This window comes from Pipra filicauda, unplaced genomic scaffold (genome assembly GCF_003945595.2).
Source record: "Pipra filicauda isolate LSUMZ 115617 unplaced genomic scaffold, ASM394559v2 scaffold179_size1759329_pilon, whole genome shotgun sequence".
Classification (NCBI taxonomy): domain Eukaryota; kingdom Metazoa; phylum Chordata; class Aves; order Passeriformes; family Pipridae; genus Pipra; species Pipra filicauda.
The window spans coordinates 966,161-1,038,249 of NW_024104286.1; the positions used below are offsets into that span (position 1 = coordinate 966,161).

Sequence of the window (72,089 nt, forward strand, 5' to 3'; positions counted from 1 at the left end):
TTCCAGTTTTCCACTATTTATTATAATAAAAATAATTTTTAAATGTTAATGAATTGGAGAACCCTTCAGCTAGGCAATTTTAGGCATTGTGAGGGTTATCCAGACTTGTTGATTATCTATACCCGTGTTTAATCTTGGCAGATGTGGCCTTTTTAAACTATTTTGAAATGTTTTGTACTATATAAAATAAATGAATTCTCATTTTATAATTCTCATTATAGAATGTAAATATCTAGTGAACATTTTAACTTTTTTTCTGGTGTTATTCATGATATCTCTCTCTGTCTTGAAACGCATTTAATCCTTGGTCAGGAACTTCTTGTTCTTATTAGAAATTCTATCTTATTGTTCTTAATTGTTTTGCCTGTTGAGATTTCATTGAGTTTTTAAATTGCCATAAGTTGCTCACATCTTTAATTTTTCCTTTCTTTAAATATTCATTTCCTCTATATTCTTGCAACTAGGTCTCCTTATCAGTAGGATTTTTTTGCTGGTAATGCATATATAAAATGGGGATGTTTGGAACTTTCCAGTAGTGTATCAGTAATTATAAGCTTATAGCTCTTGAATATTTTTGGTAGTTCTGTTAGCAAGTATTTTAAGTGAGGAAGAAATGGCTTTTTATGTTTTCCCCTATTATGTGTACTATGACTGACTTTACATTCTGGGTGCACAGTGTAGATGTATGTTGACTGTGATTTTCTTTCATGGGTGAAGACCAGTTTTGGCTAATGCTTACTGCTTTTTTGCCCATTAAGGTGAAATTCAGTTTTGAGTCAACTTGCGCTAAAAAAAATCAGGTCCCTTTGTTATGAAATTTGTCTGTTTCTTTTTCCTTTTTCAAACTCAGACATTGAATTCTAGCTTTTTGAGATTTGCAGTACAATCTTTCAGTTTAAAATCAGCCATGACTTGTTCATTCTGCATGTTCTAATTGGAAATTTAAGGAATAGTTTGTTTAGTTTTCCAGTGGGATTTTCTCATCTGGAATAAATCTCATCCGTCTCTTAATTTTATTTTAATCAGTTACAACTTTAATCCTCAAATTTTTAAGATTTATTAATCTGATTTAAATTAAACAGATAAGTGGTAAGTATTGTGAGCTCCAGCTTGCAGTGTTACACTGGAAAATGGAGATACCATGTGCCAACTTAGTAATATGTATTGTTGGTTTATTTTTAAGTGTGTGGTCTCTGTGGAAACACAGCATCTTACAGATAATGGTTTCTCTGACATATTTATAAATTGTAATCAGTCTATGAAAAATGCAACAACGAAAGTCGTGGTGCCTGGTACGTGGAAAATCAGGCAAATTCCAGCTCAGTTCTCTCTCCACTGTAGTGTGAGAAATCAGTATGCCAAGTTTTTGTGTAACCCCCAGACAAGCCTGAAAAATATTTCTATTTACATATTCATAGGCTCATCACAACTGGTATTATATTCCCATAAAATTAAACAGTAAGGGGAATGTGCTGATATTCTGGTCGTACTCAGATGTTGCTGCAGATGTTCCTTTAGCCTGACCCCAGTCTGTTGTGGAGGTCTGTATCTCGCAGATGCCTCTGTGGCGCCAGCCTCAGCTGCCTTCAGCGTGCCACAGCTCTCTAAGCCTTGGTAGCAGACAGAGTTTAGGATAGCCTAGCAGTTTGTAGTTCCCTGCCTTTTTTTCCTTTGTGTGCAACTGTTTCTGCCTAACCCCTTTGCTTTGCTGAGATTAACTTGGTTTGCATTTTTAAGTGTCTCAAGATGAAGCCTAACAGGCGCAAGGGCCCCCTATTTTCTTTGAAACAATAGATCTAAATAAATCAGGGTTGCAAACAAAGCCATCGGGGTGTCAGCCATCCCAGATGAATCTGTACATCCCAGAAGCTGGAATGCGTTTCCTTGACACGGTTCAAGAACTGGGGGAAGGCTCGTCGCATGGCATGCCAAAGGGCAGCAGGGGTAAGGTTGCATAGCTCATTCCCTGGCACAAAACAAAGTATGGCAACTGCAAAAATAACCTCCCTGTTCTGGCAGGGAGTTAGAAGCAATCAGAATGCTGTAACAGGTAGAAGACCAAGTCTGTGACATGTGTGAACCATTTATTTTAATCTTCCCCTCATTCCAGCAACTTTTTAATTCTAATCAGTTTTTTCCTCACATGGTGAACACTGATAGCCCCCTTTGCTTAGTGCCTGTCCTCAAGCCTAAGTATACATTTGTGTGTGTATAAATGTACATGTGAATATTTATTATATATGAATATAAATAGAGACGAGTAAATAAGTGTATGCACACATGTTAGAAAAATGTGTTCCTTTGTGCTTAAAGTTACTGCATTGTAATGTTGTGGGTGTGACATGTTTTCCGTGGCTGGACTGGTGCTGGTACAACTACATCTTTTCCTTTTGTTTCAACAAAGTTGAACAATTGCTCCTGGGACAAGGCAGCCATCTGTCCTTTACAGTCCCCCTGACAGCTCAGCCACCTTATCTCCTCCCTAGATTTGTGTCAATCATTCTGACATGTTAGATGAACACTTATAAACTATGAAAAAAAGTGGGCACAAATTCTGTTTTCCTTCTCACTGCAGTCAGATCTCAAAAGCCTTCTGAGGTGTCAAGGTGTGCACAAGGTCATTTTGCCCTGTGCAGTGCCAGGTAAGTGAAGCGATTTTCATTTGTGCTTTGGGGAAGGGTGGTAGTATATGTCCAAGATTTTTCCACAGTTTCAAGGGTCAAAGACAAGGTTGAAATAAAAGCACAGTATGGATATCCCTTGGTTGCTCTCCCAGTCCTAGAAAAGCTCTTGGGGAGGGAAAATAAGTCTAAAAGAGAGTGCTAGAATGTCTACTTCTAAAACCAGATACTGATCTATTTATGTAAGCTTTTGCTCCCAGATCATGGACTACTTTTGGATGAAAATTACATAGAAGCCAACAGAAGAAGCTGAGTAAGTGTGCAAAATTCAAGAAGAGATCTGTTCATTGACCCAGAAAAAAAAACAACTAAAAAGTTAGTTTTCTTATTTATCATCACTGTTCTGCTGTTTTGCTTTTCTCATTCAGTGTGCTATTGCCACTCTCTTTTCTGTTGCTGTAGATCAGAGCTCTGGCCTACCTTAACCTTGGGACTTCTGTAGGCAGACTGAAGCATCTTGTCTTTTCTGTGCGTGGCTCGCTCTGGAAGAACAGAACTTAGCTCTTGCACTGAAGCTGATTATTGGCAAGTCAGGCTCAGGAAGAAGCTCTCAGAAGTGGAGTCCTGACCTATGTACCTGTATTTAAAATATCAACCGGTGACTGTGACCATGAAAAAGGCCACATAGATTCCTGCTGCTGGAAGCTACATCCCTGGGCAAACTGTCAGAGATCTGGAAGGAAAATAGGGTCAAAGAAGTTAGAAGAAGCAAACTTTGAGGGTTTAGTACTTTTACAGATGGTATCTGAGATTCCATCCTTGCAGCCTCAGTACTAGTTAAGATCCTGATGATTGTTTTAGGGTTTATATTGAGCTGTGTTCTGGAAGCACAGTTCTTTTGTTGAAGATGAGTTATACCAGGAAGGGTTTTCTAAAAGGGCTGACAGCACCTGCTGATGTTAACCAAATCTCTTCCCTTTTGGACAGTGAGGTTAGGGGTTGTTCATGGCGGTGGCTTGAAGTTAAAACCCAGTTTGTGTGCCTGTGCAATCACTTTAATATCCAAGCACGGTTTGGCACAGGCTCCTGCTCTCTCTCTGTGCTCAGGAGGCAGAGAATACCAGCAAAGGGGGAAGCAAAACCCTGGGCATTTAAATTTGCTCAGCCACCACATTTGCCTGGCCCTGCATACTGGAGTCACTGGCATGGGGGTGGTGGACCACTTTCCGCAGCTGTTTCTCTTCTGTCCTCTGTGCACATCCTCCATGGGCACCCACTAAGAAGGGAGATAAAGGAGGTGGGGATTTTCAGACAAATTAACAGACAAATTCAGCTGAGTCTGATCACTCACCACCAAGGAAGTATTTTTTTTCTCAGAGCTGTCAGCAGAAAGCAAGAGTGTTACATTCAGCTTATGGGCAGTGGGCCTATAGTCTCAATTATCCAATGTTTCTGGTGGTGTTGCACCAAGACTACACATCTCAGTTTGCGTGGATGTGACCAACCTTCCTGTCTGTGCTACCCTGTGCTTTGGATTCATTTTGCTTTAATACTTGAGTTTGCTTTAGGCCACCATGCTCAAGGAAGATGACAGCAGCATCAGTGTCTGTCATTAAAATTGGAGAAGTTGAATAGTTTGTTGCTGTCAGCAGGATTATTTCCTATTTTTCAATGATGTGAAAGAAAAGTCAGATCAATTATGCATCTCACTCCTACACTGCTAATGGATGGACAGACAAGGGTGTTTTTCAACTGACGTACGCTAAGTAAGGAGATTATTTCCCTCAGTTTGATTCCTTCATGTAATGAATGATAAGTAGATGAATCAGTGAGGTAAAATGCATGACAGATAACAAATAAGTTAACCGCTTTGTAATTTTGCGTGAATGTCCTGACACAGGGAAGTATGTATGTGCTGGTGTGGAGAGTTGCAGTCACTTCTGATTGTCAGTTGTTTAAATAAATTGTACTCACAACTGATTTCCCAGATGTTCCTAAGATTTTAGGATCTTTTTAGGGCACAAAAATCCCTTGATAAAGTTTCGTAATGAGCTTTAGAATTGAGTTTAGTTTATTTATTTCTTTTCAAGGAATAAGACTTTATTACAAGTTGTGATATTTGTAATTATCTCCTGAACTCCCAAGCACTGCTTTGGCTTGTGGGGAACTGGTCTCAGGTGGAGCAGAGGACAGGCGAATGTCACACAAACCAATCTCTTGGTCACTGGCTATAACACCAAGGCAACAGCAGAGGAAAGCCTTTGATTCATTGCAAATTAAAATTGCACTCACATTAATAAAGAACCTGGCCTTTTATTTATGCTTTGAGTGGTGGGAAGGAAAGGAAACAATTTTTATTCTTTTTCTTGTGGAGTCCATGAACCCATGATCTTCTGTGATATGGATTCCCAGCCATGGATTATCAAAGCCCTATTTCTTCATTTATAACTGGCCCCTTCTCAAAGCATTGGTAGATTGATTCTGAACAGTGCAAGATCTTCTCTTTCATTTTCTTGTTCTCTTAAATTGTTCTCTGATAGGACGTTCAATAACTCTGGCAACTAGTTCCTCCACTGACTCTCTTTAGGGATAAATAAAATAATAACAAAACACATAGTAATATAATTTTTAAAAATCACTTTATATGAAGTATCTATTTTTTTACTAACTTGAAAAAGAACAGCTTATAGTCACAGGATGCAATTTTTTTTACTTAAGTTTATGGATTTCAAAAGAATCTTTAAAGACAAAAAAAAGTAAATAATGTCCATCAGTAGCTGTTGTTTTTAAAAATAAATATTTGTCTTATAGTAAAACACAGTGCTAAACATTTTTAAGTTTCCAACTTGACTGTGCTGGACAGGTAATCTAAAAAATCACTTCCTGCATTCATAAAGAGTAATTTAACTTGTACGTTGCTTCTGGTGTTCACTTTTTGTGAATAACTCCTGAAGGATACAAAAAAAAAATGGTACAGCAAAAATAATACTTGCAGCAAAGGATGGACTTAGAACATCTAACAAATTTAAAAGAGGAAGTGTCTCCCACTGGTAACTCTAATGTTTTCCATTCTGGGAATGTTAACAAGGTTGGCTCAAAGCTTTATTTTATCTCAACCGTGTCACAATGTATTATGAGATATGTGTTATTTTTCATGTAGTAAACTGGAGCATGCCTATATATGAAAGGAAACTGTCCATCAAAACAAAATTTATGGGATTATTATATATTATTCTCTTATTTTCTGTTTGTATTATATTTAGAAGTGTTCACTTGTTTCGAATGATCAAAAATATAGCAACAGTTCATCATGACTAAAATTACTCTATTCTGTTAATGAAGTTATATGGAATAATTTTTTATTACTCATTAGCTGAAACAATTACTAGGAGGAAAAATAAGTACCAGTGTTCTTAAAAAAATGCACAGAGATTACAAGCTGATTATTTTCTGAATTTATTTTTATTATCTTACCTGTTTTCACCATTTTTGTTCCTGTTAGGTCAGTAAAGAGGGGAATGCCTAGCCTAGCAATCAGGTCCTACTGGCAAAGTACCTGGGAGCAGCGATCCTTTACATCATAGCTGTCTTTGGCATTGAGAACAGAGGCAGTATTCTCAGTTTGTGGCCCCTATCTTGGGCATCTTGTCCTCAGCTAGCATTTATTTAGAATATTTCGGAGATACTTTGGCTTTCTTGCTGAATCCAAGCAAGGGGGAGCCTGAAGGAACCCCTCCTCACATACAAGTTTCTAAGATTAGATTGAATTTTCTTAATATTGAGTGCCTTTTATGTTGCCTGAAGGCTTCCAAAACAACGAAACAACATTGTCTGATGTGACACAGAACCTAGAGAAGAACCTTGCTTTCCTGAATCAGCAGATGGAGCAGACTCAGGGTTTAGACATAGTCCATGTTGAGTATTCTCCATATTGATTATTTATGATTCCACTGCTACACATTAATCCACTTTGTTGTTTTGTTGCATAGGGTCTCATCATGTCCCATATTTTTTAAACTTGGTGTACTTTCCTTACTGTATTCTCTTATCCTGCTGACTTCAGAAATATTTATATAGGAGACGTAGATGTGGTTTTTTTAGCAACAGTTTTCTAAAGACAACAGGTAGGACCAGATGTGAACATTGGGATATCATCTTTTATTTAATTGGCTGGCATAATTTGGAAACGTAGACAAATTTTCAGGCACACAAGCCTTCCTCAGGTCTGAAACAGAATTAGCAGACTTCAGAGCTAAGCACAAAATGAAAGCAATTGCTCAGGTATGTAGCAAGCAAACTGTCTCTGACGGCAGGTGTAGTTAGTATGTGCAGAGTAGAGAAAGTTGATAAGGCATTTACCTCTCTGAGGGAAAGAAAGAAAAAATAATTTATAGTCTCTGGAACATGGAAAGGTTAGTCGAAAGGAAAGGAAATTATACTCTGCCATGAAATCAATATCTCTGTTGAATCTCTGTTTTCAAGTGACCAGTAGAGTTTAAACTATTAGCTCTAGGCTTGTCTTGGAAGGCATTTTGGAGACCTTTAAAGATCAGGACTGTGAGATCAGCAGTGGCATGGTTGTGAAAAGTGTCCTTTGTATAAAATGGGGATATTAAATCTATGTCAAGAGTCTATCACAGAGCTGAATCTCAGAAATATTTCATTCAGTGCTTCTAGTCCTTTGAGTGTGCCATGCTGAGTCCCACAGGGTGAACTTTTGAGATTGGAAAGGATCTTTTAGGTCAGATGTATGTTTGCTTTTGTCTGCGCTCTAGCAGATAGTGTAATGTATCTTGTTAAACAGGATTTACTCTTGCTAAGTCTACTGACATCTCCCTTTCATCTACAAAATAGCTGTACCTAAGTGTTACTGCTGTTGTGTTCAAATCCTCAAGTCTCTACTAAGTTTTTATTGACTCGTTTCTGAAATTCCATGCTGTTCTTAAAACTTAATCTACTTCACTGTGACAGTACATTACAAGTGGGCAGGGGAGTCCTAGAGCACACACTGCTGCCCCAAACATGAGATCTGTCCCTGGTCTGCTGTCCTTGCTCTGGAAATATTTCAATAAGAATAAGGACTTCTTGACCCTCTGAAATTTTCTTGTGGTTGCAGCCATACATGACAAACCTGGTATCTTCTTATTCTGCGAAGTTCCCTGCTAGCACTGAATCTGTTTCCCTTGCCTCCCTTTAATCTTGATTCCTTAAACCTGAAGAAAGGTCAATATATCATAGATTCATAGAATGGTTATGGCTGGAAGGGACCTTGAAGGTCATCTAGTTCCAACATCCCTGCCATGGGCAGGGCGACACCTTCCACTAGACCAGATTGCTCAGAGTCCCATACAGCCTGGCCTTGAACACTTCTGGGGATGTTAATCTGCAGCTTCTCTGGGCAGCCTGTTCCAGAGTCTCACCACCCTCACAGTGAAGAATTTCTTACTTCTATCTAACATAAATTTCCCCTCTTTCAATTTGAAGCCATTCTCCCTTGTCCTATCACTGTCTGCCCTTTTAAAAAGTCCCTCTCCAGCTCTTTTGCGGGCTCCTTTAGGTATTGGAAGTCTACAATAAAGGGTGCCTGGATCCTTCTCTTCTCCAGACTCAACAACCCCAGCTCTCTCATTCTGTCCTTATAGAAGAGCCCTATAATCATGGCCCTTCTCTGAACTCACTCCAACAGGTACATGTCTTGCGTTGGGGACCCTGGACCTGAATGGAGTATTCCGGATGAGGTCTCACAAGAGCAGAGTAGAGGAGGAGAATCACTTTCCTTGGCCAACTGGACACATTTGTTTGGGTGCAACCCAGGATGCAGTTGGCTTTGCTGGGTCATGTGGAGCTTCTTGTCAACCTACACCCCCAGGTGCTTGGCAGTGCTGCTTTCAATCTATTCTCCTCCAGCCTGTATCTGTGCTTAATGGGACCTTCTTGTTGCTCAGGTGAGTCCTGGTCTCTTCTCCCTTCTAGAAGTTCCATTGCTATGGTGGCAGGTCTGTTATTACCACACCTTTTCTGGCCCCCCACATGCAATGAACAGTGGGAGAAACAGCCACCACATCTATGACACCAGATAAATCATCTCAGGCTTATGACCTTACAGCTGGGTGCCAGTTAGTGAAAGCTCTGAACAGCTTTTCCTTACCAACACTCCTTCAGGAGTTAGCTGTCAGGAAGGTGGGATGACAATTCTCTTATTTCTTCTTTTCTTCTCCCTACGAATCTTCTTGGCCTGTACTGTTGTTCAAAAAGGTGTGCTTACCTTAAACTAACATCATCTCAGCAGCCAACGTGGGATGTTTCAGAGGGATGCATAGAACTCTGAGGGTAGATATTTCAGTGTGGTTCTGCTGCTGCTGTGTGGGACAGGCATTTTACTGAGACAACAGCCAAGGAGCAGTGGCAGGGTATTTCCCCGAGCAATAGTGAAACGAGACTACTGAAGTAATTAAAAAGTTGTTTTACTACTCTGGTGGCCCCTTGAGAGTCTATTGCCATTTTCGCATTAAATAAGGCACAATTAGGTCTGACATGTTGTCTTTATTTAGAGCTCCTACCTGAGCTGATGACAGGGAACAAATTAATCTCAGTTGGATCTAGTTTAATTAAACCATCTCAAAGGTGTTACAGTGCTTTGGGTGTTTTGATTTTGTTATTATTTTTATTTATTGCAAATAGTATACCATTCTTGTCTACCTCTTTCCACAAATAGGATTAATAAGTCAAAGTTAATATTTTTAAATAAGAGTCTGCGATACTTTAGTTGAACAGTATTGTTGTGTATAGATGGTATAACTGAGGCTGGTAGAGATATTTCCAATCTAGGTTTGCAATCAGGCTGTTAATATTCTGTTCCTTGGGAAACCAAGCTTGTGATAAGAATGTCACACATGGAGCATTTCTTGTTCCTTTATTCCAGACCTTTTGTGAGCATACCTGATTATTCTTTCATTACTGCATAACTACTGTTATTACCTATTATTTAATAAGTTAGATTGAAAGTAAAAAATTATTTTATTGAAATATTTTATACAATTTTGCGAAGATGGAAAGCTTAATAATGAACTAATCACTTTGGCACACTCAGGTTAATAATTCAACAGCGCATTAGCTGTGCCCATGTTAAAAGAATTTTTTTCTTTTATGTAGCAGAAAAGCCATACTCTGGCCAGCTTTGTACCTTTTATATTTATTAATATCTTGGTATTTATATGGTTATTATAGAGCCTGTAGTTATTGTAGTGCCTTATGTGGTTGCTGTAGTGCCTTAAGTAGTTACTATAGTGTCTCTGAGTGCCTTGAAATCAATACTATCTGTTTGCTTTGATACAACTCAAGTGGTTTTGTTTCCATTTTATAGACTGAAAAGTGAAAAATGGCAAACCTGTAATTCTGAGGTGGCCCAGCCTCTGTCCATGGGTTTTTACTCATCTTGATCTGTGGCTTTGGACCACTCTTGATGCCCCAGGATAGAGAAGTTGAAACAGGTCTTTATTTTATTTAATCCTACTTACATGCTGGACGTCCGCAGCAAGTGTCCTCACTGAGTGTATCAGGTAAGTTACTCGCTTGCTGTTCAAGCCAGAAGCAGAACTTATCATCTCTGAAGACACTGGTTCCTTCATTAGGCTAATGAAGGTGCAGAGAGTGAAGCTATATGCCAAGAGTTATCCTTGTACCTCGATTTTGGAGAGGTCCATAATCAGTTTCCTTAATCCCTCTTGCAGAGTTTTCCTAAGGGCTGTTGAAGCTCTATAGTCTGCATTCCCTCACTCAGAGCAACACAAGAGCTATGACTCAGAAGTTCATTCCAGTTTGTTTCAGTTACCTTAAATCAATGTATCTCACAACTAAATTTGGTTTGGAAGTGCCAAAAAAAGATAAGGCTGAATTATTAAAACAAGTCCAAACACATTGTTTGGCTAGAAACAGTGTTTTGCTCTATATTAAAATTCTAAGGTTAATGTTGTTTATCCTATTTCCCTATAATATTATTTGACTTCAACAACAAAACTGAAAAATATAATTTTTGAGCCCAGACTTGCCAATCATAGCACTTCATTCAAAACAGTTATTCTGAAATATGGGGTTTTTTTTTATTTTTACCCCCACTGCTTCCTGTCCAAGAAGTGTTTTGGTCTGCTCAAAACTGCATGTTTTGGAAGACTGTCAGAAATGCTTCTCTCAGCTCAAATTATATGAGTCTGGATATCTTTTTTCTTAGCCCAGTCTGAACCCAGTAAGTGAAATACTTTGGTTCTTGTGGTACCAGTGGTGAAAAAAGTGATAGTAATAATGCATAACTCTGTGATGGGAGGGCATTGGCCAATTTCTACAGCCAGTATACCCTCTTTTCCTGAAGCTGTCAACTTCATGCAAGTGATCTCTAGATCCATCTGTGCTGTTTGTTTCTACCTGTTCAGTGTCTTCTTCACAGCCCTGTAGTGTTTTCTTATAGTCCCACCACAATAACTCAATAAATGCTCTCTTCCTGCACAAAACCAGGTGATGCTTAGCTTTTAGATGTTGCTACCAAATTACACATATTCTCATGGCTTTCAATTTTTTTTCTGAATTTGACAGGTTTTCAGCTTCAGTAGGATGTAGGTATTCAATGAGGGCACTATAGCTCCATCTTCATTTTTCTGTGCTTTCCTACCTCTCATCCTCTCTTCCAATTTTCTGTTTCAAAAATCAAGTCACTTCCACAATTCTATTGTAATGTGTTCTGTCTACCCCTTGCTCTCCAGCATTTCTAGGAATTCATGCTGCCTTCCTATCTGACCTGTCATTTATGGAGTGTATCTGTAATTCTTGCGTGGATACTTAGTAACCATTCTGAATTCTGATGAAAAAAAGCAGAACATTTCAGATCTGCAATACTTTATAGACAATAAGCTGTCTGCAGGCAAGATGCAATTATTGTTATTCAAATTGGTTACTAAGCTGTCCTTGCTCACCAAACATAAGGAACTGTGTGTTTTGAGTGTGAGTTTAATTTGGTCAGCTCAATCTATTACATCAATACTAGAGCTAAATTAATCTTTTCATGCAGGCAGCTACATTTTGAGATAAATTGAAACTGTGTTAGTCAAGGGCAAGAAGCTGGCAGAAAATGCTGGCCTGCCTCATTGCTTAATTAGGTTATAAATATTTATTTTTACAAAATTAAGACAATGGTGCTGAAGATCTTAGTCCTTTCTCACTCCTATGAAGTTGTAATCCAAGTTTATCTCTCATGAGTACAACCACCTCTTTTTGTTCCTCTTTCTCATGCACGTCTACTTCTTCAACTCTAGGTTTATAAGCAGATCATTCTAAATGAGTGGTCTTAAAAAGCAGATATGTAGGTGGGAGTAATTGCTTCTCAGAAGCTGAGACGGTTTACTAAAGTGTGTTAGTTTTTTGGTTTACTGTGTGTGTTACTGATGTGTCATTTCTATTTAGTACACCTGTTGACAAGTTTTCTGCCAAACTTAACATTATTTTTATGTTAATGTTGCCTACAGCATCCATAGTTACAGTATTCCTTGCCTGACCATAGTAAATAGGGCTGAAAGAGTTGGTATGTTAGGTTGCAGGCGCCCAGTTATTTTATTAAAAGCAAAGCTGATGAAGAATCAACATTTCCCTGACATTCCTTCGCTATAGTCATTGCACGTGATCTGTTAATAATAAATTTTGCTAGATCTCTACCAGCATACTCACTATTCATCCTTCTTTCTGCCCTCAAAAAGAATATGGTAATATCTGTTCAAAGAGAAACCTGCACAAGTTCACAGGAGGCACAGTTACCCACTGGAGGCCCTCAAGAAGCTGTTTGCTTGCTAGTGTTCAGATATTCCCATTTAAAGAATCATCGCAATGCTATAAGGAGTGCCTTGCTGTTAAACAAATACCCAGGAGTTATCCTTAAGTCAGACCAAGCTCAGATAGACGAAAAGTTTGTTTACAATGGCCAGAATAGACAGTATAATTTGAAATATTGAAAAAAATATGCGTCTGTATTAAAAAGGAAGCTATTCTGTTAATCTGTTCACAGTAAAACCAAATAGAAAACAACCTCTCCTATATTAACCAACTTGTTCACACAGGTTTTTCTTTTTTGCTCAAATGCTCAGGAAGGCATTATTTTCCTGTGTGCTCATGAGTACTGGTAGATGCAGGACCTTCCAAGTTAATCGCATCATACTTTGTATCTATTTCCCTGGAGTCTCTCGAGTTTCCACTTATATTCAAATTTGCCTCTCCTTTCCTTCCCCATCAAGTGCACACTAACGCAACAAAGAAAGAATCTATCCCTTTTTCCAGGAAATGGTTACTAAACACTTACCCCTTTTAGAAAGACTGAAGCAAACTTTTGACATATCAGGTGCTATCTTCTAAACATGACTGCCTCTACTGCCCTCAGTAAGGGCATAATACCTGCTCCTGGCTCCCCTGCTCTCACAGCCTCTCAGCAAATATATTTCACTGGGAAATGTCTCAGGCCATTGAACACTGCACTATCAACTACTAAATGGACAGACGTACTCCAGGCAAATAATACCCATTAAGCCTTCCATGACTGGTTGTTGATTTAGAACGGATAATCTATAAATCAGTCACTTTAGAAAGACACTCTGTGGGTTTCAGGCAGACAGCCTTACAGCTGGGGGAAACCATAAATGAGGTTGTCGTACAGGGGGAATTATAATGCCAAAAGACAACTGTTGAGAGAACTTCAGTGATCTTAAATTGCTCTGTCTTCCCTTCATTGGGAGATTGGTCAACATACAGAATTGGAACATAGCAGCAAACTACGCAGATTTACGCAGTTGCAGAGGCTGTAAGTGCAATGTCCTGTTTGACAGTTGAGGCAGAAATGCCTGTGACTTTATGGTTCCCTTCACTCCACAAAAGTGGAATCATATTGACTCACAAAAGCATAAATAAAAATAAAAGGATCAGTCCAGCAAAGCATGCTCTTGAAAAAGTCAACAAAATTAAATACTGATCTCGTCTTCATGCGAAACACTGAAAGATTTCCAGGTTGTCCTGTCTATGAATTGAAGTCTTGGTTCTGGCTGTGACTCTACTCTGTGACTCTGCATTTGTATAAAAATGCCTCCAGCAGATGATTTCACTGTAATTCCTAAATCAAAACAAAGTGGGAAATACACTGCTGTTTGTGTTGATGTCTAACACTACACAGCATGTGTGAGTGCACAACATTATTTTACATGCTGGCACTAGCAATGAATCAGACTACAGAACAATTACCTTTACTCTAAAATTGTGTCTTCTTTTATAGTGTCTTCAGTTTTAATGAAGATCAACTGTGACAAAGCTACATGGAGTAATGGAAGTACCAGAGAGAAATTGCTTTTTGAAAACAAAAAGCTTTTTAAAAAGTCACAGAAGGACTGGGGGAGCCATGATTGCATTTTCTACCCTAATATTTTGGCATTGCTCCGTGGAACCTTCTGCTATCAGCAGGGAATGAAAAATTGCAGTTGACATCTACACCTGGCATTTTTCTCCATTAACGGTTAATGCAGGGACTCTGTTCTCTTGGCTTAGTCCCCACCTGTCAGCTACTCTTTAGGAGAAAAGAGAACAGAGAGAAACCAAATAGATTAAGGCTTCCTTATTTTGAACCAGGGTTTCCAGGGGAATCTATAGGCAAGGGTTATATCTGCATCCTTAAAGAAACAATTTCATGTTGGTCCCGCTTGTCTCATCTCCTTCAGATCTGCTGTTCCATCCACTCATCTACTATGGAAATTTTCTGCCTGTCTTTTTATATCAGGGGTTAGAAATCAATTTTTAAACTTGGCCCATCATTCAAAGTTTAAGAAAAGCCTGTTGGTATGGGGTTATTTGATAGAGAGAGCACACTTCTGTGTCTCTGACACGGGAGGTAAAACAGTGCTGGAAGACAGAGCTTGAAGAGTGCTTCTGTCTGCTATGGGAACAGCAGCTCCTTGGTGGAGACTCAATGAAAAAGTAAAACTAGAAGGTGGTTCCTCTGCGTGTTGCTTCACCCTCAGAGGAACATCCCACACTCTGCCAGTAGTGGGTCTGGTGTGGATGTAACTGGTTTCAGATTCCTCGTCTTCTCCTAGCCCAGAAGATAATGTTCAAGAGCTTTGTCCTGAAAGCTGGTGGGATTTTTCTTGCATTGAGTACGAATGACTGCAACTTAAAAGGCAAAGCAGAAGTATCACACCAACTAGCTTGTAAACTCATTGTTGTCAGAGGTTATCCATATCATCTTTCTGGCATGCTAGGTGCACAGACTCAATTCTGCCTATTGTAGCTCCCAGGAGCACTCCTGAACTCCAAGAATTGGATGCATGCTACAGCAGTATCCCAGCTCTGTAGTAGTTTTGGGCAATTATCCCCACCATACAATGTAAACCTGGGCTCAGTTCTTCCAAGGGTGCTGGGGCATGCTCTGGTCCTCTTCCATGGCTGAAACTTATAATTGTACAATGAAAGGTGATAGTTTGCTCTTCCATTATGGCCAGTTGAAATATCTTGGAAGAAAGCACAGAATGCAATAAAAGAAATAACAAGACTAAAATCTGGACCAAGGCTGTTGCTGAGTAGAAAAGCAAGAGAGTTGTTATAGCAACAGATGAAGACTTTTTTTTTAAAGAAACGTACACATCTCAACCTTAGAAAGCTAACATAGCTGTAACTGTGAAAAAATCTAAATGGTACCTCTCAGGCTTATGTGTGTTTGCTGTGCTTGCACTTCAAGCTGACCAAAGCTGCGTACCTGTATTATTGTTGTCACAGGCCCAAGCTTTTAAGACCTGTTGAGGAGCCAACCACATTTAAGCCCAGCCCACGGTCTGCTTTAATCCAGACACGCAGCTTTTGGACTACTCTGGAGAACGTGTGGACCAAGCTTGCATCTGCCCACAAGGTACTCTGCAGGCACACCCTGGCTGAATTTGCTTTGTTTTGTTGTCAGCAGCAGCACTCCGAAGATCACAGTGATTTAAAGTGGAGCGGCAGCTGCTGTTTCTCACTGTGCCATCTCTCACTGGTGCAGGGCAAGTCTAACCCACTCACTAATAACCAAACATGAGCCAACTAAGCCTCTATTTGAACTAGCATTCCTGCCCCTAGTGATGTTAAAATAGTAGTTATCGCAAGACTAGGAATTTCTCTCGCACACACAGAAGTAGGGGAAAGGATTAGAAACAGCCTCAAACAAGGCATAGATGAATACACCTACTGCTAGAAGCCAACCAGTTATTTGACCTCAGGTTCATATTTCTGTAAACATGTATCTTGGCAACGTATCATTCAGTTTCTCTGCACAATGCAATGAAAGCCCTTTCTCATTTATCTTGGCTGTCTTGTTGTGTTATGTTACAAATTGTTACTGTTAATTCTGTGTTTAATTGTGCTTAGCATAATTTATTTGTATCCAGTGATTCTAATTGTTGGACGTAGCAAAATATGGTTGATTTCTCTTCTGCTTCCTTCTGCTTCTCATTTGTGGGCTCTGAAAGCAGCTGGACCTGTTCCATGTGAATGGGAATAATTATGGGCATGTACAACAAATTCATTAATCTCAAGAAGGCATCTTGTGTGGAGCTATTCCTGGAGTATTCTTCATGAATTATCTTCCTCTTTCCTGCCCCTACAAAATTCCTTTCTTTTAATTTTCCATCACAGATCTGCTCTCCGAGACTCTACCTCCTTCCTCTTACTAATGGGGATTGAAAGCAAAATACATTTCAACTAAAATTGGCAAAAATGACATGTTTCTTAAACCAAGACGCCTGTCCCAGATGTTCTGGAGAAAAGAAAAGCTGCGAGTCTTTCAAATGCAATTGGAGCACTGGGACCATTTTGTACAATGGGAAACCAAAAGAGAGTAATTTTGTTCCATGTCATTGTCCATTACTTTTTAAATACATTTATACTGGGTTACAATTACAGAATAGTTTAGACTCATATATTTTATTTTGTGAAGTTTAATATTCTGAAAATAACCCTTTTTTTATTCTGCTATACTCACTTTTACTTTCCCCCTGTTTTGCGTTTTTAGCCCCTGTGAGAAATAGTCCTTTATCAGACTAGAAGTAAACCTTTTTTCTACTGGTGCCTAACGATACTGCTTGCCCTTGAAGTCACTGTCTGATGAGTCTTTCAAATCTCACCCTCCAAAGCTCCAAAAGTGCTTGAGTAGGAGTCCACATGTAAAACCAAGCACAGGCCAGAGTGCTGAAGCCAGGCAGCAACTGTGAAATGAGCCATGATGGCTTTCAAGGAGGATAGCAACCATGCGGCCACCACAGCAACACGGGTGTACGTGTTTCATTACCTACACATTTGTGTACATATTTCAAGAGGTCGGTTACCCATGCCCTTTCAAGTCTGAGCACGGGGACTTGAGTACATAAACTTATGGTGTGGTTGGTGAATTTCCTGAGATAACGCAGATGAGAATTGCTCCTCGTTCTCAAAATCAAAACTGATAAGGCCTGTATCATTGCCTTTTAAATATACTGTGTTTGATCCTATCAGGGAATATTTCCAGCTTATCCATATTCCTTTTGAGTTACTTCTATTTCTTATTTACCGCAAATACACTCGTCTGTGTGAAAGAATGAAGTCAGCACTTGATCAGCACATAGTGGAAGTTCACTGTTATGTGCCAGCAGAATAATGACAAAGTAGAAGACAGTGCATGCATTGTATCCAATGTTATTAGTCTTCTTACGCTGAGGACGGAGGGAAGAACACAGTCAGCAGGTAAAATACACCTCTGGGTAAATACATAAAGAGTGCAAGACAACTCTGAAATACAAACCCCATACAAAATCAGCAGCTGTAGATTGAGGGTTTATGTATATATAGTACTAATTTACCTTGAGGAGGAGTTGCAGTGAGATTACACGGAGATGGAGTATCAGGAGAAAGAATGTGAGTTTGGTATGGGAAGTTATGATTGAAACTTTACACCAATTAGATTTTGCAAAGGTGTACTTCTGGCAGTAATCAGAATTATGAGAGGTGAATGGCAGTAGAAACTCAGGAATGTATTTGTCTTATAATGCAACATGGGCTTACCTGCATCACACATAAAAAAAATGTAGCCAAAAAACTTAAGTGAACTAGGTTAAGAGATGAGTTATATCTGCTACTCAGAGTTAAAAGAGCAGTTAGTATTTTATCTGAATTCTGAGTTCTTGCCCACTTTTCTGTGAAGGGTTTGGTGTTGGAACATAGAGGTTTCTGTTTGCTTTTGTGAATGGGTTTCTGATCTATGCACTGAACCCATTAGATGTTAGTGCTTTTGCATGCATGACTGGGAAAGGATTTAATGATCCAGAAGGTCCATTTGAGGTCTATATAAGTAAAAAACCCAAACCATAATCTACTATCTGCGTATGCAGACTGATCTCCACATTTTCTGTTTCACAGAGGATGTTTCTTATATTTTCAATTTGTCACTATAAATAGGGCTGGTCAGAAACATCTCAATCTTTAAATTATTATAATTTGATGAGGTTTTTAAAACCTCAACTTAATTTTTTTTCCTGCAATACTCCAGTATTAGTGCTATTGATAAAGAATTATCAGCCAATAATGGAATTTTCACTTGAAAAAGAGACAGGCACAATAGTAGATGTAGTCTGGGAAATCAGCAGACTTGAAGTTTGGTAGAGAGGGGTTTCACTCTCTGTGCTATGCATTGCTAGTCCTTGGTCCATGTACCTGCATGCAGACTATTTTAAGCTGTGCATAGACATAATCCCTATCGTTCCTAGTGCCCCCTATCAAACTGAAAAGCTGTACAAAATCTTAGGTTCATATGGATTTAAAACCCTCCCCATCTTACAAATATTTGAGGATGAAAAAGTTCTTGTTTGGAAGCAAACTTCAGCTGCCCTTTCTTGACCCATAATCCAACCACTGCTTACAACAGTGAAACACTGCAACATGATTTTAATTTGAAAAACTTGTTTATTAATCGAGTAGCTTTTCTAGTGTTATGCTTCTTAATATACCTCATTTTTGGAACTGTGGAACTAACTTCTTCCACACCTTTAGAAACACATGGAGAAACTTTGAGACGTGTTTTCTCAACATTTTGAATTGTTCTGGTGTCTCTTGTGAGCAGAGCTCACTGCAAGATCATAAACAAGTTTCACAGAAACATTTCAGTTCTTCATTCAGCATTCTGTATTTTCAGCCTAGTCCAAAGGACAGATTTGATTCATGGAGAACAGAGCTGTCTTGGCATTAATTTCTAAATGAAACCTGAGGATGGCAAACTGCATGTGTGTGTATATATTCACACCAGGAATTAGGGCAATAGACTATCTTGTAAATTGTCCCCGGTCAATTATAATTTTCTTTAAAAAGTCCTTTGTCTCCACAGATGTGGTATCTTTGGCTAGGTAGTATTTTGCAAGCAAGGAAAAGAAAATCAGCTCTTTCAGTAGGGATACACATTAATTTAATTGCTGCTATTGTATTTTTCCATATCAGCAAAGTACAACCTGCATTATTTTTCCGGTGGTGTAATTTTTTCTAATATTCTTTCCAATTCAATAGCATTTTCCAAGGTGAAAATCTCAGCTGTTTTCTGCTACAGTCTCCCACCTAGGAAGAGCATTTAAAATCAGTTGTATCAGCAGTTTGTTCTTGCTGGCATCGAGATTATATTTTCTTCCCCCGCCTGTGTATCCTAATGCCACAGCTCCGCTTATGAACCAGCCAAGCAAAATGAAAGCTTCCAGGCTTTCTAGCAACAGGAGTCTCCCAGGCAAAGGAGATTGTGTACCCAAACAGTCGTGTGTTATGGGCAGAAATCTTCCTGTCTGATTATGGAGATCTTTGCATAAATTTGGTTATGGCAGGATTTCGCGCTAAATCTGACACACAGTGAGAAAGTTATGTGGGGGGAGAAAGGGTGAGTAAACTGCTGATGTGAATGTAGCAGACTTCATTCTGGTTCTTCACTGACTTTAGACCTTATGACTTGAGAGTGTAGAACTTCATACTGTCCTAATTAGGCTGCCAGGGGAGAGAAATTATTTAGATCTTTGTTTAGTATTCCGTAGAAGTGGTAAGTCCTACAAGAGTGTCAGCTAGATCCATGGACCTCTCTAGGGAAGGAGGAGAGTTAAGGAAGCATGCTGATAATTTAATGCATACAAATGCTGGACAAGAATATCTAATCAAAATGCTGCTGTTGTGATAGACGCTGTTTTAATTTGTCTCCAGTTATAGGTGATATTTTCTGTATTTTCCCTCTTTGTGGTTGTCTTCTATGGAGTTGTAAATGTATAATTAATGCACATAGAAATGTACACTAGCCATATTATTAAAATTTAGCATGGCATTAGCTTTCAAAAATGAATAGCAAGTTGAAGTTAAAGCTGTAAAAAAAACCCAAAACACTGTTCTGGGAAGAGCTCCATCATACAAAGAGTTGAAATTTATCTCAATATTATTTTATTAGAGCTTTTTAATTACTATAGCGGATAAGCAGATCTGGCCATTATCTTTGCAGAACATTTGTATTAATAATGTCATACAATTTACAATGATGGCTACAAAGTATTCTCCTTTAAGAGCTTAGTTTAAGCTGATATGCAAAAGCTAATTTTCTGCAGGGTAGAGAATTCCCTGTTCTCTTCCACTGGGCTCCCAGGTCACAGCTACTTTTCTCAGCTGAACCATAGCCCTCCTTTAACCAATACAGCCAAAGAAAACACACAAAATCCCTCCCTGAGCATATCGATAATAACAAGTTTTGAATGCATGCATGGTAGACAGAACATTAGTCACCTTTTGTATTTTAAAGCAATCCTGCTGTTTACAGAATGTAAGACAAGGTCATTTTGCAATTCAAAGCTATAGTTTCAGTTACCTTCCAGATACTTTTTTGGGTTGTGTTTTCTTTCTATTTTTTTTTCTTAGATCCATAATATGAAGCCCAACAATTTATTTATTTCAAAGTGCACCTTTGTTACTTTGTTTGTTAGTGGGATATTTGTAGCTATGATAAGGAATGAAAGAAAGAGTTCACATACCATATATTCCAGCTTACCTATCCTCTTCAAAAAATTGTGTCAAGTTCTAACACTGGATTTGAATTTGAAGTAGTGATAGTCTTTTTGTAATGTTACAGAACTTACTAAAGTCCTACACATGCTGTTCATGCTTTGGAATGATATCCATATTTAAATATTTCAGGTAGGAGTGATATTTTTTGTGAAAAATTAAGCAAATAATTATTTATGGATATATTTCATGCTATTTTGTTCTGTATTTTATCTCTGGGAGATCTCGTCTCTGTATTCTGAACACACATAATGATGCAATGAAGAAATTCAGGGTTTGCAGTAGCACCGCGAGAAATAATACCCATTTCAGCTTGTAATGGGAATTTTAAAGAACTGCTGAGAAGATTTCAAATATCTGTATTGGCTGCAAACAAGTTTTTGTCCTTGAATTATCTTGACTTCATTTAATTCAGGACAGTTCAATGTTTACAGTATAACTTCACAGTGCTCAGAATCAGACATAGAAAAGGACCATTAAGATATGTTAAATTCCCTCTTCTTTGCAGGTCAAGGCAGTATTGTTCTTTAAATAGCATTTTTCTGTCATTTGCCTGCCCTGGATAAAGATTTATTGGCCTGATTTTGAAAAAGAAACAGCTACAGGAAACAAGCCACACAGAATGAAGATAAGAAGGCTTTCAATTCTGAAAGCTGATAAATGTGGATCCTGATATTCATGCTAAAATACTGCAGGAGTGTCTTGAAAAGTACTTTGAGGGTGACTCCTGCCAATAAATGTAGAATCGTAAGTAAGGGTGTCCACTTATGTCTTCAGGGCATGAAAATGTAAGTACTTTCTGAAACAATCAAGTTTACAACCTTAAGATGCTGCAGTTGTGTGCTATGAGGAATGAACGATCTTTTAGGAAGCTGATACAAAAGAAAGGTTGAACTTGTAGTCATATCTGTTCAGACTTTTTTCTTTGAACTCTGAGTCTTAGATACTAAGCACCCAGTGGAAAAAAAAAATACAAGATATTATTCTCTTAATTTTAAAAGTAAAATAGATTGTAGTTTTTATGTGGAAACTTTAAGATTTACCCTTTGTCTGCTGACTAAAGGGAAGTGCTTTATCAGAGGGAGAAGTTAGGAATTGCACAGCCAGCAGTAGAATGCTGGAAAATTTGATTTATGCAACTGAGAGTACCCTTCCTTTCCAATTCTACTGCAATTATTAACAAAATAATAAATAGGAGCATGATTTAGCATTTATGAGAAATAGCTAATATAAGTGGTTTGCACAAATATCTGTTTTAAAAAGCTTTCGTACAGCTCTTTCTGGTCACAGTCCATGGGTCTTATAAATAATTTGCAGATCAATGTGGAAAATGGCACAGTTTAAACAAAAAAAAAAAAAAGAGATAACAAATGTAAGCTGCAGAGTTTGGTGATGTTGGATGGTTTATCATGAGATATGACTCAAACAGGTTGGGTATTTGCTAGTTAGAATGTCTTTACCTAAAATTCCCTTCTTGCAGTATGTTTATTATTATTATTATTATGTTAAATTCTGTTAGCTAGTTTTGCAATATTAGCAACATTCTCCACACTGCCCTCCAAATTTTTAAAGCCACAACTTCTTCAGTGAAATGAAGGAGCATCTCCTACCGGCATCTCCTTTCATGTGAGCATTTTATTTTACAGTTTAATCCTGTCTTTAAAAACTTTTTCTCCTTGATTTATGCATCCTTTGTCCTCCTCTTCTCTGTAAATCAAGGGCCCCTTCATGGTCATCTTTTAGTCCCTTGATAAGCACTAGAAAAGGGAAAAAGACTTAAAGTACTATCTAAAATCATCACTGACGGCACGTGAGGTAGTGATCCTTGAAATGAGCAGGGCAGCTCAAGTTGAGAGTTACAGTCCCTGATCAAAATCCCAAGGAAAGCTCTCCATAGCTGAAATCCCTCTTTGCAACTGGAGCAGTTATGGACAGCAAACTGCAGCGTAGTGGGTTGTCATGCTCCAAGTTACTCTATTTCAGCTCTGCTGAGGTAACTGTCCTCATGCTTACACACAGCATATGTGAAGTAGTGCCACTTATTTTGAGCTTTTGTCATCTGGAGAATCCTGGGTCCGTGTTTGCTGAGTTTCTTTATTTTGCTTTTCCTTGACAGAGAGATTGGCTTCCGAGAACAGGATTCACACTAGTCTGTTAGCACAGCACAACATTCCATATGGCCACACACTCCTCCTCACTGTTTACAAAAGGTTGCCACAAATGAGTTGATGTGTTCATCCATTTCCTCTGAAATCCTGAGAAGAGGAGAAGCCCTCGCCTGGGTAGGATGGACATGAGATACAGCTCCATGATGCACAGCTTCTGGGAAAGGGACTGGGGCAGGGGCAGAGGGTGAAATACGACCTTGAAATAGAGCTATTGTCACAAATCCAAACCTCAGCACTGTATGGGCTGCCGTGAAGAAAATTAACTCCATCCCAGCTAGACCCAGTACACACACCAGGGATGTTCAATTCACAAAGAAAATAAATAAATAGCTCATTCCCCTGACCTTGAGACTATCCACAGCAGCCCTACTAACACCCCTGCGAGATCCCAAATCAACTTGTCCATTTTCTCCAACATGTAGTGCTGGACATTTTCTACAGGCCAAATTCTACCCTAACTGGTGACACCTGTGCAAACACACTTAACAGTGGGGTCTGAATCAGATGGGACTGATTTCCTGATGATGTTTACCTAGGGTCATAAATGGGCAAGCAGCAACAGCCTCCTTCCCTCTGTAATGTGGCCTCAGTAACTTGGCAAGCTAGAAAAAAAATTACAGAGAAGTTTCTAGTCATGATAGTCTGCTACTATGATGGTTAAGGGGGCATGGATCTTCAACAGTAAAAATAATGATCTTAAAGCAGCTCTTCAGAGAGACAGCCTACTTGGAATAATTTTTTTCCCTTTTTTCTCTGTCTCCACAGGATGCCTTACATGAGGAAGCATAAAAATACTAAACACATGTAAACTCGTGAGCTGGAATTCTCTGGCTCCAGTTAGGCATGTAAGTCAAACCTGAAAATAAACCATTTAAAAAATAAGGCCTGTAGGGAAGACAAAACAGGTGTAGAGTGGCCACTGAGAAAATCGTTTGCCTGTTGTTCATCTCCTTTAACACCTGATATTTCCTGAGGGTTTCCTGGGATCCGTCAGGTTTGCCTTCCATGTGGGCCTGCTCTCCAAAAGCCTTCAATGTAAGGATCCAGAAAGAGGAGCTGCATAACATGAGTCCTGCTGGCTCCATGTAGAAGGATGCTCTGTATTTTTTCTTCCCCAGCATTTGAGAAATAGCAAGCACTAGTTAATATCCTGAAGCTCTCCTTCAATATTAATTACTAATCAACTTTAAAAAATAACATCCCTGACTAGAAAAGATAATAGGGTTGTGAAGACCATGTTTGGTCCAGTGGCTTACAGTTAGCCTTTTTTTGTGTCGTTTGGATTTTTTAAGTTATTAAATACTGCATTAGTAGCTTCATTACACCTCAATTTCAAGCTGCTCTCAGTTCCACTGTTTTCTGTAACTCTAGAGGTGGCATTTGCATAGGGCAGGATGAAGAATGTTACTCACAGGGTTAATTCTCTTTTTATATGCTTCAATGTGTCCATTGCAGGGGAATTAGGCAAGGCTGGAGGAACTGCAAACCAGAGCCAAGTGATGATTGATCTCTGTCGCCTCTTTCCTGCTTTTGTCTCGTGCTCTACAGATGTTCAGCTGTGTCAAAGCATCTTCATAACTTCTCCAAGGCCAAGGGTAAGCCTTCATCGAGAACAGCATTGCTTCACTTTCTTCACCTGTAGCTTTATTATACAGGTGTACCTAAACACGTATTGTTGAAGTCATATCCCTGATATGTTATGGTTCAGGGAAATGCCTGCTCCAGCCTGCTGTGGACTTGTGCCTGCAAAGATCCTCAGAGCTGGAAAAAATGTCAGGGCTGGATGGGAGTTCAAGGGTGAAGTGACTTTTCAGAAGAAACAGAACACTGTGAATTAGTCTGGAAAGTGAATAATTTGAGGTTAGTTTTCTGTATGTTCCTGTGCTGTTGCTCGAGACCATCTTTCTGTGAGGTCTTGTGAAGAAGGATTGTGATTTCTCTGCAATGAACATGTGGTTTGTTGAAGGAATCACGTATCAGGAGTTTCTAATGTGACAGCAGAGATCCAGGGTGGGGTGAAGAAGTCCTTTGAGTTTGGGGGGGGTTTTGTTTTCCTTTTAACAGTTGATCCCTTCAAAACAGTATGGGCTGATTTATTCATCTGAACTGATGTCAGTGGTATTCTGTTTATCTACTGAAAAAGTGCAGCTGAAGCTGCCACAGGTATAAGAAGAGCTTTTCTATTTTAAGCACCTGTCCATCAAGTGTATTACCATAAATTCATTTCAAGTATAGAGATCATTAAGTCACACCTTTTCATCACTATCAAATTAGATTTGGATGAAGAACATTGACATAAGACTCATTGGTTTTGTCATCACTTCTAAAGCAAACACCTTTCCTATCTCTGCATAAAATTTAAGGCAATACAGTTGTGTTCTCAAATATAAAGTGGTTTGCTTTTTTTTTAAAAAAAAGAAAAATCTGAAGGTTTGGATGTCAGCTGCTCTTTCTTCTGTGTGTGAGAAACCTGCTTATCAACTGGAGAAAGTAGTTAACGTGGCTCTTGCATAATGGAGATACTGATCTTTTATAACTGCTTTTAAAAAATTAGTGCTATGCAGGATTCTTTCTTCACCTCAGACATTTGTTTTTGACAAAATGATGATGGGACTGTACGTAACACTTGAACTGCAGAAGAAGCACTATCATTTCCCAAACAGGGCATGGGGAATGCAAATGGCAGTCTAGAATAATGAGCAAGTGTTAGCTAATTATATTTTACCTGTGCCTGCTTTATTCTGATTCTTTTTCCTATTTTAGATAGAAGACTAAGACATGGATGAGTTGCTTAAAATTAAAATAAAAAATAGAACCAACATAGTGCTTTCATCTTCAAACTCAATTAAAAGTAGTTACCATTTTTTAAAAACTTTTTCAAGGCAGGGAATTGCAAGATTACACTTTGCATGTTCTTACAAGTTCCTTTCTCTTGGCACGCAAGCAAGTTGCCAGTCATCATAGAAAATGTTTTGGCAGTATCTTTCTGACATTTTTGTGTGGGAAGTGTAAGAAGAAATAGGGAGTTCATTCTCTACTGTAACTGTTCTTTCAAGAAGTGATTTTTGAGGTGGAGTTGCTTTCTGAGAGCTAAGCAATGGGAGTTGTCGAAGATTTCCAAAGGGAAGAATTGCAAGGGTTATAAAATGGCCTTTAAAAATATATATTTATGTAATATTTTTACTACCTGAGCAATAGCCTGTTGTGAACACTTATGTGCTGTTCATGACCTTTCTTCTACCCAACTCCAGTCTCCTAGAATACAAGTTCAGTTCCTCAGATGCCTTCAGTGGGGCTTTCCTGACTTGTGCATGGGTCCTTGGAGCCCTTTGGGTCGGGAACAGCAGGGAAGCCAGAAGCAGAAAGGAGGAGTGATGCCTCCATGATGGATATTGCCTCCATGATGGATATCTCCTCCATGAGGATACCTAAAAGGCCTAATAAGATAGATTTCTTTGGAAACCAGACTCTGCACAAATCCTGCAAGTTCCAGTGAAGGGTGGGTTGTCACCACTTCCTCTGACATCGTGGGGCCCCCCAGCTGCAGGTTGAGCTGCCTCTACAGAGCCCCTTCTGGCTTCCCCCTCTCCTGTCTGGGCCAGTGGTAACACACACCAGGTGATCACAAACACTCTGCCTCTTGTTTAAAAACCACAAACCCTGATTTGACCCCATCCCAGTCTCTTCTATCCATGCTGGCATGAAGTCTGTTTTTGCTCAGTCTCAGGCCTGCAAATAAGTGAAATCCCACAGTCCTGCCCCAGTTCCATCATCAAGTAAAGCTCTGTCATGGGGTGATGGCACTACCCATTTCATGGCATAATTTTGGGAGTTACCCCGTGCAGGGCCTTGATGATCCTTGTATCTTCCAACTCAGGATATCCTGTGATTCTATGACGACTTCTTGCTTCCTTCTGCCAGGAAGGCAGATATTTACAGCAGTGGCTGTGGCCACACCTGTAACCCCAGAGCAGGACCTGAGCCCCTTTTCGAATAAAGGCTGAAATCTCCTCTGTGATCTCTTTCCACCAGGCTTTCCTTCTTCCATTAATCCTACGTAAGGAAGGAAGTAGCACAGTGACACACTGTTATCACTGCTTGTGTAATGGCAAACACTGCTGGGTGACTAAATTGCTCGGTCTTTCCCAAGTTAGCCTTGAGCCAAAAAAAGAAAAAAAAAATACACAAAATAGACTAATGCAAGTCGCAAGAGGTAGGAGAAAAAAAGGCTTTTAGAAGGACAGCGTGCAAACTGATTTCTGGAAAAGAGTGCTCTGTGTGCAAGATCCTTAAACTGTGAAGGTTTTAAAGGGCACAGTCACAGTTCTGCCATTGAGGAGCTGTTGGACTGTGGCAAGATGCAGCCCAGCTTCAGTCAAAGGAAACTTTGAGTCTTGCTTCAAGCTGATATGAAATTAAACGTCAAAGGCCCAGGACTGTTTCACTACCTTGGAAAGGAATAAATGAAGAGGAGTTTGAATGCGAGAAAGTCTTATAGTCATGAAACAGTTGGCATGCAAAAGGGATTAGTCCAAAATCCAGCCATTTTTTGAGAGAAATATTTTCCAAGCCTTCTAGTTCATTCATTTTTCCTATTTAGTTTCTTTTGTTCGGTCATTGTCAAATGATAGTACAATAATAGATTATTAAGACAGTTTCAGGGGGGCATTGGAGCATTTTTGTGTATGTCTGTGGTTTTGTTTTTACTGCAAGCTAAGCATTGGTCTAAGGAAATAGAAGGAGAGTCAATCCGGATCTGTCTTCCACCTACTTTGGAATCAAAGCAGAGAGCTGAAGAATAACATGTATCTTCAGGCTCTTGGATTCCAACTGAATTAAAATCCTGTGAAGGGCTTATCTTTGTCAGTTTACTGCCCTCCTCTTGTGCAAAGTGAAAGGTGTTTCTTTAATTTACACTGTAGTGCTGTCAAAGGCAGGGGAGTCATTTGTTGCCCTATTTGGTTGATGCTGTTATACCCGAACTTGGTACTGCTGGTAGCTCAACAGCAAATGCTGATCATCTGGTTTTATTGAGGTGAAGACAGAGGTGACTAAAATCAAGCAGACATATGTAGACATGTGAATCTCTGTCAGGGAAAGTAAGAAAATTGAGATTAGTTCATTCTTCTCAGCCTTGAGCCCAGATGTTAGACATGTTATTGATCTTATACTCTCACGATAGGCAGGACTTCTTTGTTTAATTATTACTTTTTCCTGAACAGAAGCTAGTGTGGTCATTTGACTTCTACCACGCTTTTGCTAAGAAAGTTTGGATCAGATGATCCTTGAGATCCCCTTTCAGCCTGCTATTCTATGATTCACCACTTAAGTTTTAATCTTCCTGGTTTCAATGCCTTAAAGCTACTATTTCACCCTAAAAAGTGATTTTGTTTTGTTTTTTAAGGCCTTACTCGGCAGTCCCCTTTGACACCCTCTCCTTTACTCCTGGGTGGCATTTGAGCCTTTCCTGGCTGTGGAAAGGCTCTTTCCTTTTTCATCGTGTCTGTCTTTAGGCCCTGTGAGTTTCCAAATCCCATGAAACAGGATCAAAATCACAGCCTTTGCTGTGACCCCCGTTCTCCTCCACCTGTACATGCTGTATTTTGTCTTTTCTCCTCCCCGCCCTCCTGCTCACTGTGCCCTTTCGCATGGGATGCCTGGACACTTGGCTGCTATCTCACAATCACTTTCCACACAAACCATGTTCAAATGAACTCTGAATGAAAGAATTCATCTGCAGCATCTGAAAGGGAGAACAATGGCGCAATTATTCATTAAGTTTGGTTCTGGGGAAATTCAAGGAAATTGCTGCAAATCTATTGAAACTACATTTAAAAGGTCACCCTGTGCTTTACTATTTCCAGCTGCCTCATACAGACACTTCCCCTCCTCTGTGCTCATATGTGCCCCAGCAGAAGGCTGCATCTGGCAGAGAGGAGCTCTTCCCAGCCCAACCCACTCACTCCCATGGATGATCCGCTTTCCTGAAAGGAGGCACGCTTACTTTTCAATTCAGTTTTTCTTTCCAATGTGTTCAGGAAGCTGTGTTTCCACTAAAGAAGGTCTCACTCTCCTTTTTGGAGAAGAAGCTCCAGGAATATTTCTGTAGCACATTATGTCCCATATTTGGAGTTTAAACTAGCTTATTTAACTGTTTCTGGAGCTATCAAGGAGTAACACCTCCATTTTCCTCTGCTGTTTTCCCAGACATAGCAACATTAACCTCTCAATGTGAAATGTCTTTATCTCCTGAAATTTCTAGTACTGGATTGGATACCAGCTCAAAAACTGACTACAACACTTGTCCAAACCTCAGCATCAGAAGAATACATGCAGCTCACTCTTGAGACTAGGTATGATGGCAATCAGTTGATTCAGGTTGATGATTGGCTGACACTTTGGAGGGGCTTTAGAGAAGGTGTTAGTAATGAAATCCATGTTTTGTCAAGTGATGTGTAGAATGACTTTCAGGACTGCCATCATCTTGCAAGAAGAAATTCTTGAGTACTGCTGTGTAGTTTTTAAAATTTTAGGCTCTTTTGGTAAGAATCTTTCTCACTGCTATGATAAAGTTAGTGATTTTAATTCAAACAATCTGGAGCTTTATAGGACAAAATGAAGCTCTGTCCAGAAGTCATTATAGCCTAGAGAACCACTGGTTGTGGGTGTCTCTTTTATAGGCTGTTTCAATAACTCATTTTGCAGATTTAAGTTAATTTCATAGCCTTTTGATTAACTTGATGTCCTTTGAAAGTGCTCAAAGTATTTACTGCATAAATGTGCCAAGTGTGGCCACAAGACTGTGGGGTATTGCTAAAAAACATCTCTACTAGAACACAAAAGGGAATTCAGGGAATTCAGATGGCTATCTATGCATATGTAAGTAAAAATTCAAGTAACCTGCCTTCATTTTCAAATTTCACCTGGAGTTCAAGTGGCATGAGTGTCCATGCATGAGTATTTGTGTCTGAAAATTTTAATTGTTTTTCTGCTGGTCAGTAAAATGTGAATGTCCTGTAGGAGCTGTGTTCATTCCACATAGAAGCAAAGACAACACAATATAGTCCGCTGTAAAAATTGCATCTAGGCACTCTAGAGTAAAATATGATTCTGTGGTTTCCCAAAACTGTAATATTAAAAAAAGATGTAGAAGCTGTATAATTAAAATAAATACATAAAACCAACTGAGAAAAATAATTTTGATTTTCTTGAAGTTATTCAAATCTTCTTCAGTGATGTCGAGCCCCAGAACAAGATGAAACTGGAAAACTGAGCTTCATTCCCTAACGATACACTGCCAGCCTATTAATGGATCTGTCTATTATAGTAATCATTCTATTCTACCTGTGCAATCTTTGCATGGCTTCATCACTGTCCGGTGTTTCTACTGATGAAGTACCTGTGCAACTGCTATTGATAATTATTTCTAGAGGCACAGTCTGGCACTGCCATACCAAATCAGCAGGACATCCATACATGCTGGAAAAACCTCAGATCTCATTTCCACCTTCTAATTCTATGACACTTCCCAACCTTTTTCGGGAAATCCATGTTCTCACTGTGAACTGTTATGCCATCTTAACAACCAAATTTTCTGTGTTCAAAAAAAAAATCTGTGGTATATATTTACTTGTATTAATGCAAGTTTGGAGAACTCCAAAGCCCACAGTTAGCAATAACTGATTGGTTCCTTCTATCTAGGACACTTGTTTTTTATGCTATCTAAGAAATGGGAAAAAAAAAAAAAAGAAGAAAAATAATCAGGCATATATATATAGCCTATCCTTGAGGAGACTTTCTATAAAACTGTTGTGTAGTCACAAGTTAATAACAATCCTGTCACAAGATAATGAGACAGAAACACTTATAATCCATTATTTGCATTGGACGTAATGATTGGTAGTGCTGTTACACATTGTATGATCTTGTACTAGAAAGGTAATGAATTCACATCTGTATTCTTCAGTACTGTGAGCCATTTTCTGTGAGCCTGAAGCATACATCCTTCAGGATGCCCAATTTTAGAGCATGGTAAAATCAACTCTTTAACTTGATTGAGTCCTGATTCTGCGGGACTTGTAAGAGATGACATATCAGTTGTATCAGGGTCAAATGCAAAGGACAGATCCAGTCTTTGCCAGCCAATTTATTGACATAGATGAGCTACTTTCAGTCTTTGCTCAGAACCAGAACTGACAATTTCAAAGCATTTCTCTGAGAGTTCCCTTTCTGGACTAATAGTAGCCGCAGTTTCAAGATAACAGATTTCAGGGCAGATTAGTTCAACTTGAAAAAGATTCAGAGAAAACTTGGGTTGCCCAGGCTATCCAGGGAGCTTCTGATACAAATACAGTTTTCTGCTATTGGTTCTCCTTGGAACTCATTTCTTCTAATCACCTAGCTACAGTGCAGATGATTGCAGTGTTTTCTGTGTTAATCTCTACTTATTCATTAAGTGTTCTTCCAGAAGCTGATTTTAGGGGAGTGCACCTAAAATTTTCAGCATGCATTGCTGACTGTCCCTTCATTTCTAGACATGCAATTTTACATGTTGGATAAGACCTATAAAGGAAGTCTTTGCCCATCTCAAATAAGTCTCTGTGCTCTGTTGACACTGCTCCCACTAGTAATGTAACTTCAAAGCTTTCACTGTGGGAAAGAGAGATCGTGTGCACAAACAATTCTCTGAAAACCCTCAGCTTCCATTTCTGGTTTCAAACTAGCATGCCCTTATTACAAAGTCTATTATTTCAGGGAAAGGGACTTTTTTGTAATTACCTTATTTTGTAATTGTTGCTGAATATGCTGTTCCTGATACAATTGACCTGGTAGATCAAGACAGCTTAAACATTTTAGTGAGGCACAGAGTAATCTTTGGTTGCTATAAACAGTACCTGTAGTTGTACTTTGGCTAGATCTAATCCTTTGGTAATTATTGAGGGAATGAAAACAGACCTTAGCCTGGAGCAGAGAGGATGAGACAGGAATGGGGAAGTGTTAACCCTGAGTAACGAAAAGGGAGGTTATTTTCTCCTTTGTAGAAAAAATATTTCTGTAGTCCACAAAGTAAAGTATCTCTAATTTAATTGTTTGTACACTTAGCAGAAGGTAATTGTTCCAAATGACACATGAGTAAAAGCATGGGGGCTTTTTTTAATTTTTGATCCTCTTATGTTCTTATGTGGTAAATGTTTATAAATAGTCTATTCCTCATTACTGCAAGGTCTTAGAAATCATAAACCAAATGTCAGTACAGGTAGCTTTGCTATAATGCAATGGTAGTTGCCTTGTGAAGAACCATAGCAAAAATCAGACTACATCGTGCCCACAGTGTAATGTGGGGCTGTACAAGTCCCATTCCATCAGAAAGCTTGTGGTAGATCTCTCAGCACTGAGCCTTCTACCTGAACTCCACAGCAAGGGTAGCACCATAAATACGTCAACATAGACAGCAAGAGGAAGCAGCACTCTATAGTTCTCAGTGCTAGGTTCAACCAAAGCTGGTTTAAAATTGCAGACAAGATTCTTTTTAAGTCATTCTTCTAAATAACTACCAAATTAGTTATATTTCAGTGCTAAGCAGCAACCGCCAACACCCATGGTTGTCTTTTTAAACCGCTTCCTTTCTGTGGTTGTTTTCTTGCCCTTAGATAGTCCTTCCTGCATTTTGAGGATGCTGGACTAATGCATTTCTCATTGCACCTTGCACAGTCAGGCCTTGGATTTATGATGATAATATTGACAGCAATTGTAAGGATGTTTTTTAAGCTTTCCTTGAATGAGCTCTCTGTTGCACAGCAGCTTTCAATCACAACCAGGACATAGTTGAATTATTCAGATAGGATCACACATGCTTATTCAGTTCTGCCAAGGAGGCAGTGACTGGCATGAAATCACCTTAGCAGCGACTGCTATGAGCAGGAGTAAGTAGCTGAATAGAAAGTGTCACTCCAAGCTGACTGTCTTGTAATATCTCGTAGAGAAAGAAGCTTTTGCAGGTTGACCCTAGAAGGGTGAAATACACCAGGCAGTCCCTGCTTCCTCCTCCACCCTGTATGGACTGACAATGGCATAGGTAAAGCTCACTCCCCTAGGGAAGTGATGGTTAAATTCTCATTGCAAGTCTCAATGAGTATTTGTTTTTTCTCTGAGGTGGTCAGCCACAGCACTCAGCCTGCCTAGTGCTGTGGGAGGATGTGACTTCAGTTTGGGCTCAAAGGGGACTGATCACCTTTACAGATATCCAGCTTAATACCACCCGCCTCTCATGAAAAGAATTGTTCTTCTTTTTTCCAGCCAGTGGAAATCAGACTCTACAGGTTTGATGTCACTATGTTTGAAATACATGTCTCTTAGCAGTTTTGGGGGCAGAGCAGTAACTATTGATGTTTATATTATTAACATAATAATCACATACAAAGAATGCTTATTTCCTGGATGAACTTTTCTTTTTTTGGATAACTTTCTATCTTTGCATTCTAACTACCGATCTCATTGCTTCCTATGGATGATCCAAAACACAGCAGTTTATTTTCCATTCTACATGAAGTGGTTACAGTAATGCACCTGCCTCAGGTGGGTGGTTTGTATATTTAATCAGCCAACATAAAATTGATTTGAACACAGCTCACTTTTACTGGCAACTAGCAGCAGGTATACATTAGATGGGTATTTTGTCTCAGCTGTTCTGGCTTAAATTAAGAAGATCAAATGCAAAGAAGGGACATAACAGTAGTGTGATGCATTAAAATCACTTGGGACCAGGTTCAATCATATGAATTACAGCAGTGATGAAGTAGTGTGTAGAACTTTCATTGAATACCAGTTGCCAATGTTCTGTTTGAAGGAACCATTTCAGATCATAAAATAAATGGTTCTTTTTCATTATATGCTCACCCGTCCTGCTGAGTTTATAGAAAACAGTGTATCTTAATACTTATCCCATATTAGGCATTTTTAAATGGTTGTGTATAGGTTACTTGGGTTCTACGGTTGCCCCTATTTGCTCTGTTCAGAATGACTTGTTTCTCTCATTAAAAGAAAGCTCGTGGAGTATTAATCTTTTTCCTCAATTATTATTGGAGGCATGGGATTTCTTATTTCTCCTGTGGCGTCAGACTAAACTTGAATCTTTCATCTGTTTCTCTCACAAAGCAAGGCTCCCACAATCATGTTGTCTCAGTAGGTACCTGCTTATCCCCTGTGTTTAGCCACAGTAATTTTGTAACCTGTGGGCTGTTTTCAGTTCAACTTGACAGAGCAGCAGAGATTGCAAAGGCAGTTTGGTTCTTCTAAACTTCGTAAAATTAGGGATAGAAGAAGCTGAGGGAATGGGCAAGTGGTCTGACAGAAGAAGAGGCTACAGCATAATTCAGACCTGACTTGGCACTTCCGTGGAAGTAAGGGCCTTGCCTGGCAAAAAGTTTCTGCTGGAGCTAGAAATCACCCATGAGATATTTGAACATCTTGATTTTTGTCATTGTGTCGACCTTAGACAGTCACTCTGTTCACATGACTCAGAAAACATTTGGAAACTCAGACTGCCTGGCAGATATTCTCCTGCTAACAGGAGATCCAGTTAACATCTATACAGAGACAAACATGACTGCAGTTTTCTGTGACTCCTCTTCCTCTCTGCTTATTTGCCCTCTCCCCCAGGACCTCTGTTGTCTCTAGACTCAGGGAGCTCCAGTGTTTGTGTGGTTTAGGGGCTTTTTTCCTCAAAAAAATTGCAGTACTCAGAAACTACTTAGAGAAACTGCTCTCCATTGCACCAGAAGCAAAGATACTGTGTCCTGAGGTCTCTACTTCCACCCCCATGATCAGCATAGATATACTTGAAGTTCTCTTTAGTTTAGCACTTTTCTTTGGTTTTGTCATGGATAAGTTACTGCCTGTGTATCTGTGCTGTGTAGAAAAAGCACAGAGATAAAACCTGTAGGTGGCAACATGAAGATGTGTTAGAAAATGCATAAAAGAAGGGTCCGAAGTCACTTGTGTTAAAGTGCTGAAAGAATACGTGAAGGGAGAGCAAATTCACAGGGTAAATATTTTTCCGAGTTATTAATAAATGCAAATGGAGGTATTTAATATTCAAATGCTGTGAAAGCCATTTGCTCATTGTCATGAGTGGCATGTATTTCATAACATGAAATAAGCACCTCATCCTCCACCGCTACTCATGCGTGCACAATCCTTCCCATTTAATTCAGCAAGACTAATTATCTGAATTAGTGACATTAGCTTGAAGCTATGGATTTTCAGATTGAGTCTCTGGCTTTCAGAACAACTTCTTTAAAGGAATTAGTCATGTCTAAGTACAACAGAACTGTCAAATTGCATCCCCTGGCTTTGTCTGATGTTTTTGTTGCAAAGCCAGCCTTATGCAAGACTGTCCTCATGGCAATAGACAGTGGTTATTCCAATTTTATGGCTCTGACAACCCTAAAATGGCTCATAAAGGTTGGGCAGTTACCTCACTAGCTAATAGCAGATGATAGCTGATAGCACTTCATTTTACCTTCCACCTCATTATGGACTTTGTCATCCTCACTCCAGGGCTGTCTGCTATCTGTCTGCAAAGCAACTCCTGAACTAATCCCCGTTTTGGTTTAACTTACCATGCAGGTATAAAAACTGCAGCTAATTCGCAAACAGGTCACAAACCCCTGCCTTGGCAGCAACATCAATCAGAGAGGCAGGGCAGAAAACAGCAACACTTCAGGAATGGGTGCAAAAGTGGCTTGGGCATCACTGCCTGTGGAGCTGCAATATCCCTGGGACTAGCAAGGTGCACAGCTGGAGCAGGTGCATCTTTTGAGTTTTACTGGATATCCATTAAATAAAAGGGGATGCTTATCCTTACAGTCCTGCATTTTGCTATAAATTGTAGAGTTTCAGTAACTCTGTCATGCCTGCACTGTTACTGAGGAAAATATTGGAAGGTTTAGGATCTGGAACACTAGCTTATCCAAGATTGAGCAGCAGAGAGAAGGGGGACAGAAGAGACAGGCCATGACTGTGTTTAACCAGTGAGGTCTTTAAGTCTATACATCACTTGTCACCCCTTATCTTTGAATGAACTGTTCGTAATTAGGTAGTGTGACTGAAGATGTAAAATCCTACATGGCAAATACTAAACTTGCACCTCATTTATCTCTTTCAAGGGTTTAATGAATTTTCAGCTTCAGCTAATGAACAATGGCAATTTCAAGCCCATTGTCCTATACAGGGAAATTAATAATGGCCTAAGGAGCCTAGGAGCATGGTAGAGATTGCCAAAAAAACAGAAGGTGTGTTTCTTTTTAAAAGATCCAGCATTAATTTCAATTTTTTTCCAATCACTATACAGTGCATATTTGCAAAGAACACTGAAATCACAATATGCAGAATCTTCTCTTGGGGGTAAAAAGTGAGCAAAAATTGCCTTCCTTCACCTACCCTGTTATTATAAGGTTACCATACACCTTGTTTTACCCAACAGGTCCTCCTTGTTTATGCAGAAATTTTGACCAGGGTGGAAAAAGCTTTTAGTTGTTACCAAGATATTAATAACACACAAAAGAAATACGGCAGCCCAATCCTTTATTCAAAGATGTTCTTAAATAAGGTACAATAATTAATAGGAGCCAGGAAAATTCCAAACTCAAGAACTTGGCAGAAAGAACATTTGTCATCACCATTTTTTTTAGAAAAGGAGTAGTGAATGTTTCCATGAATTCCTAACTCCAGGGAGTAAGAAAAAAAACAGCTCACAGTAGTAGCTGTGGATTCAGCTGGTTTGGGAATTCAAGACCAAGTACAGAGGTTTAAATAAGGAAAGCAGAGCATGGACATGAATGGATGTATACTATACTTCCTGCTATTAATTTGACCCCAGTACTTGAAAAAACAGAAATGCACCTGAAGTACAGAACTGTACATGAAGCACACGTGCTCTACATCTCTTACCCACCCAAAATGACTGGTTTTCATTTCTTACTTGCCTCTCAGAAATGTAGCTAAAGGAAATATTGAGAAATAAATATGTGGTTTTCAGTCACAGAAGCAGGAATGTACATTTCAGAACAATTGTTTAGTCAAAAAAAAATGTTTTACCTGAAAACACTGTATTTTTTTAAACTCAATCTGCTAAAAGTTCATTATTGTTTTTGTTAAACTTCTTATTCAATTTACCATGAGTTAGATCTTAGTTCTACTTATGAATATAAAATATGTAGTATTTATGCAGAGAATTAGTGTATTAATTTTGGATTTAGACAGTTGGGTGAGATAAAGTCATCTTATCAAATACATAATGGCAAATACATAACATGCCGTATCCTAACATGGCCAGATACAAGACATGTAGGATTTAATAGCTTGTCCTTGTCTGTTGGTGGAGGTGAATCCCAGACTGCTGTAGCAGGTCCACATAAGATAGGATGTTGTCACTAGAAAAGATGGAATAAATTGCTTTTAGAAAAAAAATCACAAAATTAATTTAAAGATCATATCAACAGCTACACTCTTCAGATTTGTATGCTTTTGCAAATGTTTTCTTCTGGAAGTACAGAACCAGATTCCTGCATATGCTGTATAGGCTTGCCATCTCAGAATTATCACTAATCAGGAACAATAAGGTTAAAAAGAATTGTTCTACTTTATCCATAATGTTTTTTGTAACTTCTAGCTTGATGTCTTTGCTGCTATATGCCTTCATAAAAACTCTGATACCAATTTCTGTCACATTTGCATTGGAAAATTTATTTCAGTCTGGGAGTTAACTAGGCTTGCTTTGAAATCATAAACGTGCTTCGGTGGGAGTGCCTGTGAATGTGTTTCTGTAAACTGGCTTTAATCCTGTCATACAGCCATCATTAGGATTATCATTCTGGAGGCATAACTCATCTTGGAGTATGCCTGGCAGCTGCTGTGATCAAAGCCTTCAGACACATGTATCCAACAACTAATAATTATACACAATTAGGTGTTTTCTATCTCAATAATTTTTCTGATGGAAAAGACGGTGGGGTTTTTTGCCAGAAAACTGTCTTCAGGTAGTTTCAGATCTTTCATAAGGCAGAATTGAGTGCTTCTATCCAAGAAAGCTGCCACCCATGTCAGTATTAGAAATGATAAGAGAATAATCTGGTGCTTCCTTCCAGTTGCCCGAGGTTTAGCAGGAGGGTAGGGAAATCATGGCTTTCAGCTATTCTTTCCTACTTTGCTTCTGCTCAGAGTGAATGAAACTGGTGTCACCTTTTAGGCAGAACAGTCCTGCAAAGCTCAATCTGAGTCTCTCCAAATCAAATTCTTATCTTATTTAAAAAAAAAAATCTTTTGAAAAGCTACATTTCAAAAAGAAACTCACTTTCAAAAAGAATATTACTTTTAAGTCAATTAAATTTAAACCATATTCAATTCAAAGCATATTATGAGAAGTTTACCTATTTTCCCATTGGTGGTTTCAGTCAGAGTGATCAGATTGCTGTCTTAACAAGTATTTTAAGCACTGAAACTGTGTGAGTTTAGTTCTACCCACTCTTGTCCATTTCAAGGGACTGCAGTATCTTCATATGAAAAGTGTTCCACTGGAATAATGTGTGTATTCTACCTCACGCTTGTCCAGCTGAATCATCTAGTAATTATTCCTTAAATCTGACAAAATTTTGTCCCAAAAATGTGTACAATTTTAGCACAGTCCTAAACAATTTTTCTGTGACAGTTTGAGACACTTCATTTCATGTACTCTTGTGCAGATCTATAAATACTGCTTTTACCAACTGCTATGTCTAGTTCTCTTTTTGTTCTGCCGAGGTTTTATTCTACACTGAATACAGTTTTGTTACTGGAATAGATGGAAGTTTTTATCTTTTATTTTTCTCCTCAGGAATTGCTTTCTGTCTGTTTTTTAAATCAACTGTATTGAGGCAGTTTAGCTTCTGTGGAGTTTTAAAAGGATATATATTCTTTAAGCTTTTACTGAGTTCTCCAAAGCATAATTAAAAAAGAACCTGTCACAATAAAAATGACTGTATTTAAATAACTATTAAACTTGGACAGTAAAAACAAATCTTTAATTTTTCAGGACACCTCTTATAATTGGGTCTTTTAATGTGTCATTATGACACCATAAACCAATTGCCAGCACTGTTATATGGGTCAGTTTTACTTACTTAGGTACACACATACACTCCAAGCCTATGAAATGCTCTGTTGAGAAACCCCATCATACTTGGATATTGAAGGATTGAAGGCAAGAGGGTTCAAGTCCATGTAGTACTGTGCTGTGTCTCTCAAAGCTGCCCATGATTCACTAATCTGAAGTAGATAAAAACAGGAAAGAATATTCTCAGCTTCGATTTTCAATAAATGCAGTGTGTGATCAGTGGGCAGACAGGAGTTACAGACAACCTTCCCCGTGTTGATAAATCAGACAAATTTCCTCTTTTGCCCCAAAACATTTATGTGACGTGTTGAGTCCACACCTGTACTTTCTCTTTTTTAATAGATGCTGAAAGATGATGGAAGAAAATACCTGTTCAGCCACAGTGTATGCCCATGAATTCTGGCTGCTGCTTGGGTCCCAGGAGCTCTGAGAATATGGTATGTGTCGTTTAAGTCGTATGAATTGATTTGCTGATTCTTCTGTCAGAAAAGGTGATCCAAGGACACCTGAAACAGAAGCTGAGAAATATTTGTAATATTATAAAAATATTTTAGAATGTACACTTCAGAAAACATGCTTATATCCAAGGTACATGGGTTTGGACCTGTAGTTTATTTAATAGAAATCAAAGATGGTCCTACCTTAGGTTCTCAGAAAGAAACTTCTTTTTTTTAGGCCTGAAGTTACTAAAACAGGTGCTCTAAATCATTATTTTGCTGTTGAATTCAAAGTAAATAAAGTTACAGTCTAACTAAGACCTTAATTGATTTTTAATACAAGATTTTGTGACAAAAAATCCTCTTAGACTGGAATTGCAATAGTCTCAGGCATGCTGAGAAGCCTAAAATTTTTTAAAAGAACTCTAAACCTACCTATGAATTTAACTACAGTTTCTAAACCTCCTGGCTTATATATAATACTTATTCTTATTAGTATCAGCATAGAAATTGCATACATGGAAATTACTTGATAAACAGAAGGTATTGCAATTCTAATCTTGTTATTGCATTGCTTCAGATAGCTTCTGAGGTCACCACAGATGCAGAAGGACTTCTTGCAGATCTTCCTGAAATAACCATTCTGCCCAAGAAAAAGGTTTGAATTCCTTGTCAGCTTCATATGAAAGGCCCTGGTACAGGAAAAATCTTTTGTTTTTTATTCTTGTGTGTTTGAGACGTAAGTTAATTTGGGGCTAAACTGGTTCAAAATAGCATATCAATTCAAATCATTTTTTAATTAACCATGATTAAGTTGGAGCTTGATACCTCAGCCAAGCTGAGACCACCGTCTGTAAACAACTCTGCTCCAATTTAGGGAAGTTTTAAATGGACACCTGGGGGTGACCTGCACATAGTTGGTACAGATGGGCCAAGAACTCGTATTCCTGTCTATTAGGTCTTACCATAGGAGCTCAGCAGGGCAAGCTATCACCTCACTCACAGCTCTCTAATGACCTTATTTCTGAATTTCTATGGGGAAAATCTAACTGAGGATGTCAAATGTCTGCTTTCCAGTGCAATGATCAGCTGAATCCAGTTCACTTGTAATTATTGTCGGCTTTCCTGATCACCCACAATATCATTGCTCATTAGTTTTTTAAATAGAAGAAAATGTATGCTGAATGCATAAAGGTAGAAGATAGGTGAGCTAGAGAGTTTGCTGTTCTCTTTCCCTTTGTTTGTTGTCAATGCCAAAATTGCTGTAAAAGAAGGCAGGGAAAAGCTTGATTATGCAGTAATGAACAAAAACAAAAAAAAGGAAATGAATGTGCTTGTCATCTTCACTCTTAACAGACATCAAATGGTACTTTAGAAAATTTACTTAGCAAGCAATGAGAGTCCCAGTAGTTCCTTCCTACTTCGGTTTCCTCATATTCCAAGTTACTATAATCATAAAATGGAGGTAGAAGTTTTAGGTTAGGAAGTTTTCCAGGAATACCATGTTCAAAAATGTTACCAACTCCATGGAAAAAAGTAAGTTCAGACATTTGGTGTGAAGACTCATGTGTGAACTGCTCTCTCCCTTAGGGAACAGAGGAATAGCTATTTCTGTACTTCAGAAAACAAGATTTTGGCCTGGGGAAGAAGAAAATATATTTCATGCATATGTCTATTAAGCTGCTATACTTCTCTTCCAGAGCTGCACAAGAGAAAACTAAGCTTGTGCCAATTTCAATATTTCTCTGGTAATTTACTATTTTCCAATAGAAAAATCTATGATCTGTTAACTTCTCTTTAGTGAATTGTGACTTTGGGATTTTTTTTTAATATTAAATATTTTGTAAGCTCATTATTGCATTTCTGGACTGAGATAACTGAACTGGGATCAGAAATTGGCTCAGTAACAGGCTTCTACTTTTGTTTAAATGTCTATATAGTTAGTAAGGGCCATTAAACATTAAATTTTATCACCAGTGTGTGCTCTGGCCTTCCAGATTTAAAGTAAACTGGAAAGAAAAAAGAACCTTAAGCAGCTCTTCTTCTTGTGTTTCTTTTCCTCATTGCCAGCATCTTCAAAACATGAGCTTGTAATTCCGCTGATGGGACAGTGAGGTGTTGTCTTCACTACAGTGCTGCAGAGCTCTGTATCTTAAAGATATTATTATCTTTCAATTTGTAATAGTCTGCTCTGACTGCACCTGTATCCAGCAAGAAATGCCTTTCCCAACTATGCTGAGTATTCCCTTTGATTAAAGTGCACTTGCCTGCTCTGAGGAGAGGCAGGTGTGTCAGCTCTGCTCTTGGCTTCTCTTGTCACTGTTGACACCCAGTTCTTGTGCTCCTCTAGTGGCAGTCTCATCTCCTTTCACCTCCCGCATTTAGCACCTGTGAGCAATCTCTGCAGGACTTTTCCCCAGCTGCTGGGGCACTCCAAAGATGCATAAGTACCAGAAGAAATGAGGTAAGTGCCTTTATATTCCAGCTAATCCTTGAGGCTTAGCTCATTCTCTCTTCATCTTACTGTAAAACGCATTATAAGACTATGAACAGGGCAAAATTCATTCACCTACAGAAAAACTCTAGTGAGACCATTTATAGTGAAACCAGAAATGGCCCTGCTGGTCTTTCCCTCTGGCTGCATGGACTAACAGGGTTGCACGTTTGCTTGTGTTCTGGTAGAGCTCTAATGGAGACCTGGGGGCATCAGATCAGATGTCCCCATCTGAGTAGGCCCTATGAATACAGTGCATAGTCTTCATCAAATAACCTATGTCTTGTTTAAGTTCCTTGGACTGGGTGTAATTTTTCCCCAGCTTTTGAACATCTTAGTAAAATATTGTGGAAGTGTTTGTTGCTCGGGTCGGTGCTTTATAAACAGACTATTCAAGAAGGACTGCAGCTCTGTCTTGTAGAAGATTAGCACACAAACAAGGAGAATGGAATCTCAGAGCATCTGGATGTGAGACTAGAGGGAGTTAGGAGCAGGTGGGTAATGTTAATGAAATGGCTCACAGTGCATGAAGTTGAACCCCAAAAAGATGAAAAATTTCAAATTGTTCTGAAACAGTTAACTCACTGTGAAAAGCAATCAGACATATTGTAAGTTAATGTTTTTATTCAATACCATTTTCCCTCTTTTCTCTTAGATAAATATGTTATTCGAAAAGCACATTTAGGGGTAAATGGCCCAGTGGGAAAATAGGAGGAAGGTGTGTGGAGGGTGAACTATTGCAGAGGTATCAGCTGTTACCAGTTAGAATGTTTCCTTTTATCATCTCTAGAAGATTCATTCAGTGTTCTCATATGAAAAGCAAATTATAGAAAAATTGGCTGGTTTTAGCAAGCAGATGCTTAGCTCATGTAATTATTGCCTTCAGCAGATAGTTTTGTCTATCCTGCACACCTAAAGAGATTGTCCAGAGGGAAAACTATTAGTAATCATTTCTGCTACGGTGCCTTCTGAGTATCTAATTTTGGATTACTGTGATCTGATATAAGACTAAACTTGAGAGAAGGGAGATGGTGGTAGAACCTTGGCATCTTTGTCAAAAAAAGAAAATGTTTGTTTAGCATTGACTATAAAAACTGATTATGAAAAGCAAAACTGATTATGAAAAGGCATACTTGGAATGTCAAAATAAAAAATATTACAGTATAGTAAGCAAACTGTACTTAAAATATAAAATCAACCTGGAGAGATCTTAAATCATTGTGCATTAAAATCTCTTCATACTAGACTCAAATGGAAGCATAACCGTCTTGTGCAAGGATAGGTTTCTAGAAAGCAAGATATTTAGCTGGATGCAAACAGAAAATCTTCACAGGAAGACACCCATTTCTATTAGCTGGATGTACAATGATCTACTTCATCACACAGTCAAAAAGGTGAGTATAAGATTAAATTTTGACACATCTTCCTGCTTAGGGGCCTATTTAATTGATATACCTTTTCTTTTTTAAAAGCTAAGCAGCATGAGCCCTTGTGTGCTTAGCAGTCTGGGGAGAACAGGCAAGCCACTATTTACACATCTAATGGTGAAGTTAAATGATAGGACAATCCTTTAAACTTGCTTTAGTATAGGATATACTTTAGCCTCTCCTCCCCACCCGAGAAACTTTTTTATCTAGCAGTATTTTATAAGTGGCGAGAAGCAATCTCAAGGCTTAGGACCAAAATTTACCACTAGTGTGCATCTACCACAGGGAAAAGAGGTTTATCTCTGATTTGCTGTGATATTTAAAAAAAAAAAGTGACAATTACTTAGCAGCACTTCAGTTACTCTCTGTGCACATTGTTATATAAACTGAGACTATTTGTTTCTCCCTGGTTTCTGTTGCAAGTTTCTGACAACCTGAAAATCTATTGCTGAAGTTAATATCAATGGAATTTAAATGTCAAAAGTTTGCAATTGTTCTGGTTCCTATTCTTTTAGTCTCATAACTCTTCTTATTATCAGCTTAGGTGACTGCTCAAAATGTCAGCCCATGGGGCTGAGGCTGCCAGTCTTATCAGCACTTTAGGACAGAGTTTGGACAGAGACTAAACTTGGACAGAGCTAAACTTCAACCTTGCTGAGGTGGCAGGAGCTGACGTGTTGGGAACTTTGAAAAAGTAAATCAAATGCTGCAGCTCAGGTGTGTTTCTTAAGGTTAGCAATGGGACAAAATGGACTACCTCCCCTTCATTCTTCAGCTATCTAACATTCTAAATTTAAATTCACAAAGTCAGACCACAGAACTTGGGATGAGGACTCAGAATACCACAGCACAACAGCACAAGTGCTGAAAAACAGGTGTGGAATTAGCTGGTTTTCTCCTCACTCAAGTATTTCTCCAGGTTATGTGGCACTTCATCGAAATCAAGATGTGATTCTCTGTCAGTACTTTGTATATATGGCTGGATTGCAGAAGGGATAGACTTTTGGATTCTGCAGGCCACATCTGGCCCAGGCACCACCTTTTTTCAGTAGAAAAGTCTTACAAAGATTACATTAAAGTCTAACACCTGCATATTGCTTTTTCAAATGTTAAAAAAGAAATGTGTGTATGTACGTTGGCTTTGAACCCCACAGTGTTTGGATGTTAACAGGCCTTAGAATAGAATTAAATCAGTCAGATTTGCTAATATCTACTAATTTAAAGTCACTGATTTTTAAGAACTTCAACACTGTTCATATCATCCAGTCTTTGAAATTTTGGTCTCATCTGTTTATTTTCAAAGCTTGACGTAAAGTAGTTTTTATTCCTTGACAACTGTAATTTTAAATCACAGGACACAAGAGCTCTATGGTTCAAGAGATGAGAGCTCAGTCATTTAACAGTTGTTAGAGCTACAGCATCAGCCTCATTCCCTCATCAGCAAAAGCAGAGAAGTTACAGACACTTAAAGCAGAATTAACTATTGAACATAGTTCTGGTGTGATGCCAGGGGTCAGGAAAGTTGTCACATATGGGTAAATAGCAAGGCAATTCGGCAAAAATCCTAGATAATCCTAAGGAAGGAACTACTTTCACTGCAGCAAAATATATTAGAAAAAAACATTGGTCTACTCAGTGGGCCCTGTTGAAATTTCCTTTCTAAACCCATGTGTGGCTATCAGTTTAACCTTGAATGAATGGGCAAGACACCCCCATCAGACATCCAAGAGACTTTAGTTATTATCCCAGTGCCAAGAGATCACCCTCATACTCCATCCCTTGCTGCTGCACTCTGCAGAGGCTAAAGGAAAAGGTCCAGAAAGCCTATTTCCAGAGATGCGACTGTGGTTTACTATGAGGAGTGATTTATAAAAGCTGAGTTGAGGGCATGATGAAGAGTCAGATTCTTATTGTTGCTGAAAGGATTCACAATTAATGAAAAACCTGAACTGTTTGTGATCAATGAAAATTTTGAGAGTTCATTAAAAATCAGTAATAAGTAATTCTTCCTGCCTTTTGAAGAATAGGAACCTGGGAAAGAGGGAAAACAAGACTACTTTAATCTGCCTTATGTCTCTTGTGTTTCCCAACAAAGTCTTCCAAAAGGAGGGGCAGCAAGCTGCTGTACTCCCCGTGTGGCTTCAGGTGACACTGCGTCATGATGGCTTTCAATGGAAAGGAGGTGAAGTTCAAGATAGATAAGTACCCAGGAATGGTCCAAGTTCAGGTGCACAAAGATCAGGAAGCACAAATAACGGGAAAAGAAGGTTTCTAGGTTAGCTCTATCTTGCAGGAGAGAGAAAGTCTCTTTCCAACTCCTTACCTTCCTACAGAGTTTCACTGCAGCCAAAACTCAGGGTCGTGTGACAAGGAAACTAATTTGGCCCAAAAGAGCGATTACACCTGGCTGTGGTCCCAATTCAGAAAATACCTTTTTCATTAATTCATGATTAATCATTGGCTAATTCTGTCTCCCTCATTTTGCCTTAGCTGTTCACATCATTTATTTACTGTATGTGTATTGGAGCACTCAGATCTAAGAAATGCTTTTAATGCATGCATGTGGACGGAGCATCTTTCTATGATGCAGGCAATCACCTGAGAAGTCAAGTCACTGCTTTGTTTGTTCTAATTTAGTGAGAAATAAATTAATCTTGCAGCATGTGCATCACTGATCATTGACTGTACCAGTGTGCGCTGCTTTGGGAAGAGCATGTGACAGCCCTGCCTCATCCATTTTCCCTCTGGTTCAAGTTTTATAGGTTGAACCTTGATTGTAGGTGCCCTGGTTACAGGGTACTGTGAAGGATCGTTGATCAGACAGCCCGAGTGCTTTAAAAAAATTAGTCTCCTTAAGCCATTCAAATTAGGCATCCCAGAAATCATTCACAACATAGATCATTTTGGGTCCTTATAAATGCATATGAAATTGTTTCATGTAAACAGTAAATGTTGAGATCAGAATAATATTTAGGGAAGATTCCATAGAAACAGCATTAAGCTCTTTTTACAATTTTAACAGTTCAGGAAATCATCCTGTAAAAATGCCTTTCAGTCAGAAATGCATCCTCGCTCCTTATACATCAGGATTGAGCGGTTAAAGGCTCAAAAGTAGTCACGAAGAGCAGAATCAAACTGTATTTCACAGAATTTGCCATGCAATCTTGTGCTCACCCACTCTCCCATATGTCCCTGCTGCAGTGATTTCCAGTTAATTCTCTTCCATCAGTGCTGTTCTGGTGGTGACACAGGGGGTTTTGCCAGCTGACTATTTAATAAGCCAGAAGGGAATGACATGAGACAGGATGCCAGGCACTTACCTGTAAACAGCAGAGCAGACACCAAAATTTGAAACATTTTCAGAGACATGGCAAATTATTCAGAAAGGGTTTCCTTTGTAAAGTGAAGACAGTGACACAGTTTTATACTTTGTTATCTTTAGGTTTATAAATCATTCACCAAATACGTGTAAACCGTTGGTGCAGGCAGAGGGCAGGGTACAGTGCTTAGCTCAGATTTGTCCTATATGCCTCTGTTTGTACACTTTGGACTTTGCAAGCTGAGCCTCTAATGAGCCATAATGGCTCATTATTGTGTGGATGCATTTACTTCTCCATAAGTTTTATGATGCAAAGTAGCCCATTGGGCTTGTTCTATGAGCGCTGAACAGGCGAAATTCAGTGTATCAGTCTTCTGCATGATTATTTCCCCTCATCCTAGTGATAGGCACGAGCAGTTTATAGTTTGGTGTGAATATGAATGGCATTTGAATCCACCTGCTCTGAGAGCAGTGCCAGTTTTTAGCTGTATAGTGCTTGGGTCGAGGAAATAAACGTATGATAAAATTGACTGAAAAAGCACTAAGGCAGAAGGAAAGAGGGAGTTGGATTTCTGTCCTGAACAAGTCAGAGGTCCCAGGGTCTCTTGTTGCCTTCTGCTGTTTCAGGACTCTGTAATGTGGGACACTATGAGTTCATGCTCTCTTACCTTTCCCACCTCTCCAGATAACGGTTACCTTTTATATACAACTCACTTGTTGGCAGCAGTCGTTGTACTGCAGACCGGTTTATCTTCATAAGCTCACCTACACTGATGATAACAGACCACAGAAAAGCTGAGCTTTATTGCACAGTGACGTGAGTGATCATCACAGGCGCGCGTGTACCCAAAGGGCTTTACATAAGGAAATTAGACTCTGTTGACGTTACAGGTCAGGGACCAGACTCCACGCTGATGGGCAGTAGTACTTCATTCTTACATTCACAGTGAGAACCGTCCTGTCCAGACAGTGGATGGAGTAAAGGTTTGTTCGGAAGCAAAGGAGCGTTTAGTTACGTAGTTACAAAGTCTTATAGCTTTTTGTTATTACATATGGGTGGCCAGGAGGGGAGACTGTTGAACAGCAGGTCTAACAGTGTAATCCTTAACCTTAATGTAGGTCACATCACCACTTTAGTATTATTTTAGCATTGTTCTAAAAAAAAAAAAATCAATCCATCCACCCCAGGTGGCAAAGTACGCATGGAGGCAGGTGCTCTGCATTCTGGTGCCGTGTTAACAACAAATATTAATTATCCAAACCAATGATCAGTTTTCTCACCTCTGAGCTTCTAAATTAAATTTTAGATGTCAGCATTTTTGTGGACTAGCACAAAAGGTGTAAGGACTGGGATATTTGCCAATAGGTGACACAGATGGCTGTGGCAGACAAGCTCTCAAAACCTGTAGATCCCCCAGAAATAAGTTCCAGGAAATCATACAAGTTATCCTTTCATCTCACACACTTTGTGAGCCATCTTCTCCAACCTCTTACACACTTCTCTCCTACACGGACCTGCCTTTCTATTGCAGTTTCCCTCCCACAGGGAGGTTTTTCCTCACAGTTCCTGGTATAATGACTGGAAGAACATGTTGGTATGTCATTTTATTTTTATTGCAGTTATGCCTTCTTTAATGTGAAGCCTACTTATAGAGAGCAGTGCTAGGGATATGTCATAGGTAGAGAGACAATAGCAGCCAGTAAGACTTCACTGCTACCTGGAAACAGATCACAGGGAGTTATGCTGGACTGACAACACAGACCCAAGTCACCTACTCCTCCTAATTCATCTTAAGAAGCAAGTGAAAGCGATAAGAAAGTTTTTTCAGGAGCAGGATTTAAAAAAAATGGTCAAACAGCTAAAGGCGACAGATCCCAACCGACCCTGAGTAAACTAAGTTCAGGCTCCCAGAACATAAAAAAAACCTTGCTCTTGCCATTTCTAAATGAAACTTGCCACGTACTGGAGAATATGACTTGCCTATCTCCCTTACTGATGAAGCCTTGACTCTGTTATAGGAAAAGTTCTCACAGAGAGGCACAGAATGTCTTCAGGTGGGGTCACAAAACATGATGGGGATGTTGCAATGCCTGGATTTAGACTCAGAAGAACACAAGGCTTACCCTTCTGTAGAGTGTGACAGCAGTCAGACAGTTTAGGTTATGATACAAGACCTGTGAAGAAGCTAAATTTCAGATAGCATGTCCCCTTGGACACATAGATCCATGACACCTGAACACTCCTCCTGGTTTTCTGCATTTCATCCCTTATCCTGTCATGTTTGCTTCTTTGTCTGATTTAGGCCTTGCTCCTGGCCTCTAATCTTTCTTGTCTAGGCTACCCAACTCTGTGTTCTTCCCTTGAGACTTGCCTTGCCTCTTGTTCTGTGCACTTGAGTTTTACATAAAATGATGCCGTGCCCATAAAACCCAATGTCTTTAGACTGAAGAATTTATAGGTCTCTTAAGAGGAGAGTGGCTTCCCAGTGTCATTTCCCTTTCCTCCTTTCATATGTGTCCTGCTTCCCATATACACATGGTGTACAGCCCTGAGGTTCATTCCCTCCCTGCCTCCTACCCCACCCTTGCTATTGCTGAGTCTCATTTCTGCTCAGAATAGTCAGTGTTTTTCCCGAAGCCCTATAATGTATGTGTAGTTTGGGGGTTGCATATGCCCCAGTGGCTCACATACAAAAATTTTTAGAAGATAGATAATTTCTGAGCTGTTTTTTGAGGCCATTACATAGAAAATCTGGATATCACTAAAAACCCATGAAAAGCATGAATTTTTTCATTGAATGTAGAATTTTAGCTGTTAAACACTAACAGATATGCAGGCTGCAGTTTTTGGAAGATTCAGAGCTTGGCCCAACAGCTCAGATTTTTATATGGAGTTTAATTGTATCATTTCCATATGATGCCCTGCCTCTCTTGTGAAATTTCTATTCCCTACTTTAAAGCACGGAAGGCTTAATCAAAAGAAGTTGTCATCAGAATATTCAGTGCAAGTTAAACTTTGTGTCGCACATCTTTGTCTCACCTGGAGAAATAGCCGAGATATTGGTTAAAATGGTTCCAAAAAGTATCAGTTTGATGCAGACACCTGAGACAGTAAAAATAATTTAAAATTTAAAAAAAACCTCAGACCAAATTATAAAAGTTTAACTGAGTTATAGGCAAGTGAAAATAAGATTATCTGAACAGACATTTCAGGCAATCTACAAGGGTATCAACCTTATCAATAAGGTGTAAGGTAGGCTTCAAACAACAGAACTTTAAGTTAGGGAAAATCAGAACATTTTTCCTGTTACATTTCTTAATCCTACATGGTAAATCATCATTGTAAGGGAAAGATCTGTGTTCTTCCCCTGCTAGTATCAATTACTTTTCTTTCAGGAAAAATATTAAAATCCCAAACTGTAGCTCATTATAGCTGAAACAGTTACAGCAAGAAAAACAACAAAAGAGGTTGGACTCATCTTAAAACATCCTGAGGAAGATGATGTTGACTGGCTATACAATGAGGCCTCTGTCTTCTTGAATTATTGTATTTTTCACTAGTGCAGGAGTTGTAAAATATCTAAGAGGGGAGCTGAACATCCCTAAGATTGCTTGTTGCTTCAAGTTGATCGAAATCTGATAGCATACAAAGTTATTGGGAAGGAGAAAGCTGGTAGGAAATCTTACATATAGCCTGGGTTTGGGAACAAAAAGATAGATAAAATTGAACAATTTGGGCTGGAAAATCCGCATTCTTTTTCTTCCTTGACACCAGCTTCACACCTGCACAGTGAAACCTAATTCTTTTAGTCAAATTTCACCATCTAAATATAATGCTAATCCCTAAGATTTTGTAAACCACTATGTAACTGTTGAAAAATGTAATCTTCTTCTGGTGTATTTAATATCAAATTTCTCATCTGTTTCAGCTTGTCTAACTTTTGCCAGTTTTGTTTATTTATCTCTAAGGAATCTTTAATTTAAGTATACCAGTGTTTAACTTTGGGTTTTGAGTATCTGAAAATACCTGTTGTGTTGCTATGATATCTTTTTGGAATAGAGACGAGAAAAATGCAAGGTAATATTTAAAAGGAACATGAAACACACGGAGAATGTGAAAAACCTCTCGCAAAACAAAGGAAACATGCAAGAAATTGTACATGGGGGACAACGTATAAGTACTCAAAGCAGAATGTGTATTAGCAGCATAGAAAGACCACAAGCTTCTTATACCTTGTCTTGTTGTTATGTTTGGCGTTCTCTTCCTGGTTTAGTCTAATTAAACTGAGCCAGAAGGCTGTGCAAAGGCAGACTTCATCAAATTAAGTGAAGCAGACCTCTTCCAGGAGCACAGCATAAGACATGTTGTACTGGGTTAAACTGAGAACCTGACATGCTGTGCCTGACTTAGGCCAGCAGCAGAGGACTGGGGAGGGGGAGAAGAAAACAGTGACCATTGCTGTTGCCACCAGCACACCTTCTGTACAACCAGCACGTTGTGGCTAAGGACTTGAAGTGAGGGCCAGTAGCTTAGTGTTCAGTATTTCTTGATGGATTCTCAATACCTTAGTTTTGTAACCACATTTAAAATCCACAGATGAACTAGGTGCAGTATTGAACCCTGCACCTGATGAGTAACATTTCTTCTGTTACTTTTGTCTCATGGGAAGAGCCTGGATACGTAATTCTGCATCACGTTTCTTTTCTGGTGGAAAGGTAGGAAGGTTAAAGTTGGACTGTTTGCAGTGTGGATGCTGCTGCAGTTCACTGGAAAAGACGATCCTTGGCAGGAGTTTTAAGAAAGTACTGGGGGACTTTCAGCATTTTGGGTCAGTCAGTGATTCCAGTTACTGTTTTCTATATTCTGCCCTGCTGCCTCTGAGCAGTGCAAGTCTTGGAAGACATCTGCCATCATCCTGGCACTAAAGGCATGTATCCACACATTACCTTGGGGCAGCACTCTGGTTCCAGCCACAAGCAGTGCTACCAGAACTCTGGTTCCAGTTACAGGATACCTCTCCAGAGTCATCTGGAAAGCGACCTGCCTTTACAAGATTTTCCCCCTTATGAAAATTCACTATCTCCTATTTTTCCAAAGTGATGGTATAAAGGCAGTTTGTATAAATCTATGTACAGTGGAATTGAGCTAAGACTTACAGGGAGGTCTAATGTGAGCAAGTTAGCAGATCTTTTATTGACCATTACTTCAAATGCCTGTCATGTCTTGAAGTAAGCCTGCTGGCATATGGTGAAGTATTTAGCACAGCAGGACTGTGCACTTTACACCTTCTGACTTGGAGGTGTGCTTTAGTTCATCTTTTTGTTCCAACAAGCCACAGCTCTTGATAAGCCCTTGTCTGCCTGTGATGAACAGCACCACCAGTCCCATCCTGCTGCTCTTGTGCACAAGCACTTCAGTTCTTTTTACCTTTATAGCTCCCAAGGGCACGAGTAACTCTCTCTTCGGGGTGGGAGAAGGCACGAATGCTTTACCTCAACATGTTTTCCCAGAATTGCACTGTCTAAAACTCTTACCTTTCAATGACAGGTACTCCTAATTTGCCAATTCCAGGAACAGGTGCACTTGTTCCCTGGCATTTGCACAGCATGGCTGTGTCTCAGGCAGAGTCCCCATGCTGGTTTGTACTCCCTCTGTCTGGGTTTCTGGGGTGCAGACGGTAGTCAGCAGGTTTGTTCCTTCCATGCCTCCAGCCATTTCATCAAGTCCCCTACAAGCATCACCCACAGGCTCGAACCTTGTAGTCCTTTACTGAACATGTGTCGAGTGACCACCACAACTAATGACTGTGGTTTCCTTCCCTTTATCACTACAAAGTTGAAGAAAGTATTCCAAGATTCATACAAGCGGCCTAAAAAGTTAGATAATTAGTGCTTTAAATGGTTATCTAGTTCACAAAGTCATGACCTTCATACATGACTGTAATGTCTAAGGAATACATTTCCTGTTGCTGGGATTGTAGTAACTGAACTTCTAACACCCTTTGCAGAATATTTATTACTGTATGAACAATGTTTTTCTACAATTCCAGCAACTTCCTTATTCTTTACAATATGTCTGACTTGGTGCCTATTCAGTGCCTTATTTTCATGGGATAATGGGTGTCTTCAATGCATAGTGAAGCTAGAGGAGCAACAGGCACCTGGATTGCCTAGATTTTTTTGAACCATTGAACTCAAGTACAGATCCCAAGGTGTAACTAAGTGACCTGCTCAGTCACCCTCACTGATAACTTGGACACTGGCCTTGTTCTCAGTTCACCTGAATGCAGCTGCCCCAGTGTAACAAGAAAATATAGTGACATCAGACTGCACAAGAAGGTGAAGCAGTGTGCAAAATCTCCAACTGTCAGTGCTTTATCTTCTGAGTGCTTACTTCTTATTCTGTAGGAGATTATATAGTCCGGGTGCCTTTTTTTTTATTTAAACTTTAGGTTTCTACTTTAAAACCTCTTATGATAGCATGACCTACAGTTCTTGTGGTGGCAGTCAGAAATTGTCACAGCATTCCAGAGAGGTTGCTGCTGTCTGATCTTGCTGTAGTATAGATATTAGCTGACAGCTCTTGGTGCCATTCTAATCCATCACTCCTGATCCACAATAGAGCAACTCTGACTTGCAAAGACACATAACATGATCCTCTTGATGAGCATGAGGCCACATCCAGAATCTTCTGTATGTTTTTCTTGCCTTTCTGCCAGCAGTGATGTAGGAACTGTGGTAATTTCAACTTGAAACAATTTTAAATACAGAATTCTTTAAGACCCCTCCCTCTTCCCAAAATTAATATATATTGCTTTTCCTATACAGATTTGGAATGGTGTTTATGAAGTTGGGATGATCTAGGCAGGGCAGGACCTGATGATTCTGCTTCCTCTAACATGATCCCTTGGAGGCAGGGTGTGGGGATACCATTTCTCAGCTAAAACAATAAAGCTGTTGGGAGTGTCTTGTGCTGTCACTCCCTTTTTACTTACATAGTGCAGCAATTTCTAACAGCTATAAACAAACAAATGTTTTAGCTTGTTGTAGAGTCAATTTTTATTACTTCTTCTTAGAAGCTAAATAACATAAAGCCAAAAGATTTGACTTTGATATATAGGGCTGAGCATCAAACCGTAACCTGTATTCTCACAGTCCTGTCATACAACTGGGAAAATTAGTGTCCCAATGAGAAACATGAAAAATTGTATAGCTAGAGCAATATGAGAAGCATTTAAGTGCTGTCACAGACTGCAGTGGGAATTAACTGCTATTGGTGTGACTTATGCCACAGGTGTATTTAACACAGTCAAGTTAAATCCTTCTTCTGTGAAGTCTGTCTTTTAATCTGGCTTCGATCCTCCTGCTGCTGGGGAATGTGGGATGTGCACTTGGGAGATAAGACCTGGGTTTAAATCTCATTATACTGGTAAAACAGGAATAGATTCACTAGGAATGGAGCTATACAGCTGTGAAACCTGATTAGATCACTCTAATTACAACAACACAAGTCTGCGTAGCACCAGCTCTTCATAGATCACTCTGTCACACTATCACAAAGGGGTGGGGGTGTCGTACTAAATTCAAAAATATGTATAGGAGCCTTACAACAAAGTAGAGAACAGCCCTGATAATTGCGTTGCACTTAAAGTGCAATGAATGTACAGAGTACAATACAGAGTACAGTACATAGTTTGAGGAAGGGGATTAGATGACTTGGTCAGCATTTTGCTGTTTAGAAATCCTTAACAGAACCTTTCACAATCATGTGTTTGAATCACCAGACAAAGCGGCTTTTACTTGACTCTGTGTATCTAAAACTGAGGATACTAATTTATTTATTTTAGCTCTAGTCATTACTTCCTTTTCAGTGACTGCAGAGATGTTCAGTAATGCCTAGAATTACTATGTTTTTAAGGATGAAATTCTTTTCATTTTTGTGGAATCTCCAGTGGCCATCTGAGTGAGGAAGATAATGACCATCATCCAGTCAATAAAAGCTTTAACAAAATCAGCCACGTTTTACCAAAGCGGTACAGGAGATGGTAAATGACATGTGATCTGAATGAAGTAATGCACTTCAAATGTTTTGGGTTTCAGCTTTTTTAATTATTTTTTATTTTATTTCTCTTTGTTTGCTAATGAGAAAAAGTATCTTATTTGGCCAAAACATATATGATTGTGTTTCCATTGCTATTTCAACAATGACTGACATCTGTGACTACTCCATCTCAAGAAAATACTGGAGAGATTCACTGTATCTCATAGGAAAACAGATCTTGAAAAAGTAACTGCTGCAATGTTATTATGATTTATCTGATTGATTGAAATTACAGTAATTATCAGCACTAAATCTGGGAAGCTATAACCTATGTTGGAATGATGGAGACATAGATTGAAGTCTATGAGCCTCATGTCTTGAATTCTGTTCCTGTTTATCGTGTATGTGTAGGAAACTAAAATTTCTCTTTCAAGTTAATTAATGTACCACGTTATCTAGACTAGATTCAACACTTCCAAATGCAAAAAATGTGTTGAAGTTGGCATGTTACTTAAAGGTAAAACCAAAATTTTATCTATAATCTGTTGCAACTAATTGTTTCATTAAGAAGTTCCTAGTAGTCACTTCAAATAGTTTACAGGAGACTCATTTTTTTAGTTGCTAGTTTATGTTGACTTAACTTGTCCTCTTAGCACAGTTCCTCAAAGAAGCAGTTCTGGCTGACTGTGTGTTTCCCATCTCCAGTGACCAAAGAGTATACACCTCTAAAACTCCTTTATTGTGCATGTCGATTTATTGTCTTCCATTTTGCTATTATATCAGATGAATACTTTAACTGCCAAGAATGAATGAGAAATCACACAGTGGGCAAGTTGCTAGCTGAAGTTAATTCATATCGTGAAAACACAATAGTTCGGTAGCAGTACAGAGGAGAATAGTAATTTTTAAATAATTTTTAATGAGCAGTAAACAAACATTTTGTAAGGTCATAAGGTATAGAAAGTTACTCTTTATAATTCAAGCATTTTGAAAGTGTAAAGTGCCTGGATGCAAGACTGAAATAGTATCTCAGGATAACAGAAAATGGTGAGCATTATTTAATTTTCACATAGAGAATCTGTACTTAAACAGGAGGTGAGAGAAATTTCTTGTAACTGAGTATTTCCAGAAAGTCATTAAATAAAATGTGCCATGAAAACATGGTATAACAGAAACAGTATATTGACAAGGTGTTAACTCATCAGTGTGCTCCATGAGCTCAAAGATGCAAAATATGTTGTCCAAGTTTCTTAATGCCTTCCTGGTAGGCTGGAGGCAGGGGAGAAGAACAAGGTTCATTTCAGAGGTACTTGTGAAATAAAGGGTATTGAAAGCAATGTTATACTTAACTCCCTCTCTACTTTGCAAGAAACTAATGTTCTTTGAGTCTTTGTCAGACTGTGTCTTGAGGTTCATAGTGAGGTTATTGTAGTCTAGAACGAAGCAATTGCAAAGAGATTCCTGCTGTGCCTTGCCTCTTGACACTGACAAGGCTACAGAAAACACCTGGGCTTACCTCTGCCTTGTTCCTTTGCTACCAAATACATGTAATGTAAAGTTCTTCTACTGTCAACTTTTTCCCCCAGACTACCTAGTCTTGATGGTGGTGAGATGTAAGGGAGAAGATCTGCTAAACCATGGCACTAGAGGGTGAGGTAGGAAGAGGTAACTGTGAGAAGAAGTGGGTCTTTGTGAAATCTCTTCCCAGTTTGGATCTCACCAAACTCTCGCGTGTGAAATGTGAAACTCCATCCACATAAGCAACATTTAGGTGTTAATAAAAATGATCAATAAAGCGACAAAGTATCAGCCTTCAGAGGCACTCTCAAATGTCACATCATTCCTTGGATGCTGTAGATGTGTCCTGGCAAACTCCCTTGGCACGTGCTGTATGTCACTGATGCACATTCAGTGAAGCACTCACCTTGGTAAGAAAATCAGATCGAAATATCAGGATCCTAAAAGCTGCATATCAACATCTGGAATGCCTAATAGCTATTTTATTATTTCTTAACTGTCCCTGAGATGTTTAAGCTTTCTGACCTTCCTGTTGCATCAGTGGCACTCTCAGCTTCATTTCTTGTGAAATATTCAGTAGCTTGCCTTCTAAAGCTTTCCACCTCTTAATCCTCTTATTGTCTCTCTTGATATCAACCTTAGCTGCTGACATGACAGCTTTTTCTAATATGTATGTGAGCTAAAAGGTTTGGATAAAAGCCAAGGAACATCTTGCCTCTTGGAGCATCATAGTAAACAGATACTGCATTAAGACCTTGCTACCCAGACTTTAAAAAAAAAATTTAAAAAAAAAAGCCTAGCAAAGTATTGCCTGAACAACAACTTAATTCTACAAAGCTTGTGAAGGACATACAGTGTTCATTGCTGTTGGTCAGTCCCACTTGCTGAGGAGTGCCCAGCATCACTGAGCTTGCCAAAGATGAATAGAAATGGCTTTGAAGTCTAAATTGCATCTCTTCCGTGGAGTGGCTTTATTTCATCCCTGCAGACGAGTTGCTAAAGTGAAAGCTAAAGCTTTTTGCCTTTTTGTTTTGTTCTGGGTTTTTTTACATTTTTTTCTTTTAACAGAGGCTTTTATTCAGGAATCCATCCCCTCCTGGAAGAGTCAGTCACAGGGATTTCTGGCAATACTGGCTTCAGACAGCGGCCACCAGGTGCTGGCAGTGCCATGCTGCAGGGTGGTTTGATGTGCCAGACATCCCTGTGCATCCTGAGGCTCAGCTGCTCCCTCTTGCCATTGCCCCTGGACAAAGTTGGGTACGTCCCTGCTTGCCTAAGGGATGCCATCAGTTTGCTGAGGGCAAGTCCAGGAGGGCGCGCTTGAAAGGAAACACAACCTATCTCCACTGCTGCTTCCCTCTTTCCTGAAAGGGGAGCGACCCAATCATCACTATTGAGCTTTAAAGGAAGAGGGAGCTTTCTTTCTCCCACTGTTGGCATCTCAGAAGGAGAGTGTTTGTTCTCATCACTCCTTTGTGGGGGAGGCCTTCAGCTCCAACTTCCCCTGCTAACACTTTGTTAGTGTTGCCATCTACCCAACTCATCAGAGGTGATGTTTTTCGTAAGTAAGGGATTTCTAAATAAAAATAATTTAAAATAGTTCTGTGGATTGCTGAGAATTGTAAACCTTTTGAAGCCACGTACCAGTGCATTTATGCAGCACAGCACTAGGTAACAGGTCCTCCAAGCAGCCTGCTGTCAATTAGTGCCCCAGTCCTCAGGCACTCTGGGGGCTGCACTGAGGAAGGGGCAAATTCCCGGCATCCCACTGGCTTGGGGCACATCAGTGTTCAGCTGGTGCTTCCAGAATTCTCAGGAGAGGCCTCTATGGCATGGTGCTCATGTGTTTGTAGGAAGGGGAAAGTTTCTGCCCCTGCGTCAAGAATCCAGCTGTGCAACAGGAAACGAGGGGATAGATTAGGCAGCCCAAAAGCTGACTTGAGACAGGTTTTTGGCTGAATATGTTCTGCTTCTCTGCCGATGTCACAAGGGAGTTCTTTCAAAGCACTGTTCAATTAAACTTCCTTTTTTGAGACTGTATGAGTAAGAAGGATTCATTTTTCAACCTAAAGGTCCTGTCAGTGACTTTGTAGTGTTTATTTTCAGAGACTCGTGAGTGACCAGACTTGACATATTCACTGGTAAGCACAGTGAGCCCCATGATAGGGGAAGTGACACTAATTGCCCCAGGGAAACATATGGAGAGTGTACTGGTCTGTGACCAGATCTTCTATTTAACACTCCTGCCGGCATACTGTCTCAGGATTTGAAAGCTCAGCTTCAGAAATGTCAGGTGATGACATTTTCATTTCCCTTTGAAAACTATCCCACAGTCAAATGGATATTGCCTTTTAGGAAGCTTTTTTCCTCCCTTTTTTCTCCCCCTAAACTGTTTTTATCCTTCAAATAGAAGGCATGCAAAACTGTGTGTTTTGCATTTGGGTGTGAAAGCCTATTTCTTGTTAATATCGACACCAATAAGCCTGTTAAAGTACTGTCAGTTCAGCTTCCTTGCAGAAAAAGGTTTTTATTTTTCCAGGTGAGCTGTTTTCAATTGACCTTTCTACTCTTGGTCATTGATAGAAAAAAATATCTGCGGCACAGACCTGAGCATTCTCAAATTTTTTCTGGTTGTTATCTTGCTAGAAACTGGAGTTGAGCTGATCCGATTCCCCTAACAGTTTCTGACAATAAAAATCAAACCATACTTTTTATTTTTACTATTACTATTATTATTACTACTACATGGGAGACTTCTAAAATAGCTCTTTTTATAGTGCTGTGATGTCTCAGAAGCCAGCCTTCACTTGTGCTCCTCCTTTCTTCCTCCTTGTGTGTCATTTCCTTTGCATGCTGCCAGGAGCATCAGATGTGGCCTTGAACCAAGGCCAGCATTTGCACAGCTCTCATCAGGTTTGAAAGGGATGCCATGACAAGTTTCCTTTCTGCACAGCTTGGAACAAAATAAAATATGCCCATATGTAAAACACAACTGCAGTAAATGGCAAAAAATGGAGTTAGAATAGCACATCAGAACATTTTATCAGCTTTCTTCTGTGGGTGTGAAGAAAAACTTTTAACAAAAAGACTGCTAATTTCCTGACACTTTTTTTTTTTTAATTTTTTCCAGTGGGTGGAGGTGAGCTGAAAGCAAAATGCCTACTGTGCTTTTTGGACAATAGATATGGCATGACCCCAAGTAAGGTAGTTACATAAGTGCTGAGCTGCATAGTTAAATTTCTTTAAATTAATGGAATACCATACATATAGAGTAATTTATTATAAAAGGAAAAATATGTCTAGATCAATAAACATTTGTACATTATTTTATTAGAAGAAAAAATTAATATGAGGCTGAGAAGTTTGCTTTTTATTGCTTCTAAGATGACTGTGCATTTTTTTAAAGGAATGAAATGTCAAATTGATCTTTAGAGAAGCCTATCTGACTTGCTTTAAGCAGTAGCACCACCACATGTCAGGAAGCAGCCAGAGGTCCAAAACACAGTATTAACTCTTAATTCTGTGATTAGAAAAAAAAAAATCAAGAAAGTATGCTATAAGGAAAATATTCAGTAGTTTTTGTTAATTCTATAAAAAAAGGATATTAGTCAAAATTTGCAAGTCAGAATAATTTGCCAGCTAAATATCCTTCCTACAATTCTTCTTCCTTCTTTTCTCAGTTTTAAGTCCTTTCTTATACTGTGGCTAAATTGTGTAAGGTCGCAGAGGGTCCTCCCTAACTGCTGCATTACTCTCTCTCCAGAATTCACATTTCATTACTTACTTGCTGTAGCCCTTGCTGCATTGTCCTTTAGGTTTATCTGTGCAGGTTGGGATCCTCTGGCACATGAATTAAGGTGAAAATATAAACAAAAAGCACAGGTGCGTAAAAATTAAGTCTGGGACTCTCATGCTTCTTAGAGAGATAGCCACAGTGAGAAATCAGAAGAGCACTTGAGAGAGCTTTTTGTTCTAAATTCTCCAGCTCCCTTGCGATGTATAGTTAGTGCCATGGAAAGCTCACCTGCAGCAGCGCAGTTGTAAGGATCAAAAATAGTAGTGGCACAGATGAATGTATATGACCTTTTTCTTTGAAGCTAATGAGAGAAGAAGCTTGCAAGGGATTCTCACTTATTTTTTGAAAAATACGTGGAACTTTAATTAAAATATTATTTAAGCAGTAATTAATGTGCTCTAATTGTTATAGAGATGCGGCTGGCACCTGAATTCCCAGTCCCTGTATCGTGCTTAAGCCAGGTAAATTGTAACCATTGAAGATCTGTTATCTGGACAAGGCCATTTATCATTGAAATCCTATATTTTAAAGAAAACTCCTACCAACACCATCTGCTTGTGAGAAAAGAGTCAATATAAGCTTACAGCACTGCATATTACAATTTTCTACGTGGTCCCACACATGTATCCTAAAAGTTCTTTACTACAAGTGGTTGTCATGGTGGTAACTTTCATTGGTTTGGAGGATCTGTGGTAAAAATATGCACAGTTTTGGTGTTGAGTTTTGCAAGCTCACATAGGGATAGCATTAAAGCGCTCTGCTATGACAGTGCTCTCATTCATAGGTTGTTCCTCTCCAGGGAAGAAGCTACATGCTGTTGTACTGGGAAGTCCTTAGCTGCCTAAAAAAGTCTTTTCTGTCTTTCTTTTACTGTGTCTTTATTTATATATCTCTTTTCAAGACACCATTTGCTCTTTTTCAAGTAGCCAAATAGCCTTGTAAACAAAAAGGTGTCTTTGTCATTTGATATCTCGTTTGTTTCGTGCCAATGTCAAGTAGATAATGCAAAATCTGTCTCTTGCTTTCTTTGGGTTTGCACAGGCTGAAAATAAGCTGTTCCCAAAATGGGGTTCCCAGGTATTCTTGCAAGCCAGCTCTTTGTATTTAAGCCTTTGAAAGACATTGAGTATGTGGATTTTCCTGAGAAGCAGACCTCTTCATTGGCTTCAGCAGGCATCAGTGCCTAGCAGAGCTTCTGAATCTGCATATTTGTGTGTCCTTTGCCATGGGACAGCAGATCACAGTCTGGTCTCTGATGTGGCCAATTAGCTGTCTGATCTCAAGTATAACACCTGCTGTTAAAGGTGTTTCTCCTTACATTAGAAACAGCCCTTACCTGTTCTGAATACTGAAGATCAACATACTCATGCTACTGAAGTATCCAGAGCATTGCGTCAAATACGATGCAAATATTGGCTAATTCGTAAATAAAGCTTAATATTTATGGTTTTATGTGAGTAGACAGCAGTTCAGGGCATTGGAATTCGGCCTGTTGTCTCTGAAATTCATCTCTCGCTGCTGTCAGTGACATGGGACAGGTAGAGGAGTGCATGTGTTAGCTGTACTGAGTTTGCTGAGCAGGGGGAAAATGTCTTAGATGCCCACCTGGCTGAACAGATAATAATATACACTTGAGTTCTGACAACTGTTTTGTTCTGAAGTATCGTGAATGATAATAGCACTAAGAAAAATGCTTTATGTGTTTGAAACTGTGTATTGCGCAATTCAAGGTATTATCTAATGAATGCCTCAAAGGCACAACTCAGTAAATGAAAAGGCTGTTTGTGTTTCAGAGGAAGCAAATGACTTCATTTCTCCTGGAAACTTTTCTAAACGGGTTTGAGGTTCCAAGATTATTAGCTACTGACAACAGATTAAGTCCAAGGACTTGCTTTTAAATCACAGCCTTGCTAACCAATTGTCTCTTATCTTAAAAAGTTGTTCATTTAATGACAAATTCAAAAAATCAAGCAGAATGAAGTTATATGACTGTGGGTAGTGAAAAACTGATGAGTTATCTTGTTCAGTGTTTAGATTACAGTTGTTGCTAATAATTCAGGTGAAGCTCTGGAATACGTGCTTTCTGGTTATTTCTAAGGAATGTTTCAGGAATATATTTTTTCTAATCATCCTGCTTCCTATTGTCTCATAGATTTTCAGAAGAATTCTGTCAATTGTTACTCATATTGTTGCTTTATATGGATGTGGTTTCTGACTGATCTAGGTACAAAACCCAGAAAATTTCCTTGGTACATAAATTCCACAGGGCAGCCCTGGGATTAAAATAGTTATTCCTTTCTCCAGAACCCTAGTTTATCCTCAAATTATCATGAATACAACAGCACTATTACTCCAAATTTAATTTGAACATGTTAGAAAAGGGGCATCAGATATGCTTCCATCTTTTTTAAAATAGAGTAACATCTCGATAACAAGCTTTTGAGAGTAATCATCTCTTTCCTGATTTTATTGCATGCAAATAGGAAAAGATTTCATATTATTCACTGAAAAAGAAGAGGCAATGGCATAAGCCCTTCTCTTACACATTTTCTCAAAAAGGAGATCTTAATGAGGCAGTTTGATTTTCTTTAGTTACCACATAAGCAGTTTGGGTATAGCTTTGAGTTAACTTCAATCTGATCAAATTTAAAACTCATAGATATTTAAGTGATCAACTGTTTATATTGTTTTGAATAGTGCTCTCATTATTAACCCTTCTCACTCAAAGGTTGGTTGATCCTTTGCTGCTCAAGGGAAAAACAAATGGAGTAAACAGGCTGTGCCTGGTCTTTGTGCACAGGAGAAAGGTAGATGTGTACTGCAGTAGAGTGTACTCTTATACTTTCACAAGAAGTTTTTTATGTCCCTGTCCCTAGTACTGGCAAGGACAGAAGAGAGCAGGTCTATGCCCCTGTGAAAACACCCATGGAGCAGAAGTCTGGCGAAGAATTCAATCTCCGTACAGATGAGACTCAACATTGTTTTAAATCCTGGTAGTTCATATACTGGTGTGTTTAAATGCCTGTGAATAAGAAGTGACCACAACAACTGATGGATATTTTCTCATATCCAGGCCTGAAGTAAGAAAACCAAGCAATTTTCAGTATGTGCTCTGCATCTGTAATTTCAGCTTTGCATCTGCTGAGGAGAGATGTGATCCCAGTACAACAATAAAAAAAAAAAAAAAGGTGAGTATCTTCATACCATAAGTATAAAAAAATAAAAACCTCAAAAAACATTTCAGGTGTGTTAGGGGAAAAAAACACAAACAAGAAACCCTAAAATAAACATCATATTTCTGTAAAGCAGTTACCAGGGACGGGAAACTGTGACTGCAGAAGAACAATTTGGTTTTAGATGTTCTGTTTCTGCCCTGCTGCATGCCATGTGTTGAAATACACCAAAGCATGGATTTAAATTTCAGATGTGCTTTTCATGTGGTTTTGTGTTGCCTCTGGTAACATTGCTACTCCAAATATATAACTCGATAATAAGGTTATTGAGATAACAATCTCTCATGAGAAAGGGCTGTGAATAGTAGCAAGTCTGATCTGGGGTGTTCCATAAAATTTTGGTTTATTAATAATTGTAATAACAGCTCATGATGACAGCACTGAGAGACAAACAAAGATAAGGAATGTTGTACAAGTTCCATTTGTGATTGATATTTTCCTGGAAGCGTGCTGTAGTTTTCTTCAGTGTTTTGTGGAGTTTTTTGGGGGGTTGAGTTTGGTTTTTTTTTATTAAGAGAAAAAAGGTTTCTTTTGTTGGAAAAGTAAATTTTCTCTCTCAGCTGTTTAGTCATTTCTCCTTGAGATAATGAAGCAGTGCAACTGCTTCAAGCATTCCAGATCTCCTTATCTTAGTTAATGTTTTACATATTTTGAGAATTTGGCAGTGAAGGTCAAATAACACTTGAGTGCATCATAAATTTTAGTAGAACCTTCCAAGACAGCATCCCCGTGAGAAGTACAGTGCTGTCAGCTGATATTTAGTTCTACACTTGATTTCTTATTGACATTCAGTCAATGAATGTGTGGTAGGGAACAGATCTGAATCCAGTTCTTTAGGATGCAAGATTATAATAACAAAGAAGTTAGGGCATTCCACTGTAGGTCTATAGCTGATTTCCATAGGTTGGTATCTGGATGATCAGCCAATTTTGTACCTTTTTCAGGTGTAGCCCTTGAAAAGATCTCTGCAGAAATAGGAGTCAACAACATACATTTCAAAACTGTTGATCCTATGTCTTGAAAATAAAATGAAATCTAACTGTTAGCAGATTCTTCTGTTTTTAATTTCCCTAATAAAAACTCATTACAATTGCCACTCTTCTCATTCTTTCTTTTGTGAGGCTAATTATCTTGCAAGTAATTCTTTCATTTATGATTTCTCAATTAAAAGAAATCAAAGGGTAAGAACATTTCTTTCCTATTCTTAAAAAATAGTGTAGGGAGCATGCTTTTTTTTATTTCAGATAGTTTTCCTAATACTTTTAGAGTGATCAAGTACCTTCCTAGCACGACTGGGACCTAAAATTCTAACCAACTGGGCCAATCTGAGGGCTCTATAACTTCCACAATTTTGTCTGAACTGAAGTAGACCTTAGAAAATAATAGCGCTCTGTGTGTGTATTTGAAAAATGAATATTTTTCTCTAGGAACTTTAATTTTTATTTATCGCTTAAACTTTAGAGCAATGGAGAGCTCAGCTATATACAGAACCACTTTGAATGCTGGGCAGGTGGCATACCTTCATTGGGCTACTGGGATAATTTCTTTAGCAGACACAGCAGGAACATGGTCTGTTATTACAGCAAGCTAATAACACCTCTGGAGGTGACAAATAGCATGGAAATGATTGTGCTATTTTTTTTAATAAAAAGGAATATGGAGGCTTGGTTGTGGAAATGAAATGAAATATGGAGGCAGTAACAAGGCTTGGTTGTGGAAATTAAATGGGACAGCATTATGGTAATACTCAGTTATTTTTCAGTGAGGTTGGATGAACACTACAGAAAATGTTTTAAAAAAAAAATAAATAAATGCACTGCCTGTGTTTTGGACAAAAACTACCTCGGGGATAAAAAAGAGGCAAGTTCAGCTCTTAAAAAGGAGGTTACCATACTGGAAATAGGGAAGGCTTTGCTTAGTGATTAGTCTTTGTATTTATTTTGATTTTTTATTCACTGGTATTTTTGTGTCTTCAGACCCATAAGAACTGTAGTTTCAGAAAGCTTTTATAAAGCATCATTGACACACTATCACATGCACCATCCAGTAATACTTTTAGAAGAAAGTACAAAGTTGCTGGGATTTTTTTTCTTTTTCTTAACATTTAGCTAGGGAGAATGCCAGATATGTCAATAAATACTGATTCAGAATTTTTAGAAGGAATTTCTAAGAAATGTTGAACATTTCCTAGAACAGAAGAATAGACTAAACAGCAAGGATGTAACTGGTGACCAAGGGAAGCTGAGAAAAAATAAAAAGAATAGAGGTTACAAAAGACAGATCTATGGAAAAGCTGTGGCAGCTGCTGTGTTCTCTGCACAGTCTCCACTGCTAATCTCCCATGCTTTGGGGCAGATTTCAGCAAGAAGCACTGGTGAGCACAAAGCACAGGGAGGAAAGGGTGCTTAATTTTAGTACTGGAGCAGAGGTCTTTGAAAATGGGAGAAGAGCTCCCTGAAGCCACACTCAGTGAAGCAGGAAACATAACAGACATTGTCCTTTGTCATGAGAGTCTCCCAAAGACTTTGGCTAAAAACTGCAACCAGGAAAGAACTAACAAAGCAACGCGAGCAGAGCAGAGGAGCAAGTCTACCTCTGTCTCTCCCAGCAACTCGTGCTTGTTTCCAGCTTGCTCTTCATTACAGCTCTTTTCAGGCAGGACAGCAGTTCCCTCTCCGTGATTTAGGAACTCTGCAGGACCACCATGCCATGGACCTGCCCCTCTGTCATTAAATCCCACCAACTGGTAAGTTTTCATCCTGCACAGCCCCAGTATTCTGTTATAAATCTTGTTTCTAGCCAAATATAGTGAGTGTTTATTTCTGTTAGAATCGCCCCTAGTGAAAATGTTCAGCTGAAGCTTCCTTGCAAGGGTCTGTTAAACTTATTCAAGGAAAATTAAAATAATCCTCTTATTTCCCACAAAGCATGAGGAGGGCACCCAGGACACTTTAGTCTAATAACTCTGTGATGATTGTGTGTTCTTTGTTTATTATGCACCTCATATTCTCCATATAATAATAGAGTTTTCACTTTGTGATCTGCAGGTAAACTTATTTACGTGTCAAATATTTCAGTCTTCCAGGATGACAATCACCAGAAGACTATGTAGCTATTATTGTGTTTTGACCCACAGTTGAGAACATTTCTTCAAGCTGAGAAGGCAGACGCAAATCACTTACCTTTTTCTTTTTTCCTGTAGATGCAGGTGAGTAGATTTGCATTATTGTTACACCCTTAGATATTTTAATTTTCAAACCAATGCACTTGAAAGCTTAAATAACCTTTTTTGTCATGGTGGGAAATAACTTAGATGGCAGAGTGACTTATAATTTAAGCAAAGTTCAAATCTCATTGGCAGGCAAGTCTGCTTAAGTGTAACCACCTGTGACAAAGAAAAAAAGCCTTGGCAGCCACTGCAACCTAAGGCAGCAAACACAGTACAAAATATAATCATCTTAATATGGTCCCTTTTTTTCCTTGTCTCCAAAGTGTATAAAAGTTGCCATATAAGATTATAGGTCACTTGTGTAGGTCTTTTATAAGAGAACTTTAACCTTCTAAAATATCATTTACACAAAATTGCTCCTGAAGTAAATCTTTCCATGCCTAATTAGTGGACAGATTCCCACTCCAGCTGGGGTCTGATCCAGCTCTCTCAGATATCAGCATAGAGAGACACTAAGTGTACAAGCTGAAATAATCCATTATTTACCAGCTGTTAACACAGGTTCTCAATGGAAAAACTAGTCATTGGCTCTATCACCCTGTACCACATGTAAAATGCTGCTGAATCTTGTTGTAGATGAGGTATGGGTAAAAGGGCTCTGCTAAGGCTTCTGTTAATACTTAACAGAGTGTGAAATGCAGCTCAGACGAATGAAGATACTGGAACCTCAAGATCCAGACTCTGGCACAGTGTAGTCCTCAGTTTTCTGGGTGTTCCACCTGTGTCACTTAGATTCAGGTCTAACATACAAAAAGCTTTATACGTTTTCATCTTGCTTTACAGCCTGTGTCTGTGGCACGTAAGTGCTGGTGCCAGAGCTTCTGTAAGAGCTTTAAGCAAGTTCTTAGGAAGACTTTCTTCCAGTCCTCTTTGTCAGCAGTGATAAATTACGAGTGTTGACATGCTGTTCCCTGTGTGATGTTCCCAGTACGGCAAGAGTTGAGTTTTATTTTGATCTGGTCTTTCATTTTTAACAGGATTAAGTTTACCTCTGTTTAGGCACACATTTTCTTGTATCTTTTGTAGCTGTGGAGTCCGGAAGTAAATTTTTCAGAAGTGTTTAACCTTGACCTTATTTCTGTCTTCTCAAGTTAATAGTGTTTGGCCAGCAGAGTGCTCTTTCTCTGCCCGCTGCTTGTAATCTGCTTGTTTGCTGCAGGGTGAGGTGCAGATTGTACCTGTCATACACACAGCTGGATGTCATAAATGATTCACACCTGTTTTCAAACAAGTGCACTTTTTTATAAAAATCCTTGTAGTAGGTGTTTTATAAACTCAGCAAGCCAATGAGCCCAACAATATAAATCGGAAAGGACCAAGGGTCTGCTGCTTGTTTTGGATGATGACCCTGCCTATCCTTAAAACAAGATTTTAATCACAGAACCCACTTTTTGAGCTCAAACTTCTGAAACTGGATTACAAACTTGTGGCCTTCCTCTTTTTTGTCTCAGATTTGTCCAGTGGCTTTACTGTCATCAGTCATTCTTGCTTTGTGCCCTTTTCTGTATCCTGCTGAGCTTGACTGAGGGTTCTTTTAAGGAATTCTCCTGCTTTAGATATCTATATTAAAATGTTTGGGATCATGATAATGATTTTCTATTTAGCATTTCTCCTATTCCTTTTTCTAATTGTGGTAACTGCTCATTTGTAATATCTGCTCAAGAATAATAAAGTACTCTGTTCCTGTTAGGCAAAGTTTTCTAATCTAAGCTGTAAACAATTCATTCAGTTACTAAAGCTTTTTTGGGCAAATTCACAACCTGTCAAAGTGTTTGTGTGAATTTTTTAAACATTTAAGCTGAAAATAGATATCTAAAGTCAATTGTTGAGCCCAGTAGAGAGTGGCACACATAAAACTTAAAAGGTACACTTGTAAGGGAGAAAGATATCAAAGTGTGGGTGACATTTTGGAAAATATTAAGCACAAAGTTAGAGGGATAAAGAGGCACATTAAAGACTACTGGCTTGAAGAAAGTGAATGTTGAAGAGTTGTGGTATTAACATAGTGAAATCCTTAGCTCCTGCCCTGAGGAGTTGCTTTTCATCGCTTGGAGTCTCAAGGTATCTGCCTCTTAATTAATCAAAAAATTAGTCCCTGCAAGTTTCCTGTTTTGAATTGGAAAGCTCTCTGGATCAGAAAGGATTGCAGGAACCTAAGCCTTTCAGTTTCTCCAGCAGAAAGCAAGTTAACTGGTAACTTCTAGATGACCTCTGAAAGTCACTTGTAATTTTTCATCAGGCTGGAGACCCTCCCTGCTGCACGGCCACCGCAGCACACGCCGCATTGTGATTAGAGACTCCTGGAACAACAATCATTCAGCGCCACCCTCGCTGCCAATGTTAGGTAAATATTAAAATAACTTTTGAGGTACCAAAAACTATAATTGGTTTTGAAGATAAACTGACTATTCCTTTGTTCTAAATATGTGGTATTGTGACAATATTCAGTTTTCCCATAATTTTCAGAGTCTCATCTCTTTCTAGGGTTATATTCAGTTCATTTGCATGTTCTGTCTTTGCTCAATCACTTCTTAGATATTAAGCCCATTATCTTGGTTCTCAGTCATCTTTAATGGACGTTTCTGTAATTTGTTCTATTTTAAGTACCTATTGCCAATTCTATTTTTTAATATATTATATTTGCTTTTCCTCGTTTTTCTTATGAAATCAAAATCTCTTTAGATCTCATAATGTGCTGCTACATTCTTACATTTTTTACAAATTGAGAAAGTGATATTAGAATGAAATTAAATCTAATCAACTCCATATATCATCTCTTTCACCCAAGAGATTAGGACTTTGTTCAGTTGGTCTTTACCTGCTTCTTTTTGTTCCCTCCACCAATGTGTGCTATTTCAAAATCTTTTTGTTTAGTGGGGAGAGGCAGCTTTAAGGCAAAAAAATACCAATCCCATTGATTCTTCGTTGTTTTTAATTTATAAATTGGTTTTGTAACTTGTTCAATAGTGGAAATGTCACAAAGAGTCATGTCTGTTGTTCATGTCAGCTAAAACCTATGTGCTCTCCGTGTTCTTCAGCTTCTCCACAAAACATCAATTCAGAAGAGTCCTGAATGCTGTCATTACTGTCCAACAATCTTAATAGTGATGTTTGTGTTCCTTGCTTTTATATCTCTTTTTCTTCATTCACTGAGTCCATAAGAATCAAAGATGAAAAAGGGGTTGCTTATGCTATAAATTTCCAATTTATAAGTCTTGTTTCTCTGTGTCGATAGAAACTGCCATCTTCATCCATTCCTGGCTATTTCAGGATTGGCTTCTTATCAGCTGCCTTCCTCCCACACTTGCCTTTTCTGCTGGCTTGGGATCCAAGTCTGCACTTCAGACTATATTTGTCAAGAAAATTCCTTTAGACAGACAAGTGGCAAGCAAAGCACACTATATGCAGGACCAAGATGCACACAATTGTGTCTACCTTTCAAGGAGCCTGACTCCACATTCCCTACTCACTGATGTAAATGTTTTCTTTTCAGCTATCATCTCTCCTGCACTTAGGTTGTTTAATTACAGCATGAAAACATTAGGCATATGTTCAATTTACAGTTATTATCAGTGTCATTTCTTGTTTGGTTTATGTTTCATACAGGTTCTTTTTTTTAAAAAATCACCATTCTGTTTTGACGTTCCAGATTCTGCATGTTTTGTTCTACACTCTTGCCAGTGCTCTGGGGGTGTTTGGACTCTGGTAATCCTCTAGACTAAATGCCTCATTATTTGCCTCTCTATCTGTCATATTGTTCAACACTGCACTGCTTCAGGTGCAGTACTTAAATGTTCTGGCCTTCAGAGTCAGAGCACGCTATTTTGACTAATTATAAGAATCTTTCAGGTGGCATGAAAGATTTATGCTATTCATGCTTTTCCTATTCTGCTATGTTGCCACATTCCTTTGTACCTTTCTTAGTAAGTGCTAAACACTAGTTATTGACTAAGAACTTTTGCTTCAACATCTTTCATTTATTTCTCCGCTGTCAACATGGTCCCAAGGTGTAGGAAAGTACTTGGCTGACCTGCTGTTGTCTTAAAGGTTTCTGCAATACCCAGAATTTCTAGCTCTGAGCAACTCTATGAACCTACAGGGCACATATATGAGACCAGCATTCATAGAAATAGCAGGCTTGACTCAGGCTTGCTGTCATTAGACTAAAGAGGTGAATCTTTTGCTAAAGCCGTAACTACATGATTATATTTTTTTACAAGGTTGATTTTTTTTACCCTCCATGTTATTCCTCCAGTTTAAAGTGAACTTCATGTTGGTCAACCTTTTCTTTAGTTTTTGTCATACACCAAAAAAAGGACAACAAAAAGGGGAACAAATGCTTGTTCACTTCATGGTCCTTGAGTACACAGAGTACATGTTGCTTCATCAAAACCATCAGAGTAGCACCATCCTTCTAAAGTGAGGGGTGTGCATACAAACTTTGACTTTTGTGCTAGTCAATGACTAGAAGCAAATGCAGAAATGAGTATGCTAAAATTCCTGGGAGTTTCAAAAACAGGCTGCTGCTTCTAATAGGGCAAGTTGAGTGGCTCCCACTACTTTAGTATGGCTTACTGTATCTGATACTACCTGATCTTGAGCAGGAGTGTAAGTGCTGATGAGACAGCTGTGTCAAAAACAATAAAAAATCTGTCTCAGGGTCTGCATAGATTCTCAGTTGCTCCAGTTCATTACATTGACCAATTATACCCCTCCAGATCCTTTCTTCTTGGTTCGGTAGGTGGAGCTGTAACACGTTTAAATTTTTCCTCGGCCAAGATGTACCGTTGCAGGTGCACTGACAAGCACAGCTTTTGGTTCCCAGCACTGCACATATTAATCCATTTTATACAAGTTGGCATTTTGCGTCATTTTGAAATTGCACATAAAAAGGAACCTCAAGTGCTATGCTTATTCTGCTTATTTCTGGGGAAAACCATCAGTCTCCGTTTCTAATATGCACTTTTCAGATTTTGGATGGCTCTTTTCTACTGTTCAAAAAAAAAAAAAAAAAAAAAAAACATGTTAGGCTCAATTTTAATATCTTGAGCTTTGGGAAAAAATAATCTCTAACATAATAAATTTTGCTTATTTGCTTATTTTGCTAGTTGCCGGTTTGAAACAGACTCCTTGGAACAACTGAGAATTCATGAAATCATTCTCATTAATTTTTTTCAATTTTAGGATAATATCAAATCCACTGTCAATTGTTAGTTTTCATGTTCTCAAGTAGTTTACACTTTATAGCGTCAATAAAAGCTTTTTAAATAACAGGAAGCTATTATATAAATGGACATTTCTGATAATTTTTGCAAAATTGCTCTTAAAAATTCTGTGCTACTGAAAAAAAGAAGAGCCTGGTAATGAGACTAATTCACTCTTCAAATGTAACAGCATCATTTGAACATTGTCACATCATCTCAAATCATTCTTAATTCTAAAAACCCTTTCCCATTTCAATTTTTTGTGGAAAGTTCTCTGTAAAAGCAATGAGAGTATCCAAATTAATTTTAAAGATCACAAAATTGCTATTTCTTTTTAGAGAAGAGCTGTCTTGTACTGATCTCCT

General features: G+C 38.8%; 1 protein-coding gene and 3 long non-coding RNA genes across 4 annotated transcripts in view; 3 read left to right on the forward strand and 1 right to left on the reverse strand.

Moving 5' to 3' along the window:
* Positions 1 to 22,830: 22,830 nt before the first annotated feature.
* On the forward strand, positions 22,831 to 39,441 carry LOC120322978. The gene is made up of 4 exons (XR_005563006.1): positions 22,831 to 22,990; positions 23,642 to 23,721; positions 24,332 to 24,471; positions 39,369 to 39,441. It is a non-coding gene; the product is annotated as an uncharacterized LOC120322978 (long non-coding RNA).
* On the reverse strand, positions 36,454 to 46,753 carry CUNH3orf85 (chromosome unknown C3orf85 homolog). The gene is made up of 4 exons (XM_027744253.2): positions 46,705 to 46,753; positions 39,396 to 39,544; positions 39,093 to 39,178; positions 36,454 to 37,308 (listed from the first exon to the last, which is right to left on the reverse strand). Exons 1-4 carry the CDS (start codon positions 46,751 to 46,753, stop codon positions 37,230 to 37,232), a joined length of 363 nt encoding a protein of 120 aa, XP_027600054.1. The 3' UTR covers positions 36,454 to 37,229.
* LOC120322979 lies at positions 41,822 to 44,132 on the forward strand. Its single transcript, XR_005563007.1, has 3 exons — positions 41,822 to 42,451; positions 43,203 to 43,351; positions 43,924 to 44,132. It is a non-coding gene; the product is annotated as an uncharacterized LOC120322979 (long non-coding RNA).
* A 19,187-nt stretch (positions 46,754 to 65,940) lies between the features above and the next one.
* LOC114000149 overlaps positions 65,941 to 72,089 on the forward strand; it is a 9,627-nt gene continuing 3,478 nt past the window's right edge. Inside the window, exons 1-3 of the long non-coding RNA XR_005563005.1 lie at positions 65,941 to 66,037; positions 66,369 to 66,499; positions 68,760 to 68,864. This is a non-coding gene — a long non-coding RNA (uncharacterized LOC114000149). The remainder of the gene's footprint in view (positions 66,038 to 66,368; positions 66,500 to 68,759; positions 68,865 to 72,089) is intronic.

Bases quoted from the DNA above. Each gene is read 5' to 3' on its own strand.
- CUNH3orf85 (XM_027744253.2), bottom strand. From the start codon at position 46,753: ATGTCTCTGAAAATGTTTCAAATTTTGGTGTCTGCTCTGCTGTTTACA. The intron at 39,545-46,704 runs GTAAGTGCCTGG...AATATTTCTCAG, and splicing joins GTCTGCTCTGCTGTTTACAG to CTTCTGTTTCAGGTGTCCTT. The intron at 37,309-39,092 runs GTATGATGGGGT...CATCTTTTCTAG, and splicing joins TTCAATCCTTCAATATCCAA to TGACAACATCCTATCTTATG.